Source organism: Salvia splendens, chromosome 4, assembly GCF_004379255.2.
Source record: "Salvia splendens isolate huo1 chromosome 4, SspV2, whole genome shotgun sequence".
Taxonomy (NCBI): domain Eukaryota; kingdom Viridiplantae; phylum Streptophyta; class Magnoliopsida; order Lamiales; family Lamiaceae; genus Salvia; species Salvia splendens.
In genome coordinates this window covers 40334824-40404010 of record NC_056035.1, presented here as the reverse complement: position 1 = coordinate 40404010, position 69187 = coordinate 40334824, and the positions used below count along the sequence as shown (strand labels likewise).

The 69187-nt window shown below is 37.2% G+C and overlaps 10 protein-coding genes and 1 pseudogene across 11 annotated transcripts; 6 read left to right on the top strand and 5 right to left on the bottom strand.

Moving 5' to 3' along the window:
• Nucleotides 1-4851: 4851 nt before the first annotated feature.
• LOC121801319 lies at nt 4852-8164 on the top strand (annotated as a pseudogene).
• Nucleotides 8165-10266: 2102 nt separating this feature from the next.
• Nucleotides 10267-11134, bottom strand: LOC121800162. Its single transcript, XM_042199755.1, has 2 exons — nt 10830-11134; nt 10267-10687 (listed from the first exon to the last, which is right to left on the bottom strand). Exons 1-2 carry the CDS (start codon nt 10940-10942, stop codon nt 10477-10479), a joined length of 324 nt encoding a protein of 107 aa, XP_042055689.1. The 5' UTR covers nt 10943-11134; the 3' UTR covers nt 10267-10476.
• A 3006-nt stretch (nt 11135-14140) lies between these two features.
• Nucleotides 14141-17115, top strand: LOC121800080 (derlin-1-like). Its single transcript, XM_042199641.1, has 7 exons — nt 14141-14306; nt 14960-15086; nt 15495-15568; nt 15740-15833; nt 16083-16211; nt 16294-16454; nt 16777-17115. The coding sequence occupies exons 1-7, from the start codon at nt 14290-14292 to the stop codon at nt 16889-16891; spliced, it is 717 nt and encodes a 238-aa protein (XP_042055575.1). The 5' UTR covers nt 14141-14289; the 3' UTR covers nt 16892-17115.
• A 137-nt stretch (nt 17116-17252) lies between these two features.
• LOC121800081 (profilin-like) lies at nt 17253-19461 on the top strand. Its single transcript, XM_042199642.1, has 3 exons — nt 17253-18358; nt 18731-18868; nt 19023-19461. The coding sequence occupies exons 1-3, from the start codon at nt 18227-18229 to the stop codon at nt 19155-19157; spliced, it is 405 nt and encodes a 134-aa protein (XP_042055576.1). The 5' UTR covers nt 17253-18226; the 3' UTR covers nt 19158-19461.
• Nucleotides 19462-25003: 5542 nt separating this feature from the next.
• On the top strand, nt 25004-28033 carry LOC121797775. Its single transcript, XM_042196488.1, has 2 exons — nt 25004-25679; nt 27036-28033. The coding sequence occupies exons 1-2, from the start codon at nt 25090-25092 to the stop codon at nt 27688-27690; spliced, it is 1245 nt and encodes a 414-aa protein (XP_042052422.1). The 5' UTR covers nt 25004-25089; the 3' UTR covers nt 27691-28033.
• A 75-nt stretch (nt 28034-28108) lies between these two features.
• Nucleotides 28109-33926, bottom strand: LOC121801394 (mitochondrial-processing peptidase subunit alpha-like). Its single transcript, XM_042200875.1, has 13 exons — nt 33770-33926; nt 31116-31313; nt 30696-30992; nt 30450-30617; nt 30168-30335; nt 29967-30047; nt 29690-29774; nt 29335-29432; nt 29139-29205; nt 28924-28994; nt 28769-28818; nt 28542-28654; nt 28109-28477 (listed from the first exon to the last, which is right to left on the bottom strand). Exons 1-13 carry the CDS (start codon nt 33806-33808, stop codon nt 28425-28427), a joined length of 1488 nt encoding a protein of 495 aa, XP_042056809.1. The 5' UTR covers nt 33809-33926; the 3' UTR covers nt 28109-28424.
• Nucleotides 33927-34667: 741 nt separating this feature from the next.
• On the top strand, nt 34668-37451 carry LOC121800079 (AP-4 complex subunit sigma). The gene is made up of 4 exons (XM_042199640.1): nt 34668-34879; nt 35771-35857; nt 36922-36990; nt 37063-37451. The coding sequence occupies exons 1-4, from the start codon at nt 34739-34741 to the stop codon at nt 37195-37197; spliced, it is 432 nt and encodes a 143-aa protein (XP_042055574.1). The 5' UTR covers nt 34668-34738; the 3' UTR covers nt 37198-37451.
• A 242-nt stretch (nt 37452-37693) lies between these two features.
• Nucleotides 37694-40156, top strand: LOC121800078. 2 transcript variants are annotated; one of them, XM_042199638.1, is made up of 7 exons: nt 37694-37843; nt 37934-38053; nt 38175-38230; nt 38613-38736; nt 38831-38937; nt 39666-39735; nt 39824-40156. In XM_042199638.1, the coding sequence occupies exons 2-7, from the start codon at nt 37972-37974 to the stop codon at nt 39901-39903; spliced, it is 519 nt and encodes a 172-aa protein (XP_042055572.1). In that variant the 5' UTR covers nt 37694-37843; nt 37934-37971; the 3' UTR covers nt 39904-40156. The 2 variants fall into 2 exon arrangements, with proteins under 2 accessions (XP_042055572.1, XP_042055573.1); XM_042199639.1 differs by having other exon boundaries at nt 37751-37843; nt 37928-38053.
• Nucleotides 40157-40805: 649 nt separating this feature from the next.
• On the bottom strand, nt 40806-41991 carry LOC121799274 (probable calcium-binding protein CML13). The gene is made up of 2 exons (XM_042198593.1): nt 41429-41991; nt 40806-41019 (listed from the first exon to the last, which is right to left on the bottom strand). Exon 1 carries the CDS (start codon nt 41869-41871, stop codon nt 41434-41436), a length of 438 nt encoding a protein of 145 aa, XP_042054527.1. The 5' UTR covers nt 41872-41991; the 3' UTR covers nt 40806-41019; nt 41429-41433.
• A 965-nt stretch (nt 41992-42956) lies between these two features.
• Nucleotides 42957-46131, bottom strand: LOC121800077 (glutathione hydrolase 3-like). Its single transcript, XM_042199636.1, has 7 exons — nt 45873-46131; nt 45142-45464; nt 44561-45079; nt 44256-44491; nt 43835-44102; nt 43619-43756; nt 42957-43312 (listed from the first exon to the last, which is right to left on the bottom strand). The coding sequence occupies exons 1-7, from the start codon at nt 46003-46005 to the stop codon at nt 43067-43069; spliced, it is 1863 nt and encodes a 620-aa protein (XP_042055570.1). The 5' UTR covers nt 46006-46131; the 3' UTR covers nt 42957-43066.
• Nucleotides 46132-48403: 2272 nt separating this feature from the next.
• Nucleotides 48404-64378, bottom strand: LOC121800075. The gene is made up of 22 exons (XM_042199634.1): nt 63337-64378; nt 62953-63068; nt 61925-62133; nt 59812-59931; nt 58822-58950; nt 58608-58733; nt 58105-58160; nt 57921-58020; nt 57663-57780; nt 57172-57381; nt 56146-56467; nt 54793-54886; nt 53342-53450; nt 52847-53118; nt 52613-52740; nt 52201-52435; nt 50665-50853; nt 50264-50553; nt 49980-50163; nt 49629-49871; nt 48937-49028; nt 48404-48821 (listed from the first exon to the last, which is right to left on the bottom strand). The coding sequence occupies exons 1-22, from the start codon at nt 64164-64166 to the stop codon at nt 48674-48676; spliced, it is 4320 nt and encodes a 1439-aa protein (XP_042055568.1). The 5' UTR covers nt 64167-64378; the 3' UTR covers nt 48404-48673.
• Between the last annotated feature and the right edge of the window lie 4809 nt (nt 64379-69187).

The following is a 69187-nucleotide window of genomic DNA, read 5'->3' as shown; positions in this document are numbered from 1 at the left end:
CTCTTTCGTGGACCCGTGAGCCAGCATCGCACTGCCATGTTGAGCTACCCCATCCACGTAGTAGAGTCCTCGATCCTCAGTGCCACGCCCAATGATCCTCCTCGTCCGAATATCCTGTAAGATGCAGAAAGTTGGATGCATTAGCAGTGTACAATTTAATTCCCTTGTTACGTGGCTTACTGACATTAGCCGCTGAGACAGGCTAGGGACAAACAGACAGTTTGATAATCGAAGAGTAGGGGAAATTCTTATGGTTCCTGCCCCTGCTACAGTAATGAATTCCCCATTGGCAGTTCTAATGTAAGTTTTAGTAACCTCTTTAAAATTACTAAAATCAGATCTTTCTGGTGTCATAGTGTCTGTGGCGCCACAATCAAAAATCCATCCCTTCCTATCAACATTTTTTGTATTTTTTACAGATAAAGCAGCGGAAAAATTCATCAACGGTGTAAACCGATTATGTGTGGAGATATGGCTAATTGGGGGGCGTAAGTCGGACTTTCTAGGGAATTTGGGGTTGGTTTCGCAAATATCCAGATCTGGGGGGTCACATTTGGGATTATCAATAAGTGACGGACTAAATTGCATGACTTTCATATTCTGGGGATTAAAATGCAATAAAGGGATAGATCTAGGGTTTGATCCTTGACCAAACCCGATACCTCCTATTGCTGCGCCTTCATTCCATTTCTGTCTCTCGATCTGAGTTTCCGTTCTCTCGACGAAATTTCCAACCCGAACTCCGCCGCCACTGCTGCCACCGCCATTATCACCGGGGTATTTTGGGGTACCTGGATTCGGTCCTCCCTTTGGTCCTTCTCTGGGTTGATTTTGGGGATTCCCCTGCCTTGTTTCGCCGATTCCGACGGCAGCGAACTTCGTTTGTGCTCGTGCCCTCTGTTTATCGTCCCACCATTCGGGGAATCCCACACGGAGGAAGCAGGTATCTCTCGTGTGTTTGTTTTTCCCGCAATGTGAACACCATAGCTTGGTTTTGTCGATTCTTCCTCCGTCTTGGTGATTGGCTCTGGTGGGTGGCGGTCGCGGTGGTCCTCGATTGATTGGCCGGTCTCTCTGTGCTCCGTACCCGTAGCCGATCTCCCCCGATGATGTATCGGCGCTTCCAACGCCAGGAACTTCGGTAGGTGTCGAGGATGCCGGTGGCATGATCTTCAATCGAGCCGCCTCCCTCTGGACCCTTCCGTAAGCTTCTTCGACTGAGGGGTAAGGTTCCTCTTTGAGGATATCCCTTCGAATTGTATCATACTCAGGGTTAAGTCCAGTGAGAAACTTGAATAGCCTCATGGTGTTTGAGAACTCTCGGAACTGCTTGACCCCCTTGTCGCAACAATCCACCGGTTGTTTTCGACACCTATCTACATTGATCCACAGTCCGTGGATTCGTCTGTAGTAGGTTTCGAGATCCAGACTTCCTTGGCGGAGTGCGATGGCTTTATCCTCTAGATCGTATATAAGATACGGATCTTTCTTGCCTTCGAACGTTACAGCGAGATTGTCCCAGATTGCCTTTGCGGTTTGGTGGTGAGCAAAGTCGGCAATTATGTCATTTTCGACGTTGTCGATGATCCACGAAAACACCACGAGATCAGTCTCCTCCCATTCGGCATACCCGGGGTTCTCTGGTTCTGGCGGTGGATCTTTGATGTGGGAATACCCTCCTCGGCTTCCTATCGCGACTTTCATTAGTCGGGCCCATAAAGGATAGTTCTTCCCATTTAGTTTGAATGCAACAGTGACGTGCTTGCTTGTTTTCATCTTGGATGGTTTGATTGTGGATTTATTTTCTCCTTCGGAATCTGATCCTGACATGTTTTATGTGTAGGGATTTTTGGGCAGCCTCTTGGCCGTGATTGGTATGGTATTTGGCTTGGGATCGGTTTCAGCCTCTTGGCCGAGATTGGTATGGTTTCTTGGCTATGATGAATCTTTTCTGAGCCAGATTTTACTCTGCTTTGATACCATGAAGAAAGATAGGAAGAAAGAAGTTTTATTTACTTGATTATTTGAGAGTACATGGAGGATACATTATATAGGACTCTAGATATAAATGTTCTAGGAACTATACTTATTGGAACCCTCTATAATAAATGTTATACACTTCCAACATGTTGGGACTCCACATCCTCTTTGGAACACTTCAATTTAGCTTTCCAACAATATGCTAAAAAGGAAGTGTCCCTAATAATAATAATAATAATAATAATAATAATAATTAAGTGACATACTTGAAAATGGCAAAAAGAGATAGGAGTACGTAGTTGGTAAATTTATGTACTTTATATTCTATATGGCCACGAAATAGTTCTATTTTTTCATTTTTTTTCCTTCCACTAAATTAGTCTCATTTCTATTTAAGACTTTTTTCCTTTTTATTCTCATAATTTACTTATTTTATATATGTAATAATGTAAATATAATCGTCTCATTAGCTTCTGTAATTTATATTCTCCACTTTGATGCATTTATTGCGCCAATATATTTTTCCTAAATCCGTTGCAGTCTTATCAAAGTCTATTTGCCCAATAATTTTTCTCATTATTGCGGTATCGTTCAATTATTTTATACTAATTAATTATTATGGGTCACTGACTAAATATAGCTGTCTGGTTTGAGGAGGTAAAATTAACAAGTTGGAGTTAAAAAAAAAGAAAAAATCAACTCCTTGCAAAGATCACATAATCTACCAACAATAATTTTGTGTTCTACTATGATTAGACTTCCAAATCCTTGCGAATCCAATATTAATCATTCCTTAGTTTTGAATTAGTGATTTGATGACGTTAATGACTTAATGGTGTATTATTAAAGTAAAAATATCGATTTTAACTCATTGTCAACACATGACATGATTGCATTGTCAAAAATAGTGCATGTTGTTGACTCAAATATTGATTAATTTATGTTTCTTTAATTTATTTTTCAACTAATGGTGAAACTTATCACCACCATCGAATAGTTTAAATAGATCAAAAATTCAAGATGGACCCATTTGAGATTTTTTGTTGTTCAAGAATGATAAATTGTTGGCGCATGCATAATTAGTTGAAAAAATGGAACGACTTATTCTATTTTGATTCGCATAAGTGTCATTAAATAGCTAGTTGAAAGAGATGGTCAAAGATAATATTTTCTAACTTAGGAAAGGAGAATGTAATAGTGGTCAATGAAATATTTATTCCTATGTATAAATATTTGCAACATAACCTAATAAATTCGTCACATATATTTGCATAATATTTCATAAAAATATAATTACACCGAGTAGGGTCAAGAGTGTTTGTCTTTTGTCTATTGTTGGCTCTCTTTTAAATTGATTCTATAATGGTACTAAGTTCGTTGGTGAAATAAAATTAAAATTATATGACTATAGCAAGTATTCAGACAAGTACAATAAAAAAAAATCTCCACGTAAGATCTTCAAGATAAAGCAAAAGAGACGAACCGAACCCAACAAATCTACAAAGCAAAGTGCTAACACGCAACAAATCTACAAAGCAACAATGTCAAAGTAAAACAACTAATTCTTGAATTTATGCATCTCTTTTATATAAAAAAACTAATGATTTTAAGAAATATAATTGGTGTGTATAGTTATATAGTGATGGATATAATAAAGTTCTCAGTTCCTTTTTCATTTCTTGCCACCATATAATGCTACAAAATTGATAAATTGATTCTTGATACTTATCATGTGACAAGTCCGGCCTCTATGGTAAAAGAATTTTTGACCTAAAACAAAAACATAAGTAAATGGTGGAATTCTGAAAGAAGAAAGTTACTTTTTTGAGAATGGCGCATTGCATTTTTTTCAAAGTTGCTCTTATTTTGATCTCCCAATCAATTTATGGTTCCACTTTATCAAGAAATGATTTCTTCAATCCTTTTTTCATGTGAAATTTGATCCTATCACTTATTACGATTATGCATTTTAAACTTGTTTATATTGGAGTTGACAAAAATCAATATAAGTCAATATATACTCATAATTGGCACACTCACGTAATATCACCATAGTGTTGGTGGCTAAAATGATTTATTTTTTTCTAGATAAGTTTCCAACTACATTTTGTTCGTGTTATTATTTCTCGCTATTTTTTTAATAGATGAAAACATTCATCTTCTATCTAATTTGGCAAGAAGAAGAAATAAATGCATGGTGCAAAATATAAAATGACCTTATCAACATACCTATGTTAAAAAAATTAAATAAACAAGTGTAATTGATTATAATTTAGACTACCAAAAAGGATAAAAGTAATAACTAACATCAAACTAAACAGAATAACACGTTGGAGAATGGAGAGCGTTTTATAAGGGATTATTTGTTTGTAAATAGACAAAATTTCGACATTATTTGATTTTTCCTCCGAAATTTCTTTGGAATCTAAATTAATGAACTTTAGTCTTTTTTCAAAATTTTCATTAAATTAAAGCTGACATATCAGAAACGATGATAGTTAAAATGACATTGTTTTCTATAAAATAAGATCTTCAGGTAAATATACGAGCTTTCAAGATTTTTTCTTAATTTGCCTATTAATACACAACCTGTTGAACCAAAGTTGATATGTTGACTGATTATTTAGAGAAGCCCAAATTCTGGCTTCATGTTAAGTCGTGTAACAGTGGCCCGGCTCAAAAAGCCCATTAGAATGGGCCGTTAACATGAAAAATATCAGCCCATAGCCATAATATTAAATTTCGAAATCTTTTTCTTATCCGCAACTGTAAAATGGGTTACGGTGGCCCAGGCCCAAACTTAATTGGCCCAATTGATAGCTTAAAACACTAAATTTTAATCTGTCAGTGTTCAGTTAAAACAAAATCATCGTCCCTAAATTCCAAAACAAACGAGAACTGATTCCCAGAGCTCCAAATTTCCAAAAATGCTCGATCAATCAACACTCTTTTTATATTTTTTCTCCTTAAAATATCATATTAATCACAACCGACAAAAAACCCCATCCCAAAACAAGACGAACTGAACTCAAAAGGATGACCTAAATTCAAGAAATTTACACAGCAAAAATGATGAAAACAGCAGCAGCAGCAGCAGGCTTGATCACCATAGCCACTTCAATATTCCTCACTCAGCCTCAGCCTCAGCCTTAACCACCCTCCTTCTACCACTCCCTCTTTCTCTCCCACTCCGACAACAATTCCATCTCCCACCACCTTCACACCCTCACGCTCCGCCCCCACATCGCCGGCTCCGACGCCAACGCCTACGTCCTCTCCACCCTCACCTCCTACTCCATCCCCTCCCATATAACCCCCTACCTCACCGCCCTCACCTACCCCCTCCGCCGCTGCCGCCGATCGAATTCTCCCTCCGCCAGGAAGTCTACGCCGGCGACCCCTACGCCGCCGTCGCCGCCGAAGTCACGCCGACGCGAAGTCCGGCGCCGCCGCCGGCCCGGCCGTGTACGCCAACTACGGCCGGGCCGAGGACTTCGCCGCCCTCGCCGCCGCCGGAGTGAACGTCTCCGGCGCCGTCGCGGTGGCGAGGTACGGCGAGATATACAGGGGCGACATAGTGATGAACGCGGCGGCCGCCGCGGTGGTCTTCACCGACCGGAAGGACTACGGCGGGGAGAGGTGGTTTCCCGACGACCGGTGGATGCCGCCAAGCGGGGTGCAGGTGGGGTCGGTGTACACCGGCGCCGGCGACCCGACGACGCCGGGGTGGCCGAGCACGGAGGGGTGCGAGAGGGTCTCGGAGGAGGAGGTGGAGGTGCCGCTGATTCCTTCGCTGCCGGTTTCGTGGGCGGATGGGGACGCGATTATGAGGTCGATTGGGGGACCGGTGGCGGACGAGGATTGGCAGGGTGGGAAGGATGCTGGGGTTTATAGACTCGGGCCGGGGCCTGGAGTTTTGAACTTGAATTATCAGGTTAGTGTTTCGGATTATTCTTGCGTTTTTTATCTTCGTCTTTGTCTTCATCTTCGTCTTTGTTTTCGTCTTTTGAGGAATGTAGGGAGAACAAGTGATAACCAAAATTGAGAATGTAATTGGGATCATCCATGGAGCAGAGGAACCAGATAGGTATTTTTTCATTTTGAGTAGGTGAAATCATATGAAGTTGAATTTGAAGTTATTCTTTTCAATCATGATTCATAATAACTTTGGATTTAATATCTGAGATCTCATTATACTACTCAAATAGCTACTACTATTATTTTGAGGATATATTTTGATGACTTGAGTTAGAAGCCATTGGTAGGTATGTGATTCTTGGGAATCATAGAGATGCATGGACATTTGGAGCTGCAGATCCCAATAGTGGCACCGCATGTATGCTTGAGGTAGTTACTTATACACCATACATACTTTCTTAGAAGTTGGCTTTGATTCTCAAGTCAGCTTATTATTAACTATGTTCGACACGAATCAAGGTTGCTCGAAGAATGTGGAAGCTTCAGAAGAAGGGGTGGAAGCCGAGACGGACCATTCTCTTCTGCAACTGGGATGCCGAGGAGTACGGCCTGGTCTCTCTCCACCTCCACTTGTCCATTTCCCCCCTTTCCAACCGCAAAAACTCACAACTTATATAATTGCTCTTCTATTTTCAGATAGGATCAGTGGAATGGGTTGAGGAAAACAGACAGATGCTGGAATCACGAGCCGTGGCTTACTTGAACGTTGATGTTGCAGTTGCCGGAGCTGGATTTGAGACCTCTGCAACGCCTCAGCTTGATGAACTGCTTGTGCAATCTGCTAAGCAGGTGAAATTAAATTTAATGGCAATAACTTGAAAAGTTGGATGGAAAATGTGAAGTTTGTTTTTTTAAGGTTATGGACCCGGACAACTCATCACAGACGATTTATGATTCATGGACTAGCTCGACAGGCGGTGGTGCTAAGGTGAGTCCAACGAAGTTTTCTTATTCGTTGAACTGGAGTCATACATGTCTGTTTCGTTGAACTGGATTTATTCATATCTGGAGGTTGGGAGACGGGGAGGAGCAGGGTCGGATTATTCAGCGTTTGTGCAGCATATCGGTGTTTCTGCAGCAGATATTGCCATTGGCGGAGGTAAAATCAATTCATTCGGATATATAATCTTCTCAGTTCTCACACTTGAACGCAAAGTGGTATCTCGATCATCTTGCAGATTATCCGGTGTACCACTCAATGTATGGCGACTTTGTTTGGATGAGCAAATTCGGGGATCCGATGTTTCGAAGGCATGCTGCAGGTTTGTTATGGATCCATTAGTTTTAGTTGCCTCTCTAATCCAGGAGGAAATGTGTATCTTATAACAACATGATGTCTGAATATTACCAGTGGCGAGTATTTGGGGTTTAGTGGTACTCAGGCTAGCAGACGACGTGATACTACCTTTCAACTACTTCTCTTACGCTCACGAGCTTCAGGTTCGTGCGTTGATACTTCTTTCTATAAGGGCAAATTGTCGGAAAAAACATTCAGTTTTGGGACCAAAATTTGTACTAGTAATGCACTAAATCCATGTACAACAGATTGCAGAAGAATTGAAAGGTCAAGTGTTGCACAAAGGCCTCACCGTTGTTCCCATGATCAAGTCCATCGATGAATTCAAGAAAGCGGCTATTCAGATAAATGATGAGATAAAGGTACGAGTTTCTCTCATGTTTCAAAGACCGCGTCATATTTTGATGGATGCACAATCCGGCAGGCGCTGGAAGGAAGTTGGACATCGATGTGGAAAGACGGTCAGAAGGTGCGAGAGGTGAAAGAGCGGCTCATGATGGCCGAACGCGCGTTCACAGACCGAGAGGGACTTAAAGGAAGATCTTGGTACAAGCATTTGGTAGGCTTTCACTATGAATGGTTTGTCATAAACTGTTCATTGGGCTTCCATACCTATTTAGTTCCAATATGATTCCATTCCAGATCTATGCCCCGGCAAAGCACAATGACTATGGTTCGACGTCGTTTCCTGGAATATATGACGAGATCGAGAAAGCAAAAAGTGCGAATAGTACCGAGTCTTGGCGTGCTGTGCAGCACGAGATTTGGAGGGTGGCTAGAGTCTGTGGCTGCATTGTGCCTCTGAGGTGACCTCACGTGAAAGTTTTGCTGTTTTGTTGTATGATTATTACAGAACAGATGGACTGGTTGGAACAATTGTGTTGTAGTAATGGACTTAGACTTAGTCAAGTTCTTGATGTGTATTAACAAATAAATGATGATCACAATGATTGAACTTTCATTCTTGTTTGTCAAATTGTAGATTGTTATATTTAACATGTAGTATATGAAATAAAATGGTTGATATACTAACAAATTTGAAGTTAAAATTATTTGAGATTGATATGTACTAGGAATTTCTTTTAAAATATTTTATTATGTTGATTTGAGATTATTAATGAATAAACAAAATATATATTTTATTAAATCTAAAAGTGGATATATGTCCAGATGAAGATAACTCTAGTACTACTAGTAGTATAAATTTATGCAAATTGTTTGGCTTCATACAGAATCAACCTAGTGTCCAAATAATTGAAAATATCTACATCTATATATTTATCTGGATTTAGAATTATTTTGACTAAAGCAATTTTATCACACTACGTAATCCTAACTTTCAATTTAAGGCTAGAAATGAATTATTGCTAATGCTTTGATTCAATTATAATATTACTCTTATCTCGTTTGACACTTAATTCGTTTATCATTCTATTTCATGAAGTTTATTTACCAAAACAATTCAAAATTTGCACTTTCAACAATTGATTCGTTTATTACTGAACATAAACTCCAATTTTATTCACCAAGCTTAACCACCAAAATTCCCAAATTAACTAAAAAAAGAGAAATCAAGAACAACGGTAAGCACAAAAAATACGTTTTTTTTAATTAAATTCACAGAGACGATCAGAGAGAAGACCGTATTAACACTAAATTCAGAAAATCAGGAGCTCGCTCGGATCAGTTGGCGACGATCTCATCGGGCTCTTCGTAGTTCGGATCCTTGGCGTCGACGGCGTGGACGTCGCCGCGGCCGAGCTCGACGGTAGAGTAGCCGTCGCCGGCCCACGTGAACTTGCCACCATGGCCTCCTTTCTTCGGGGAACCGACAAAGCCCGAGCCCGATTTGCGATCCTTCCGCGGCTCCGGCCCGTTTCCGTTGGGTTTGCCGCTGGTCTTGGAAGCTTTCTTCATCTTTGGATCTGGAGTGAAGTGTGTGTATTGACTGAAAATTGAAACGGATAGGGATAGATATTTATATGCACTCGGAGTTTGAGCTAAATGGATAAGAACGAAATTTGGCACTTTCTTTTATTTTATTTTATTTTATTTTATTTTATTTTATTTTTAATATTATTTCTAGATTTCGAAATAGTATGTGTCCCCCTCTCATAATTTAACCTATACATAATAATTATCCATTTTCTAGCTTAGAGCATCTACAACACTAAGTGCTCCGTCAACTTTTTTATTGACTTTTTTCATATTATATATTTCCTATTTTTTCAATTTATATTCTTTTTAAAATAATATACTTATGTTTTTTTAAGTATACTAAGTTTTTTATTATTCTAATGAATTTTTTTTTTTAGATTTTCATTTTCTTCAATTTCGATGAATATCAATGTAATTATCGGATAATGTGTTAAACAAATTGTCAGAAATTAGTGCAAACTGCATAATTTTATTTTTTGCTAATGTGCATAAATTGCTATTTTGAATTAATATTGTAACGAATTTGTGAACGATCATGAAAACAGTATATGATATAGTACTGCATAAGTGCAAATTGTATACTTTAAAAAATAAGAAATAAAAAAGTGAATAGTAATAAATGAAGTTATACATTACTCATAGATTGGGATTTGTGGGTATATAAGTAGTTAGTGTAAAAATAAGTACTCCTACTACGAGACTGGATTGTAGTGGAGGTATATTATGTGAACTGAATATTTTTCTCTCTCATATTCTCATCCACGATATTTAAATCACCTTTTTATTAAAATCTATTTCATTCAGTTATGAATATTTTTAAAGCCCGTATCTTCACCTAGCATTCTAGAACAAATGGCATATCTTTGTATGTTATTAAATGTCTCGTTTAAAAATTATAAATAAAAAAAATTAATAGAATATTAGCAATATTTTTTATTTATTTCTTCTATAGTAAAATGAATTAGTAAAATGTTAAAATAACGTCAAGTATTAAACTTTGTCCAAAAAATTTCTGTAAAGTGTAGTATACTAGTAATTGTTTTTTTCTGGATAATAAATCTCAATTCTGGAGCTTAGCTATATATAGTATCATTCGACATCTCTATCATGGTGGTACCATGAGAAGCAATAATATAGCTACGTACATATCTTATCTTCATTATCTTCAAAAAAGCATAATAAAGCTACCTTCAACAAAATTGATAGATAAATTATCAAACAGAAAAAGGAAAAGAAAAGGAAGAAGAAGAAGATGAATTAATTTGCAGCGTTGTAGCTTAAGCTTAGCCATGAATGAACAAGGACGTTTTATTAGCTATGGAAGAAGCACACGATGTTTTCGTGGACCTCTTCGCAATCGTCGCCTTTGGACCAAATTTGTAGCGCGATTTGATCCTTCTCATCTCTCTCTTCCCCAGATCTTTAACGCTCTTCACTTTCGACAGTGATTCAAATGTCTGCGATTTTCCATTGTAGAACTTCGACAGCCCCCTCCTGCAACACAACACATTCGCATTCATCAAAACTCAAACTCATTTTCTCGCTCTTTTTCTCGATCGATTAATAGATCGATCGATTAATCGATCTCTCTCGATCACACACACACACACACAGTAGACGAGAATGGAAGGCTTACTTGATGGGGAGATGCTCCATTAAATCTGCTAAATCGTAGAGAGGTCCGCTCGAAGAAGATGAATCGGATGATGAAGGAGATGGTGGCCACTGCAGCTGTGGATTGGACGCCATTGGTATGATTTCCGCGAATGAAATTGAAATCAAGGGTTTTGAATTGGGAAAAAGGGGATTGGAGAAGACGAGGTGTTTTGTTGATGAGAATAATTCTGAATGATGGAATATGTTTGTTTATATAGTTGTTTATTTTTTTATGAAGGAATTTGTATTTTTTTATACAGAAAAAGGGAAAAAGCGAAAAATATGTGGCTGAATATAAGGAGATTGGTCATTTTCGGAATGTGGTTATACGATTATAGACATCAATCCTATTGTACAAGAAAGTGGATAAGCCCTATTTACTTTGGACACATCCAAATCCTAGTCATCCCACTTTTCATAATTTTAGGAAACTAATTAGGTCAATCCACAGGCTGCCCACAGATTTAAAAACCATAGTATTACAAATATTAGGATTTTATTTCATTTAAAATATACCCATAATCTTAAAAACCATAGTAGATTATAATTATTAGGAGATTGTTTCATTTAATAGTATATACCCATAATATTATATCGTTTTGATAGACATCATCAACGAAATAGTAGACCATGTTATAGTGATATCGAAAGGAGAATTTTCTAAATTTCGTATTCAAAATGCCAAGAGGAGAATTTTATAGTGATGCACATTATTCGTGAGTTGTATAGATGGCATAATATTATAGTGATGCACATTACACACCTTGAATTTGATTAGAGCATTTCACTTGTTAGATCAAAATTTCCAGGAATTATGAAAAGAAAATAACTTGAATTTTCAGAGAAAAAAGAAGCCAACATAAATAGTCAATTTTAAATAAACGTAACGATAATAACCTAAGCAAGGTTATTTATATTTGATGAGTTTTTGAATTTGATATAAGTTTGTAATATTTTTGTGCATGTATTATTTGTCATATAGTACTATTAATTAATGTCATCAAAACAAGAGAATGGAAAGGATAAACTTCATGCATAGAGATTAGATAATTATAACAATAACTAATGTGTGATCTAAATGCAACAGAAACGTAAAACAAATATACTGTAAGAAGTAAGTTTATAATATAAATAAAAAAAATAACGGTTTCATTTACGCCAAAAATGAATTCCCACACTCAAATGAAGCCCTCATAGCAAATTACTGTATATTTTTGAAATATTTCTATCTTTTATAAGGTTTGAAGCAACAGCAATAAGATATCTAGCTGTAAGTATTTATCCATTTATATGTCCTTATGCTTTCCCCGATCTTGGCTTATCCTTGAGACTAATAATAAAAAAGCTAACATAATATTTTTAGTAGTAGTATTTGTTTATTTCGAGTTGGATAAATTCAATCTTAAGCTGTTGAAATTCACGAGGTAGAGATTTACATAATAATTTAGTCATTTATACTGTGATCTCGAGGTAGAGATTTCGGCAAAAAAAAGTTAATGGTCAAATTTAATTTATATAAATACAATATAAAAATCAATAATGTTGATACTAAATAATCAAAATAAACAAAACGTATAATAATATTAAATGCTTTTGGAAATTTCAAGAAACGAATAGAATTGTGTATTTCATTACATTGCATGCAATTATTTCTACAACCAATAAAAATAAATAAGGGCAAATCTAATTGTGACATATGTCACAACACTTAGTATAGTTTTTGCACTATTTGGTGCAGATATATGGTCCATTAAAATTATTTGATCATACAAATAATTAAATCCAACATTATACTTTCATATAGTTCAAAATTTGAAAATACCCATTGCATGATAGTACTATTTTTTATTAGTTTATTAGATCTCAAACCAATCTAGATGTATTAAGACCCCTATATAAATTAATAAGACCATCAACTAAATGACAAAAAAGGGGGCAATCCAAATTGGAAAAGAAATGCAAAACAACTAGGGATAAGGAATATGACTCATGTGGCTAAAATCAATAAAATAATGAGATGTAACTAAATGCAAGGAATAATTGATTTTGAATATTGATATGTTGGGTCGTTGTATGAAGTTTTTTTTATCTTACTTAATAATTAAGACATCGAGGTTTTAGGTTAACAAAACAAATAAATGAAGGGTCTTCTGAGTTTGATTCGTTCATTGATAACATTCAAATACTCCTATAAAGATATCGTACACACAAAATAAGTCAACAACAAAATTATTTAGACTTAAAATCAATCCAATTTAAAGACTATCTAAAAAATTTATATTAATCATGGCTTCATAACCCTAATCCTAAGCTTGGATCTATTCATAACCACACACCAAAAGTATTTTCTCCGTCCTTCAATAATAGTCCACTTTGGTTCTAGCACAGATTTCAAGAAATGTAAAGAAAAGTGGGTTAAAAAAGTTAGTGGAATATGAGTCTCACTTTTATATATTTATATTAGTTTTATAATAAAATGTGAGTGAAATGAGTTAGTAGAATGCGAGATTTATTATCATTTATGTTAAAAAGTAAAAGTGGACAATAAATAAGGGACGAATGAAAATGACAAAAATGAACAATTAATGATAGACGGAAGAAGTATCATATATGAGTTTAGATCCACTAGTGAAAAATGTCTTTTGGACTTTGACTAGAAAGATTTAGTTTGCAAAACATTTTTCCTTAATCCCAATAGATCAATATTCGAATTAGTATGATAAAGAAAAAACGAGAAACTAATGTGTATACAAGGTCCAACAACAACTCCAAGCAAAATTGATGATCATGTAAGCCCATTTCCATACTTGAGTAGCACAAAGAAATAGATGACAACCCTAGCCCACCAAATAGTATGGAGGCCCATGATGCTTCTTATAGCCCATTTATTCAAAATAAAATGTACTGTGAATTGAATAAATACCAAATCAATTTATAAATAATGAAAATAATGCTCTCTCTTTTTTTTTTTGAAAAATCTAGAACCAATAATATTGTTTGCAAATTGTAGTACTGAAGCATAATTTAGTTGGTAAGGTGTTTCATTTTCAACTAGTTGTGAATTCAAGCTTATGTAGGTTGCATAATTATGTAATTTCAGTTTGATTAAAGAATTACTTTAATTCAAAAATAATAATTTAAATATTACTTTAATTAATTACAGGGAACTTACTATTATTATTATTATTATTATTATTATTACTATTATTATTAATTTCTGTTGTTTTGGTATAGCGAAGGTTCTAGGTGAACCTAATTTACTAACATAGAATTCGTCGCATTTATTTAATTCTTCATTCTTTCTCTTCTTCGTTAAGCAAATCCTCAACCTTCATTGCTCTTCCACCACACGCGCTCGCTGACAATTATCAGTTGCCGATTTTTGGCCGGATCGTTTGTGTTCATAACCTCTTCAATCAAACTGATTTTCTAGATTCGCAATGTCTTCACCTGCTGAGTAATTTCAATTCTCCCTCTCTCTCTGTGATATTGCTGTGCTTAGCTATATGAATATTATGCTTTAAGACTTGAGTAGAATTCTTAATTAAAGGTTAATTTATGGTTTATGCGTTAGTTGCTGCTTGTGTTGTGGAAATGGAGGCACCTCGCAATTGACTGGTTTCATTTTCGATTTCCGGTTTCTGTTTGGATGTGCAACTGTTAATTTGTCGATTTTGAGGTGAATAAGTTACTGGAAAGAGCTTAATCTGAGTTTAGTTTTGTGTGTGCGAGGAAGAAAGAGAGAGGATGACCTAAATAAGGTTATAAATTGGCTAAATCTTCATTTTTGAGGATGATTTGGATGCTGAAAGTAAAATGTTAAAGTTTAGATTTCTGGATATGTCTGGAATCAATGCATGAGGAAGACTGAAATAGTTCAGGGTTGTGTGGTATAATTACTGCGTGAACAAGTTGTGGCGAAGTTAATCTTCTACCGATGCCTTTGTGGAAATTTTTTCTTTGATATTTTGGTTGAAGTTTAGTTATGTTGCGGGTGATTAATTTGGTGTATTCTAGGTGACTTGATCTATTGGTTTCTGCCACTTTGTGAGCTTTAGTTGGAAGTGTTTATCTTAGAATATGATGTTTTTATATCTTCATTTTGTACAGATTTTATCAATCGCTTCCACCTATAACTAAATTTTATGGGACTGCATGCTTAGCGGTGACTGTTGTATGTCAAATTGGGCTACTCAGTCCTGCAGATATTGCATACTTCTCAATCTTGGATTGGCAGGTAAACATTTTACTTCTTAGTATAAATGGTACTAATACTTAACATCTGTGATGTGTACAAAGATAATGCTTTACATCAGGAGGCTATTTATGGTTTTTTTTTTGCACATGAGTGTAAATCTCAATTAATTTTTACACTGTCATTGGAGTTTCCTTGCTGAGAACATTGATGAGTGAAGTAGTTGTTCTTTTGATTTTTGTTTAATCTTGAGTATGTGAGAGTGTGTATTATGCATTGAGAATAGGAGTATGAAATATAACATGTTCTCGATCCCTATGTCCTGCTGTCGTTTCGTATCTTGTTTATGAGTGACAGAGCAGACAATTAGTAGTTACAAGATTTAATATAATATATTTACCTGTTTTAGTGATAGTTTCTGAAATATGGATTTTTTTTTCTTGTCAACAGGTCTGGCGATTAATCACCAACTTCTTTTTTCTTGGAAAGTTCTCTATCAATTTTGGTATTCGGCTCTTAATGATGTAGGTCACATTTAACCATGATTAGATATCGACAAAGTCAAATAGTTATATTTTGTTCCTGATCTTTGCTACTAATTGTAAAAAATATATTGTGCAATTTTGCTGTTCTATGTGCTGCTAGGTTGCAGCCTTTCAAAATAATCCGTTGATAGTTTTTACTTGTTTCTCTAGAGCAAGATATGGAGTTCAACTTGAAAATGGGCCTTTTCAGAGACGCACAGCTGATTTCTTGTGGATGATGTTGTTTGGAGCTTTCTCTCTACTGGTATGGAACTCTGTGTGACTGCTCATGCCATTGCTTTGCTGTTGCATGCCCCAAACATATTTCATTTTCGTCGTTGAGAAGATCTGGCAGTTAATATATCTTGCAGTTCATATTATGGCAGTTACAAGATTTAATATATAAATTAGGCTTATAATCAAGTTACCCTCTACCTACTTTAGGAGAATTTGCATGACTATATTGGTTCTGGTTCACCATGTTCAGAGCTTATTCCTCTTTCTATCTGTGTAGGTTTTGTCTATTATCCCCATATTCTCGTCCCCTTTCTTAGGAATTTCACTTGTTTTCATGCTTCTATATCTCTGGAGTAGAGAATTCCCGAATGCCAAAATCAACTTATACGGACTTGTGACTCTTAAGGTATTTTACTTATCTAGTGGATTCTGAACTCCAATGCTTTCTTATTGGCTGTGTACTTATAATAATTTGGTCCTCATGACAGGCATTTTACTTGCCATGGGCGATGCTCTGCTTAGACGTCATATTTGGTTCTCCACTTGTGCCTGATCTTTTGGGTATTGTAGCTGGGCATCTCTATTACTTCTTAACAGTACTGCATCCGCTTGCTAGCGGGAAGAACATCCTAAAAACGCCTGCTTTTATGTATCCTTTTGTGTTGCTTTTCAATGTGATATCTCAAAGTTAAACTAGAGCTTTTAACTTTGTTTGCTGGCACATTAACACTTGGTCCACCTTGCAATTTGGAAATACGCAATCATCTCATTATTGTTTCTTGGAAATTTGCCTTGTGCAGGGAGATACAGTTAAAGCATGAGAGTGTAATACGCCGTATCTAATTTGAATTTCTCTTTATCTACATTCTTATAATCAAGAAAATCCCATGGCCTCTTGGTTTCTCACTGAAACAATCAATCAGTGCATATTCTTACTGGTTGATGATGCTTTCCTTGACTAGTATACTCAGACATAGACAAGTCATGAAGTGGAGAATTGGTGCTCCTCCATTGAGCAATGTTGCTCAGCAAGAGAGGGCTACTGGTGTCGCTTTCAGGGGAAGATCATATCGCCTTGGTGGATAACACGTTTCTACTGCAAATCTCTGCGTAATTGGAAGTAGGTTGCGCACAAATTATTGAAACAGCTGTGGATAACAAAAGTGAGTTCAGTTTTTCGTTTTTTCTACAATGGCAGGACTAGATATATTCCTTACTTGGGTATCTGATTACAATACTCTCGCATTTATTTGCTGTAGTTTCTTACCAAGGAATGCATTTCTAATTTTTACAAATTCCATTTGACATAACGTGTTGCCTTTCTTTTGATATTCTATGTCGTTAGCATTTAGTGAATTTTGAATTTTAGACTGCACTTTGTCACAAATTTTATAATTTGACTGACTCGATTGTGTGAGAGTTGGGAGTTGGTATGGAGTATTGTTTTGTCATCTATTAATAAAAAATATTGGTAATTTTAGTTCAAGAGTTGAAATTCTTATATAATTAGAAATGCGCCATTTGATGGACTTTTATTGATCCATCAGGTGATTCCTCTTTTATATTTTGAATTTACTATCTACAAAGCTTTAGTTTGTTTGTTTGTTTGTTTGTTTGTTTTGGTTTAAGGTGTTTTGTATCACTTTCCTTGTTTGACTAGTTTTCTTGTTCTGGACTTTGACATCTCGTTTCTTTTTTGGCATAAATTGAAACAATAGGAGTATATAATAACTTTGCAAAAAAAAACGAAAAGCCAAAAATATGTGGGCTAAAAAAGGCTGATACTATTAACATTAACAATAATACTGTATGATTTATACGATATCATCAAAGCAAAATTTTAAATGTGATCAACTAGTAAATTATGAGACCAACAAGCATGAGAAATTTATAAACAAACAAATATTTAAAAGTTATATTTTTAATTTCAAATAAAATATAATACACTGATTTTGTAATTACAATTATTGCATATTAAAATAATTTAATAGTAGTACTAGTTTATAAGTCGAGTTGTCAATTATTGCATATTAAAATAATTACAATTATAGTGCCAAGCACCGACTATTGAGCACCTAATAAACCATTTATTAATTTTTCAAATATATATTGACAAATGGTAAAACACATAAAATGAGAGAAATTAAATATTTGACTTCGTGTATATAACATGGATTAATTTAGTAAATGAAACCGTGAAATATGATTCGGGCTAAAGTATCGGGCGTAGTCGAATGGACAATATGTATGGTGAGGAGAGGATCAAGCAATGCCTCACCCTCACACATTCATGCCTTTCCTCTTTATTTCTTCAAATACATGCTATTTTCCCCCAATATTCACACTCAATTACATAAATACAATCTTACATTCTTCATTTATCTTTGTCTGAAAAAGTAAGAACTCAACCAGAAAAAAAAAATGTCGTGGCAATCATATGTAGATGATCACTTGATGTGTGATATTGAGGGACAAGAGGGCCTCAAACTCGCCTCTGCCGCCATCATGGGACACGATGGCGCCGTCTGGGCTCAGAGCGCCAACTTCCCTCAGGTTTGATCAGAGACGGAGAGACTTTTTGCGTAAAATTTCTAAATTATGCCATGCACGTTGCATTGTGTTGCGATGATCTTCTGTTAGAAATTTTACGAAGGAGCTTTAATTAGTGATTAATAAATTATAATTAGAGATCGTTGAATTCAAAGACAATAATTTTTTCTATGTTTCATTCAGATGCTACGCAGTTTTGCACAACGATACACGCAAAATACTGTAAATACGTCGATGGCAACTTTTTTGGTTTAGGAGTTTTAGCTGTCTTTTCTTCTATGTATGCAAAATTTTGCATATTCAAGAACAATAAGTGTTAGTAAATTTTTTTTTTGTGGATGATGAATTTAACGTGTTGTGGATCGGTGGGTGCAGCTAAAGCCTGACGAGATCAATGGCATAACGAAGGATTTTGACGAGCCAGGATCCCTTGCCCCAACCGGCCTGTTCGTAGCTGGCCAGAAGTACATGGTCATCCAAGGAGAGCCCGGAGCCGTTATTCGTGGAAAGAAGGTATATAGTTAAAACTTTCTATTTAATCAATCATAAGAACGGAATTTGAACCCAAGACCTCTTGCAAATGAAGATCTTTAGGTGCCTCGATTTTCCCATGTTAGGGTTTTTTTCCTGCACTAATATAAATTTTAATGTTCGACTCGACTGACAGGGGTCGGGTGGGATTACGATCAAGAAGACGGGACAAGCAATGGTTGTTGGGGTGTACGAGGAGCCAGTGACACCAGGGCAATGCAACATGATTGTTGAAAAGCTGGCTGATTATCTCATTGATCAAGGCCTCTAAGCTCCCATTCATTAATTACTCATTATTTCTCAATCTCCAATTTGTTATTAATATCAATTTTATTAGATTAAGTGAGTTATTATTAATCATGATTCCCGACCCATGCAAGAATAAATGAGCACTATTGGTTTATAGTTGTTCAGAGATAATGAGCTCATATATGTATTTGCTAGCACTTTTTAGATTAGATGAGTGTGTTTTTTTCTTTTATTTATTTTTATTTAAATTTAAGTTATATATACCGGATGTTGCCACTATCTTGATCAAGCTATATCAAATAATTGATTCTGTTTCTTCTGTTGAATTTTATGTCATGTTAATGTATTTTATGTATCAAACTATATAGTTCTCTAGTATTTATAATAGTAGTATCTTTTTAGATGTTAGTTTATTTTTCTTAAAGTCTCCCAGTCTAAACTGAAGCAAAAAAAAATAATTAAGCTTCTACTCTCGTGGTGTTAGACTTTGGGTTTCAAAAAAATAATGTGTTGACTTCCCTAAAAATATTGCTTCTTCTAAGTCATTAAATTAGAAAAAATAGGGTAGAAAGATGCACGACTTAATAGAAAATTCGTGATTCGGTGTATTTATATGGAGTATGTTTAAGTTCAACTAGATTATTTTTTTTATTTTATGATCGGATATTATCTCAATTTATCAATGTTGATATCTGTATTGGTTAATTTGATTATGTGGAAGTCTAGAAAAAACAATGAGATATTAATATTTATTGGAATATATAATCTCCAAAAAAGATAAAAATTCAGTGGGAATCATCATAAAATATAAATGCTATCACTAATCTTGAATGTGCATCTTCAACCAAGATCTCATATTACATTTTAGACTATTATTAAGTCGATAAAAAGAAAAAAAAAGGTTAAATTCCCATGTGAAAATTGCTAATATTGTTATGATTGTAGACTACTTAAAATTCCATTATACCAAAATATCATATCAATATGTAATTAGTCACGGGGTCTCATTTTAAAATAAAAATAAAAGTTATTTTCACAGTTATGGAATAGCTATCGCTAATTATGGCTTCTACCTAACAATGAATTAATTTGTATCGAATGATTACAAAACATCAATTTGACGATTAACTAAATTTATCTATGTGATCATATAAATGAGTGAAAAAAGTAACATAACCTATCTATATAAAAAAAGGCTTCATCATTATGAATCAAGTTACTCAAAGTCAACGCAAGCTACACAAAAAAAATGTGTAAGTGACGATCCTCTTGTGTCACTTTTGCTTTTTATTTAGATAATATAGTTTCTACTTACAAAATTTAATGCTCACATTAGAGTCCAAATTGGGGTGATTTTGAAAAGTTAAAAATGGCCAAGGATTTATCTTCATATTTATAATTACATACATCATCGAAAAATAGTCTTAGCAGTTGACGATATACTTAATTCCCACCCTGCCTACATTGTCGTCTCTTATACCTTCAACCCCGCTCACCTTTCTCTCTGGTCAGGTCAAACCATGACCCATGTTTGATTTGACCATCACTTAATGCCGGTAAATAGCATTTTATTATTATTATTATTATTATTATTATTATTATTATTATTATTATTATTTGGCCAATCTGTAAGAAATGGAGAGTAGTGGCTTGGTGTAGACAAGCATGGTGCCCATTTTAGTCCTCAAATCTTTGTGGGATCCTTCAGATAGATTCAATGTCACAAAAAACACCCATCAATTTTCTATTTTGCTCATTCAAAACCTGTCACTAGTTTTTTTGGCTTGTTGGTTGTAGACAATATTATAATTATTAACGTTAAAATATACATACATACTATGTCTATATGTCTACACACACATATATTACTATATCAGAGCAATAATGTGTTGGATTTTATGGCAACGGTGCGTATATATAGTTGTCACACACTAGATTGAAATTTACACCAAGTTAACGTTAGTAAAGTTGTTTGTAACGACAGATTCATGGGACTAAGAAACCCAAGTCATTGAGTCGGTTTTCGACTCGAGTAACTTGAGACGGAGGGAGTGCCTTATAAATTGTGGTTGTTTGGTTGTTGCTTTGTTGAAGCCAAATTCAAGAAGATAATTGTGAGAGTAGACAATCGAGCATGAGGAGCGCAAGTTAGGTCCCATTGCCAAACACACGCGCTGACGCGCATGACTAATAGACCCCTCGAATATGTTGTAAACTGAGAAGTTGCTTTCCACTTTTTTTTCAGTTATATTACTAGATTTTGATTTTTCATATATAAATATAATTACAGTATCTACTTCATACATGGAACTTGATTAAAGATCATGAATATGGTTTAACTTGATTTAATTAGGATATATATGTTAAATGATTAAATTATAACCATTTAATCAAAAACATTTTTTAAAATAATAGTGCAATTGATATCCTCAATACCATTCATCATTCATTGACAGATATCATCCAGACTAAGCAATGGCATCATTCTCACAAATCTCTCAGTATCTCTCTATACTAATCTTATTACTATTATTTTGTACACTCCATAAAATAAAAATATATACAAATTATAAATATTTGGGTGGAGGAATAATAGTATAACATACTCATTCTTACGTACCAATACAACAACCATAATGTAGTGATGACATACACACATACAATGCTCATGATCATGATTTGCTGGTCCAAGAGAAAACTCAGAGGGCCACAATATTTTTATTTTTGTTATATTAAAAACTATATAAAAACGAACCATAAAAATTCCTTCTTGTATTTTTAAAATAAATTAATTTTTTTGATAACATGATACAAAATTTAATAACTCAAAGACACCATACATATGTACATGTATTTGATTTGCATAATTAATTGGCATAATAATTTACAAAGGATGGCAAGAAAAACTCAAAAAGTATGAGTAATATTTTGTATGATTGTGAGTTTAACTAACTGACAATTACTTGAAACATTGTTTTCCTTGGAAACAATAGATTGATTAAAGAATCATTTTTTAACATTATGGTACTAAAATGGAGAGGTAGAATTAAAAAGGGCAAAGGAGAATAGTGTGTGGATCACTTGTTGGCAAATAGTATCACTAAACAACTAGCAATCAATCATTGTGAGACCATATTAATTATTGAAAAAAATCTGTGTGTATTCTATTATCATTGTATTAATTAAAATCATATAACAGCTCCATAATTGTTTACAAATTCGAGGAACTCTATATTAATTGAATGCAAAAAAAAAAACTAACAGAAACGAGCCTGGATTACAAACCAATTTAATGTATTATCAGAACCTGAAAAGTGAAATTAAATCACAGAAAAAAATTACTTAATTTGAACCTAAATCTGACAATCTTTCATCTTATTTATTCATACAATATAGAATATTCGTCCGTATACGACAGAAGGAAAATATTTTAGACTGATAATATTTGATTCTATATTTGACTTGAATAGAATATTACCTAATAATCTAGCAAATATTTAATATCGTCGCCGATATGTATATATTAATATAATGTTGCATTAATTATATATTATATAATTATACTTTTGGAATAAAAGATGAAATAAAATCTGAATTCGTAGACACATATCAACTGCCAGCAGTACATTGGATGATATGATAGTTCATATGTATATACGTATATATAAGTGGGATGGCACAACATTTTTTGTTGAACAAATATCTGTCGGAAAATAAGAAGAAGACAAATTAAATCAATTTAATTAATAGTGAGAAATAAAAATACTAAAATAAAAAGAAAATTTGGTGATTGGCAACGTGATGCCAGCCATAGTATAGCTGTTTAGGGGTCAGGTGAAACTCATATCTCTCCAATTTATCGTCGAACTTATTGATTTATATTCTCGTCAATACATATCACTTAACATTGTAATTATTATATTCATAACTCACACTTATTACATCAATCTTAACTAAGTTAATATAGGGTTAATTTGGTTATGAGTCGGCTTAGCAGTGGTGTGCATACTCGAGACTAAAGATTTTATGTTTAGATTGTCATTGACCTTTCTTTAATTTTGAGTATGTCACATTTGATTTTTAAATGTACAAAGCAAATTATTTACAATTTTTTTAAAAAATATTTAGAAAATATAAGTTGAAACCTATCGGTTTAGTTAGCTGATATCCCACCTTAATTAGGTGAAGAATATCTCACTATTATTGGCACTTTTTTTTCTATTTATATGTACATTTTCTTGTCACGAATTATAAGGTACCATTGTCAATCATTAATGGAATATTTATGAAAATAAACATACTTTCTAACAATCATCATACAATTGTTTATTTTAAATCGAAAATTCCCAATCATTCAATTGATTTATTATCTAGAAATTCTTCAAGCCTTTGACAAATAAGAAAAGGGTGAAAACTAAAACTGATAATACAATTTACAGAAAAAATGTCTATATAGTAAGCTGGCCAAATTAATTTTTGCAACATTTACATGACCGTTTGTCCTCTTGTATGTTTTCGACAACTACATCAGTTTTAATTTGATCGAATTGCGTCAAAATTTAAAAGTTGTAAGGCGATTCATGAAAATTACATTTCAAATTATAAAATGAGTTCAAGTTGTACTATTATACATAATCATCCCATCATAAATTGGGAAAATTAAATACCTCAAAACTAGCTAGCAAGTTCATTTAATCCGGACGGATTAATCATGAAACATTTGTTTCGTAATGAAGTAAAACTGCACTTGTTTCTTCATGAAGTAAATATATATAACAAAATAATTTTCTATTCAACGTGACAGATAACTTCACATCTTTGGATTTAGTTTATCAATGGTTATTTAATTGTTTAGAGTCATCAGGTCTTATGATTAGTAGAGTCTTAGCGATGGGATTATCTTTCAGAGTTTTATTTAAGTTGAAGTTTTTATAGAATTATAAGTAAATTTATTTAACATGAAGTGAAAGGCGCAACACAATATGCATTTGATAAGATATCAACATAAGAATTGAATAGTAAGATGTACCAACTCCAGGGTCACTTTACATACAACAATAATTGGTACTACTGCTAATTTTTACACGAGATAAATAGGAGAATGCGAAAAATAAAACATAAAGGAAGATCGAACAAATCGAACTAACTTGATAAAATAAGCTAGTAAACAATATATAAACAATATTTATTAGGAAAAACACATGCTCAAGCATGCAATCGTGGCGAGCTATATCGACAACTAAGCCAAAACCACAAATACATAGACATCGAGCCCAAAACCAACAAGAGAATAACGAGAAAAACTAGCAGAGATAGCACAACACTACCCAAGAGAGATAGTACCCAAGGCTTAGAGCACCGAAGAATTGCTCCTATGAACAAGACACAAGCAGACATAAAAAGCAAGGTCAAACAAATGAATGAGATCTGCTCTGCTTACCTCAGAATCATTTTCTTGAATTCTAATTTGGTTTTCAAGCTTTCGTCAGAAGCTCTTACCTCGTCGTTTATTCTTAGTTTCTCCTCGAAGACATTCCTACGCACAACAATCACTACTTTAACACTAATTTTGTGGACACTTGAAAAGTAGCTAGGTAACAAAATCCTAGGAGTATAAATGTACTATAAAACTTTGTAAAAAGCCTAGAATATAACTTTAAAAAGTAACTCAGTCTCTAAGATTCCACTAATAGTAAAAACTCATAATTAAATACTCTCAATTAATAAACTAACACGATATCACAACTTGACTCTATACATATCGTGGCGAGATATCGAAAATGATCATTTCTAGTTGCATTCCTTCTCAAGCCTATAACTATTCCACTTTCACACATCACATTTCATACACACATAAAAAGAAAAAAAAACACACACACATTCATAAATTTCTCCCAAACCTCAAAATCCTCACCAACACACACACACACACACACACACACAATTTTTCAGCCATGGATCCATGCCCTTTCGTCCGCTTAACCGTGGAATCATTAGCCCTCCAGCTCGCCGCCGCCACCCGCCCCTCCGGCTCCGGCATCCACCCCTCCTCCACCCCATGCTACGCCACCCTCAAAATAAAAAACTTCCCCTCCCAGCAAGCCCCCCTCCCTCTCATCACCGCCGCCGCGCCGGAGCTATCCTCCTCCGCCGCGGCGTCGTCGTTCGACATCGGGCCCGACGCCCTCCGCGGCCTCCTCGCGTGCAGCAGGCCCGTGCTGGCCCTGAAGATCAAGGTCTTCGCGGGGCGCACGGGGCGCACGTGCGGCGTGACGAGCGGGAAGCTGCTGGGGACGCTGCAGCTCCCCGTGGACGTGGCGCACGCGCAGGGGCGCGCGTGCGTGTACCACAGCGGGTGGATGAAGCTCGGCGGGGGCGGGGAGGCCAGGCTGCACGTCACGGTCCGCTCCGAGCCGGACCCGAGATACGTGTTCCAGTTCGGGGGCGAACCGGAGTGCAGCCCCGTCGTCTTCCAGATTCAGGGGAATATTCGCCAGCCGGTTTTCAGCTGCAAGTTCACGGCCGACCGGAGTAATAGATCACGGTACGTAGTACGCACCTCCGGCGCACTTTTTTTTTTTTTTTAGAGTTCAAATCTGCTAACATGGGCAGTGGTATGTTTGTGGGACCCTCTGTCGTTGCATGCCTCTCTGGCAATTATTAGTACAATCCTATCTGGAATTTCATAGGTGAATTTGGGTTTTTTTTTTATTTCCTTATTTTATAAGAAATGTTTATGGTCCCACTTTAATTACTTTTTGTAGTATTAAATAGCATTATTAAAAAATTAGAGTAAATATTCATATTTTTTTGGTAAGAATAAATGTTCATAATTTAGCAAGGGATTGTGTTAACAGAGAGAATATTTCTGGACTATTTGATTATTTCTTAAACTTTGAAATTTATCAATTTTATCTTGATTTTTCGATGATAAAAATTGATTAGAACTGAAGAGTTTGCGATAGGATTGAAGAATAAAAATTGATAGTACATCCTAAAAATATTTTGATAGAATTGGAAACTTGACAAAATTGAAGCAGTGCTGATACAATTATTAAATGTTAGAGATAAATTTGACAGTATAAAATCGATACAATTATTAAATGTTAGAGATAGATTTGATAAAATTTTCAAATGTTATGATAAAATGACTGAAAATCGGATGGATAGATAGATTTAATTGTCCACTTTTTATTTAGATATACTATATCACATTAGCTACTTTACCATGGTTTCAATTAGTTGACAAATAATTATTTGTTAATTTAGGTATCTAAAAAGTTTCAAATATACATGAATTTGGTTTATGGAAGACAGACAAATTAAATCGATTAATAAAAAAGAGTGGTGCTACTAATTTTAATGAAGATTCTGAAGCTTGCTTTATGGGTAAATCTGCTAATTAATTTGCTGTTGGGATCTGATAAATGCGTGGTCAAACAGACAAAAATTAAAGCCTTGTGGTTAGTTAATCAACTGTCTTAATTTGCAACCACCGTCGATTCTCTTTTTCCATGTGCAAAGATCTTGTCCTAAACTCAATCTTCTTTAACTATTTTACCTTCATATGCATTTATTATTATCTAACTAGTGTACATTTTATATGAGTTAGTGTTTTAGAAAATAATACTATTATTATCTGACTCATCAGGGTCAGGCACATGATTTGCAATTGTTAATTTGTGATCCTTATCTTGATGTTAATGATCACAAATTAGCAGTTACTTCATTTTGGTTGCTTTCATGTGCCCATTTTTTCGTCTCGGGTTTTTCCACGTTAGAATCTTGGTGCCGTTTTGCTCCATTTATTGTTTATCGTTGTGTTCAACGTGTGCGCCTTTTTGTTCCGACAGCCGGTACTGACAGTTGCAATCCTTGTTTGGTAATTAAATTTCAACAGATCTCTTCCAACTGATTTCAACATTAACAACAACAGAGGGTGGATGAGAAGAACTCTCTCTGGCCACAGAGATAGAGTAGGCAGGGAGCGCAAAGGGTGGATGATCATAGTCTACGACCTCTCGGGCTCGGCCGTGGCGGCCGCTTCCATGATCACCCCGTTCGTCCCGTCCGCAGGGTCTGACCGCGTCTCCCGCTCGAATCCCGGGGCGTGGCTTATCCTGCGGCCGAACGGGGTCTCGATCAGCAGCTGGAAGCCGTGGGGCCGACTCGAGGCGTGGCGTGAGAGGGGGGCCACCGACGGCCTCGGCTACAAGTTCGAGCTCGTGGCCGAGACCGGCGGGATCCCCATAGCCCAGGGGACGATGAGCGCGAAGAAGGGCGGCGGGTTCTGCATCGACGACTCGAGCAAGGACTGCGCCCTGAGCGCGATGTCGCCCGTGAGAGGGTTCGTGATGGGGTCGACCGTCGAAGGGGAAGGGAGGGTCAGCAAGCCGGCGGTACAAGTGGCCGCGCACCACGTCACGTGCATGGCCGACGCCGCTCTATTCGTCGCGCTCTCGGCGGCCGTGGACCTCAGCGTGGACGCGTGCCGCCTCTTCTCGCACAAGCTAAGGAAGGAGTTTAGTGGCGAGAGCGATGACTTATTCCTTTGAGTACAATGTCGGAAGCAGAAAATAATATTTATAGTAAAAAAAGAAGATTGTGTGGAGGACAAAATGGTCATTTTCTATTCAAACGGTTCTCACGGTGAGGACTTTTGAATGAGTAGGTTTTTGGAGGTTTATTTTGTATTCATTGATTCTTTGGTGAGAAAGGATTCTTTTTTATTCTGTAATCGATATAGGTTTTTTTTTTCTTGAAATGATGTCACACATACTCAAATTGTATAGATCCGTTTTATTCTTTCATGATTGTTCATTCATTTATTTATTCGATCACTGGTTGTAAATGTTGAATACGATGTTTTATTGGATGCTAAATTGATTGTTATGCTCATATCATGCTTTTAGCTATCTCTTTAAATAAGTTTTTCGTTGACAGAATATAATCAAATATACTGCAATGCCCATGTCCAGAAAAATACAATTACTTATATAAATATTTATTCCATATGACAAGTTAAGACAATGAGAGATCAATCCCTCAAAAGCCATAAATTTTCTACGTTAAACTACAAATCATATGTATAATGAATGAATCAGACATCACAGATTTTTGCAAATATGTACGCCAATTATTGGTTCAGCAAAGCATCCTTATTTTCTCTTATATAGTAGAGAGAGGTCGTTCTTCTTCTTCTTCTTCTTCAAAAAACGCCACCAGAAACCAGGGAAAAAGGGGGAGCTTCACCGATCAGTTCTCTGATCTCAGCATTAACAAGGGTAACTTAAATGCGGCGGAACCTGCTGCTAACAGCATCGTAGCATGGAAGGTGATACACTGCATACATGAGGAGGGCGTGAGATATATCGGAAACTTAAATACAAGAGAAAATTTTAGTTACCATCGCCATAACATGCCAATGTAAGAGGAGAACTGAAAAGCTTTTTTGCAACTGTAACAATATCATTGGCCGTGATTTGATCAACCGCATTCAGGTATTGCTCCACGGGTTTCCTGCGCATAGATCAGATTTAGAGACATCGGCTTTTACAAAACCAAAAAACATTACTTCGTGGAATTAAAGCATGCTACAAGTCTGAAAGTACAACTAATTACTAATGGACACACCTCTCTCCATATGTCAAAATTTGTTTACCGATGTCTTCAGATGCAACCATCTGCAACGATAACACGGACAAATAAGTAGAATATTTGGCACACATCCATATGAAAGGAATAAGTTTTTGAGTCTAAAAACAATGATGCAAGGAGAAATCGCATACTCTGGATTCCAAGTTCATCAAAATGGCAGATTTTGTTGCTTGTTTTGCACGCTCTAGCTTTACTTTATCAGCTACAATGCTCAAAGGCGGAAAAGTTCAGTTTGCATACATGATGCACAAGAAAGCATATGAACTGAAAAACTTTCACATCATAAAACAAGGGCTTTGATAAACTGTGGGATTCATTCCACTGAATGAAAGATATTCACCATCACCTGGAGATGTTACAGCAAGTAGTTCTCTGCAGACGATATCCATGGCCTCTGGCGCAGATTTAGTTTCCTGTACTCAAAGACGTAGTTTCATCAGTTTAGCTTCAAAATTGATCAGAAACAAGATATCTACCACCCAAAAAACAAATTATATTCCTTTAAAGCTTAAAAAGACTCGGAAATCTAAGATATTCCTTACAGCTGTAGCTTGAATTCCAAATAGTCCTGTGTGATTGTAGATACTGCTGAAAGCAGAAAATGATCGGATCTGAGGATGCTCTTTCAAGGGACCGAGACCTGCTTATCATTAAAGATGACAACAGGTGTAACTCTATTTGAAATCAAAGTAATCACATAAAACAAAAGACGCCTTATTGGTGTTAATTGACATTTCTGATGAGCTAGAGACATAACATTATAAGATGTTGCCAGAAGAGTCTTTTTAAGCACACAAAGTAAATTAAACAACACATACATCTAAACACAACTCAACTCAAGATTTGGGTTAAACAAGAGTTTCCCAGTTATTTTCAAGTATTATGACCAGATCGTACCTGATGTCAGGGACACCACCTTTCCAGGACCACTGGCTGAGAAAGGACTACCAGCTGAGAAAGATCTACCTCCACCCATGAGCATCTACAAAATTACCACAAACAGGGTCCTCTTACAAGATGAAAATCGGAAGTCTCTTAAAAACGAAAACCAGATGGTGGAGGAAAAGTATCACCGAAATCTAAAGCTAGCTAAATAATTCTTCTATCGCCCATTTCTTCTGAAGGAAAGAGCAGCTTAGGTTAAATTAAGGATAGTCCAAATGAGCAAGCGAACCTTAAGGACGGTCAATGTTATAGCATCCTTCTCCTTAGTCCAGCCACCGGGAAGTTCAAAGGCCAGAGCAAAGTGTGTCATCTGCTCATGCATTCAAAATGATATATCAATGCCTAATTTCCAAAATCGACATTCAAAGAATGAGGCGGGAAATAAAATATGAAAAATATATAGGTTATCCAGGATATTGCTGGTACACACCCCTGAATCACCTTGACTGCGAAAATCTCCTCCGGTGTACATTGGCTTTGCAGGCACAGACTTCGAATCTTTAGGCATATCAGATAGAAGTGGTTCAGCATATTCTAACAGTTTTTCATGCTCAACACCTGATGCAGCGAGAACAATCCTAGGGGCAGAGTAATGTTCCTAAACCACATAAAATCAGATATACAAACCAATTAGAGAAAAATTAAAATCAAATGCAAACAAATTACAAGCAAAGGTAGTGAAAGAAGAAAAAATATGATATTCAGGACTTACAGAAACAAAATTCTCCAAAACATTGCTATTCAACCTGCTAACTGCTGCTTCTGAAGCCAAAAGACAATTTGCATAAGCACCAGAGTAACCAGTTGAATGAATAGCCTCGAGAAGCAGGCGGTGAGGGTTTTTGGAGTATTCACTAATCTCAGCACGCACCTTGAGGAGCTGTGGAAGGCATATCAGTATCAAACTGCAATATCCAAACAGAGGGGGCAGTGAGCCAAAGAAGACAGACAAATATACCTGTTCATTCACTTCCCAATCCAAAAAAGCTTGGTTTCTAACACAGTCAACAAGAAGCTCAACCATTTGAGGTACATATGTTTTTAGTGCAGCAGAGGTGTAACTCATACGCTCCCGAGAGGAAGATGCAGTTATATTGCCACCGATTGCCTCAACTTCTCGCACGACGCGCAAGTGGCTCCGATTAATGGTAGTTTTATAGGCCATACGCTCCAGGAGATGTGTGGCTCCATAAGAAGCCGGACTTTCGTAGATTGAGCCAGCATCGACATATAATCCAATTGAGGCTGCAGGGTTCTGATCAAGAAGCTTAATTGATCACCATTCACCAGAATTTTAAAATGAATAAAATGGGATGGGGAGTGGAAGGTGGATGAATAAAACTCGATGGAGATGAATAAATATAGTATCAACGCCTACCGCTGATGTTTCTGAAGCAATTCTGAGGCCATTTGGAAGAGTGGTTATCTTGGTCTTCCCAAGCTCAATGGAGTCTGGCAACGGAGGGGGAAGTACAATATTCTCCAGTGGAAAGTCTAGTGGTGGAAGTGAAGATGATTTAGTTGCAGCAGCACTTGTACTTGCATATCTAGCCAATCCTCTACACCCTGTTCTGGCCTATCATGTAAAAAATGAAAACTAAATCCATTGATTTTCTTTGTAGATGATTCGGAAGTACAAACAACCTCCTCTAAGGCCATCCGCAATGGGCGGACGATGGCACGCCCGATGGCGCGCATCGTCCGCGCCATCGATCGTCCGCGCCCATTGCGGATACGGACGATAGGTCGCGGACGATCGTCGCGGCCGATACTAAGGGCGCGGAGGATGGCGCGCCCGATGCCTATCGTCCGCGCCATCGTCCGCCCCATTGTGGCGTACACGGACGATGGCTGCGGACGATAGGCATCGGGCGCGCCATCGTCCTCCCCATTGTGGCGTACACGGACGATAGGTCGCGGACGATGGCACGCGGTTTGGTTGTTTTATAAATAGAGTTCATTCGTTTTACATTTCATTTCACAATTTCACTTTCGAAACTTACATTTACATAATTACTACGAAATGGCTTCAAGTCCAAATAGTCCTATGTTTAGTGGAGATGCGCGTTGGCCGGGTACAGAACCCGGCCAATATCGTTCGTTCGACACCAACGCCCAATACGATCCCGATTTCAGTACGGACTCGTATGGGTTGTCGGACATGGAGCCGTCTCCAACCCGACCAGTCGCCCCCTCCCGACGTGACGCCGCAGCGGCCGATCCCGACCCCGCCGCGACCGCTTCCGCCCCAGCCAAAAAGAAGCGGAACCGGCAGCGGGCGCAGAAGTTGCCGCCTCCCGGTGATTGCGATGAGTACGCCCCCGGTCGTACAAACTACACCGACGAGGAAACTCTCATTTTGGCCCGGTGTTGGGTAGATATATCGGAAGATCCGATATTCGCGAACAACCAGAGGCAGTTCGCGTACTGGGAGCGCATCGCCGACCTCTACAATGCGGCCAAGCCGCCGAACGCGTACAAGCGCAAGCGTGAGCAACTCCGCAAGCACTGGGATCAAGTGAAGAAGCAAGTGAACTTGTACGCGGCGGAGTTCGAGAAGTGCGCGCGGGCACAGGGGAGCGGCGAGAGCTGGGAAGACGTGCGTGCTAAAGCGATATTGTCGTACCGGTCGATGTTCGGCGAGTTCAAGCACGAGGCCATCTGGACGCTTTTGAGGGACAAGCAGAAATTCCAAGGTGGAATTCTGCACACTAGTGCGCCAAAGAGGATGAAGACCACCGAAGTTGGTGGTTACACGAGCAGCGGCAGCGGCAATCAACCGGTTGACCTCAACCGGTTGTACGTGGACGACAGCGGTTCCGGCACACCGATGTCCTCCCGACGTCCTCCCGGCGTCAAGGCTGCGAAGGCCAAAGGGAAGGCGGCCGCGACCTCATCCTCGACCGCTGCAACCCCACCTCCGCTCCCGGAAATGCTCCCGCCCCAGGCAGCCGAAGTGTATTCGTCGTTGGCGACAGCGTCGATGGCGAGGACGTTGTTGGAGACGCACAAGGCCCTCAAGAAGTGTACCGACCCCGACGAAGCCGAATACCTCCGGGCATTGATAGATGAACTGCGTCGGAAGTTGGGAATTGCACCGACTTAGTTTTTTTTTTTGTAAGTTGAACGGTGTAACTTCTTTTTTTATTAATGTGTCCCCGTTTGTTATTTCGACCTTTTTATTTACTCGTTATTAATTGTTAGTTGAAAACATTTAAATCAATTAAACAAATAAATAAAATGATGATGTGGCGCGCCATAGGGCGCGCCTTAGGGCGCGCCTTAGGGCGCCCCACTGCAGGTGGGGAGGTAGGAGGATAAAACTGCTGACGTGGCGCGCCATAGGGCGCGCCTTAGGGCGCCCCATTGCTAATGCCCTAAATAACACTGAAGACAGAGAAAATGAAGCAGCAGAACTTTAGTAGTATTATTTATAATACATCCTAGCATCTCTGTGCATGAATATATATCATTGTTGGATAAGAATTTTTGTTCATAAAGGATTTTCATATTTCTAACAACTATAATAGACAGCCAACCAGAAATACCAATAGACAGCAGAAAACTGAAGATTAGATTTTTATTCTAAGCAATTGAAATATTTGAGATAAATTATCCATTACCCGGCAACAAAATCATCTTTAATAACAGAATCAGCTAAGTTATTGTAAAGACTATTTCTCTCCCAATATCATTCTGTTTTAGGAATCTGGTGCATATAAACAATAATACTATCAGTCAACACAAACATGATCAAGCTATTAGTAGCTTAAGGGAGCTAAAACTAAGCATAAATCATAAATTTCCAATTAATTTTACAGGCAGCTGGAATTTTTCATCTCCAAATTCAGAGTAAAACGTGATCAGCCACAAATTAACATCTGTGATTCATCACTGAGCAGTCGTCAGATCTAAAAAATAGAACGGAGGGACTAAATAACAGATACGAAAAAACAATCAGCGAATGCGGGGCATTGTTTGATGAATTGGTGATCGGGTTAAAAGAGGGGGGGGGGGGGAGGAAATGCAGACCTTGAGAGCCCTGAGTCGAGACGACGCCGTTCTGTACATACTTGGAAAGGGGATGACTTCGATCGGTGGAACGCGAAAATGGTGAAGATGCGAGAGAAGGAGAAATGGTGAGAGTTTGAGAAGAAGAGATCAAGCGAGACACCGCGGGGAATGAGGATCCCCGCACGTGACATCTTTCTCTCATGGATTTACACGTGCGACCTGAGATAATTAGACAATTCATTCAAAACAAAAAAAATTCAACATTGTTTAATTTTGTACTTGTACAAAATATGAAAATATTTCATTCGATCTTAATGTAATGCATTCAATCACTAGGCGTTTGAAAACTTAAATGGATTTCTATTTTTATCCGGTTCTCATGTGATGCATTACATTTTATTTTTGAGCAATTTATTGATAACTCAACAAAGACATGTATCTATGATGACCTTGTAAAAATAATTCACAGTTGCATGATTACAAATCAAAATATTTATATAAATAATACACCTGGAATACGATTGACGATTCTAAATAGAGAACCAGTCTTTCATGTACTTAAAATAGAGAGATTTTTATTCTTACTCGCATGTCTAATCGACAAGAACGGGATACTATCATCATATTTATACATTTCACTTGAATATCATAATCTTGGAGTTTAGATAATAAACCTCTAATTTTATTAGTTTCAGTTTCACTCATAAAAATATTATTCAAAAGGATATCTACACAATGGTTTTTTTACTTACCATAAAAAACTATAAATAGGTAGTACCATAAGACAATTATACAGGACCAAATGGGCTAATTCCTGGTTTATTTGGTATATACATGAATATATGAATAGTTGAGGGGCTGAAACCGAAATTACAATTTTTACAGGACTATGGAGCAAGAAATAGGAAGCTCAAATCTGGCTGGGAAATTTCTTCCACCTGTGGCAGTAGAAAGATTTGCAGAAATTGGAAGAAGAGAAGGCCAAAAATGGGGATCAGATTCGTATTAATGGTGAACAAGCAAGGGCAGACTCGTCTAGCACAGTACTACGAATACCTAAACATCGAAGAGCGACGAGCACTCGAAGGCGAAATCGTTCGTAAATGCCTCACCCGCAACGAACAGCAGGTATCCCTCTCTCATATTTGCTCCTGAATTGTAATCTTCCTTATGTATTCTGGTAAATTCCTTCGCTCCTCCCGAGTTTATGATTTCCTTTTCCCGACCAGTTGGTGAAACCGTAGCTGAATTTAGTGAATTTGCCATTTGATTGACTTTAATTGATATGTCACCGGAAATTGCTTGATCGAAGGGTAATCGTTTTAGGCGATTTGTTAGAAACTACCTCGATCGGTGGAAGTTTGATCGGTTGAATTAATATTTGCGTTGCTGTGGTTGGAGATTTTATTGCAAAGAGGATTCTTTTAATTAGTTTGACATGTAAGTCTCGAGGCTTGATCCATATGAAGCTGCATTTGATTCGCTCTAAATTTTTAAGCAATCTAATGTAGCAGAATGAGGTCTGTTTATTTGTACATACATTGAAACACTCAACCATGAGGAAGCTTGGTAGGAGGTCTAGATGGGTTAAAGTATAGAGTTGATTGGTGTCTATGGCATCATTACTGGGTCTTGCTAAAGGCTAGAGTTGTTTCTGGGGATTAAATGTCATCTTTGCTGAAGGGATCAATCTTCCTATGCCACTTTCGTAGTTCAAAATGGCCCACCAGAGTAGTTAATTATCAATTAATTTGTGTCATTGTCTGCTAACGACATTGCCCTCGTACTTACATTAATATGTACTGCAATTCTCCTGCTGATTGCAGAACATTTTGTATTAAAAAGTATATATTTTCCCTCATGGGTTGTTGATATTGCATAATTGGAGGAAAACACAATTCTTTCGATTTCTTATTCCCATTCTACCTTTTTTTGCTCTCTCTAATCTTTTTTATTTTTTTCCTGTGTGTGAATTGGGGTTCTGTTGCTGCAAGCTTATTTTGTTTCTGTATCAAACAGTGTTCATTTGTCGAGCATCGGAACTACAAAGTGGTGTATAGGCGATATGCATCACTATTTTTCCTGGTTGGAGTAGACAATGAAGAAGTAAGTCATTCTGTCTCTTAACTATAAAAAGAAGTTTTATTGTCTCTTTACATAAAAGTCTTACTGCCTAGCCTTTATTTGCTTGAGCTTGTAATGCCTGTCTTCCAGAATCGAATTATACGATGCTTTCTGAATGTGAAGAAATAGTCTAAAATTTTATGGTTGCTCAATTCAATATATATGAAGTGTGGACTGCAGTGAGTTGTTTGACTTGAATATTAATGGAGATGTAGTTTGTGTATTGAGTGGTCTATTTTCTCAAAGATAGTAAATAAACAGAGAGTAAGTGGAATCTCATGAAGGTTGTTTCCTCACTCATTCTTCTAAGATATCTGGGTGAACATTTTCATATATCTTTATTGATGATTTAGAACATGAATTGCATTTATTATGGTTCTTCACCATGCTATTTATCAACTAACAATTACTGGCTAATAAAGCACCGAAAGAAAAAGACTTTTGGTTGTTATGGACAGCTTTCTGATGTAGATGATGTGAAAGCCCTAAATGTGGTTACTACTATTGATGGTATTATGAAGCATCATCTTGAGCTTCATATGTAGGATCTTTATCCATGTACCAAGGTCATGTAATTTGAGAAGTATTTGATACATGAGAGAAAAACCATGTGTTTGTCAAGTTGTGTGGCTAACTTATACCCTCAGCCCAATAGTATCTTGTTTATTTTTATTGCATTTACTCTTTCAGAGAACAAACAATATAGACAATGAAAGACATGTGGAATCAGATTTGTAGAAGTACTTTATGGCATGCAACTTGAGATGTTCATGAGTTTGCTCTTGTTACTTACTCCAGGTCTTTTTGTGTTTACAATTTTCTAGTATCAAAACAAGCTCAAAGGTATTTAACTACATTGAGAAACTCCATCAAGCTTCGGAAACTGTTTTCTCTGGCTTGAGTATATTAACCTTAAGTTTAGAGACGGCTCACAGAATTTGGTGCTAAGCTCATGTAAAACATTACATCTAATATGTGAGTGAGCAACTTTGCTTGTAACTATATCAAAATGAACTCATCCCCTTGTTTGGTTATGTTTTTTGCAGAATGAACTCGCTATTTTGGAATTTATACACCTCTTAGTCGAAACTATGGATCGTCATTTTGGCAATGTGGTAAGTTCATAATCCCCCCAAAGCAGATTATGTTGTCTCGACTCCTCGTCACTGCATTTGGACTTTTTGCAGTGTGAGCTGGACATCATGTTCCATTTGGAGAAAGCACATTTCATGCTGGAGGAAATGGTTATGAATGGCTGCATTGTGGAGACGAGCAAGGCGAACATCCTCTCTCCGATACAACTTCTGGACAAAGCATCATAGTATGCAAGCTGGAACACCTTGGCTTGGAGAGTCTGGACAATACTCTGCTTGTAGCATTGGTATCTTTGCAAATTATGTTTCACCATAAACAAGATAGCACTACGTTTCTTGAGCTTGTAATCATTTGTGATTTATAAGTACAGTAACAAATAGCCAACACTATATGCCTCTCACACCGACTGCCTCTATTTGAGCTCTATAAACTAGCTTTGTGATCAAGGAATTTTATTAATTTAGAGAAACATTACTCAAAATATATTTGTTATAACTTGTAACCACCAACACAAAGAGATCAAACTGAATATAAATAAATAAAAATGACACTTAATACATGTACTAATTCATATAGTTCCACATCATTAATTGGGTTTACGAAAGAAATGGAATAATAATGTAACATTAATGAAAGATGCCATTCTATTATAAACCAGATAATTGAAAATTTTAAGTTGACAACCACAATTTGATCAAATTTCTGAATAATTTAATTAACAAATCACATTAAAATAAATAACTTAAATTCAAGGAATTGTATAAAAATAAATTGTAAAATGTAACACTTGTATAATCAAAATCGGAAGGAATCCATAGAATCAGATCGATCTTCTTCCTCGCGCGATTTCTGCTTCAATCTATCTTCATCACGGTATCATGCTTTTGAATATATACACATATATATACAGATATTGAATAGAGTTTACTTGATATATTTTCATACATGTAATTGCAATTGAAGATCAATTAAAGTAGTTAAACCACACAAAAGGGGAAGGAATGAGTCAGAGAAAATCTGTTAATGGGAGGCCATCGGGGACCGATGGCTCTGATTTTTCATATCGAATGGTCGTCGATTCCAGTAAGCTCACATTTTTAAAACTTTCACCTTTTTTCCTGGTTGATTTTCCCGAAAATTTTGGGAATTTCGTTTTTGCTGCTGTGGAATTTTAGTAATCTCCGATGCTATGTTGATTTTGAAGGATACCAAAGAGTAGCTGAGGGAAAATCTCGCCTTAGCAAACTGTTATTTATCCAGGTATTTTATGGGTTTATCATTTTGGCTGATTTTATTGTTTAATTTTGAGTTATAGAGTAAAAATTGGGGTAAAGGAAGCCAAAACTCAAAACAAAATTTCTTCTTTTAATAGTTTTATTGGTGTATCGGTGTTTCTTCGTTTTCCTTTTGTGTTTTATTTTTCCTTAAAAACTTAATGGGCTAAATACATGATTTTTACAAGGCAGCTATATTGTTCAATCCATTTGCTTAAGCCTACAATCTCATTCATTCAGCATTAGATTTATGTCAGCAACATTGCATATTTTGCTCTTAAATGTTGTTTCTGCTGCTGTTCTTGTTCTCCTATAATTGTACTAGGATTTATTTTTATTTGTGATTTCGATTTCTGAATTTCTTTCAGGGCATTATTCAACTGCTTGCTGCAGTAGTTGTATTTTTGCCTACGGTGGAAGGGGGAGCTCTTGATAGGCTTTCAGTCTCTTCTAGTGTCATTTTCTTTATTTCTCTATTGATAGGAGAATTAGGTAGGCTGAAACATCCTTCTGTCAGTTAGTAAATCCCAATGCAGATGCTGGGGTCTAATTTTGATTTTTTTTTGCCTCAATTGATATTGTGAAGGTCAAAAGCGCAGCCGTGCTAGCCTTTTGAAGCTGTACTTGTTTGGATCTTCGGTTGCTGTTATTATCTCGGGTGTCTCTGTACTTCAAAGGAAAATTTCACTTGAGGTATGATATCTTCTTCGGCATCCTTTGTTGATATGATGTGCTTATGAATCTTTTAGGAAGAGAAACTAGCTACATGTCCAGATAAAGATGATACTAATTATGCTTGAGTTACAACCCCATTTCTCCATAGAAAGTAACTTTCTTTTTCGCTGTGCTTGAGTTATTTCCTGGTGCGTCTATAGACAAAAAAAGTGCAGTAAGTGTGTACAGTAATCCTGTGATATTTGAGCTTTTTGAAATCCAGATCTCTACTAGTCAATTTGTTAAGGAAATTGCATGACACTTATCTGGTGATGAGGAAAATCAGTTGAAGCTTAACTAGTATAAGAACCATGAAAAATGGCCTCCTGAAGTTGAAATAGTGAATTTGTTACTTAAAATAAGGCAATGGAAGTCCAGATTCTAGAATAGACACTTTTCATGATTCTTCATATCCTTATGAAACTTGAGCAATTATCACAAAATTCACTTTGATTATATTTGTGGCCATGCATGAATAACTGGATCACTTCCGTACAAAGGGACAATATCTCAATAATCTTAAGTTTTATCATGACAAGTAGTATTTGGCTTATAAAATGTTTCAATAATCTATCTTGGTGCCCCTTTTCCTCTGTGCATAAGGAAACATGTTGAGTCCTCTGTCAGTTGAAATTCAAAAGGTTTCTTAAATACATATACAAATATTATTCTTGTAAATTGAAAAACGTTATGGCACATGTGAACAGGTTATCAAAGATTTGAGTAGGTGGGCGGCATCAAAGCTGGAAGTTTCACAGATTGGTGTTGTTTCACTTGGTAAATTTCTTTAATGTGATGTAGAATGCTGAAAACAAACGTGGAAGTATAATAAGTTGTTTACCCGTATTGCAAACTATGGATGCAGGACTAGGTGTGCAAATATTTGCTTTTGCAGTGACGACCTCCCTCATCCACAACATGGCTCCTCCCAAGAGGTCGTTGTGATCTATTTCTTTGGTTTCAGTTCTAGAGGAGAGCAATCACATCTGGTTTCAAGTCCAACATCATCCAAGGCGGAAATGGACTCCTTTCTTTGAACACAAAGGTGTGTGTATCGGATGTTCACGGTTCTTGTACTGTGTTTTCTTATTAGTCATCGTCCAAGCTAGATACTGTGTGGATCAGAGTATGGGATCATTTGACGGGTTGGGATCCCACATTTTATTTTACTATATATTGGAAAAGATTTTGACCTCCATCTCTTTGGGACATCTTCTTACTTGTGAACTTTCCTCGATACAATATCAAGTCTAACATATAAGGGCATGAGCAACGGTGCACAAAAAACACACACACATAGTGTAACAGAGGTTCGCTTGTAACTTGATGTGTACCCACATCACTAACCGGAAGCCTCACGCACATGCCTCAGCCCCACGACTGGGCTTCGTTTTATCCTTTAATTTACTGTAATTTTTTTAGTATGCCGATTTTTATTTTATTTTTTTATAAAATTGGCTAAATAGCCATTTGAAAATTTAAATTTTTTGGGCAAATAGTCGTTGCCAAGGGCCATTTCATTTTTTTTTTGTTCCTTTTCATATCTGTAAATACCCTCACAATACATCCCAATTTCACACTACAATCCCACCTATTCTTCAATTTCTCTCCAAATCGGTGTGTTAGATTAATTCTTGTACCAAATAGTATGTAATTAAGATAAATGATGTTATTTACCATCTTCGCAATCACACCGACAAGATGCATAACCACGCAAAATCAGAATTTTATCAATTATCATGGTTATTATTATGTCTAGCCAAAATACGACTTCTCTCTATCAAACGACGTTGTGTATGGTGCTGACAATTTTGGTGAGAACAGTTTAACATATTCATCAATCGATCTGATTATCTTAATTTAAACAATGCTCACTGCTCTTAGGACTAGGTGATGAGTCAACAAATAAATGAAACAATGTGACAAACTGATGTAGCAAAGAGCATCTAGATCATGTAAAATCAATAACTAAATAAAAAATAATAATTCATATCTTCACTGCTTGTGGAAAGCAAACGAGCATGCAAATATAGATATAAAACGAACCACCATTTCGCTCACCTGCAAAAACAGTGTAGATGTGTATCAGCTTAATCAGACCATCAAACAATTTATGAGCAGCTTTACTTTTAATAAGAAAGAGTTTTGGACTTTCAAACAATCTGATTCACAATTATCAAATTTCAACAATGTGTGAAATTATGAAAAATAAACCCCAAATTAACTTCGGATTAAATTTATCTATCTATTCTATCACTCAAAGCAAACGATCCCGATATATTAAATGTGTCAATTCGACATATCAACAGTAACGAAATCTCATTCCCAGCATGTGCATGGAAAGTTAAAGATGCAAAGCAGTCTTATTTTTTTTATCCAATTCCATTGATTATATCCTAAATCGGACTCTAAATTGCGAAAATAGGAAAAAATGCAAAGAAATCAAAATTCCTGAAAATTGAGTACTCACCTTCCTCATTTAGCGACCATTCGCGCGATGAAATCGTCATATTTGATCTTGCCATCGGATCCAACGTCGACCTCTCGGATCCACTCTTCGAACTCCGCGGGCTCCAGTTTCTCGCCGATGTTGGTGAGGATGTGCCGCAGCTCCTTCACCACCACGAATCCCGTCCCCTCCTTGTCCAGCACCTGGAACGCGTCGCGGAGCTTCTTGTCGAACGGCTCCGCCTTCAGGTGCTTCGCCATCAGGTCGAGGAACCTCTGGAAATCGAACGGCGCCGTCAGCTTCTCCTCCGCGATCACCGATTTCAGCTGCGCCTGCGTCGGATTCCCGCCGAGGGAGCGCATCAGGATCCCGAGCTCCGACGCCGCGATTTTGCCGTCGCTGTCGGCGTCGAAGAGATTGAACGCTTCCTTCATCGATGATATCTGCTCGTCGCTTAACCCCATTTTTGCGATTGCCTTTGATCTGGTTTTGAATTTCTGATTGTGGTTTTTTGGATTTTGATTTTTGAGAAACGATCTGATTGAGTTGTTGATGAATGCGAAAAGTGTGTTGCTCACCACTAAAAAAATGGGCTATCACTACACTCAATGACTAATTTCACTGATTATTTTTTTTCTCATTATATTTAATTGAACCTAAATAAAATCATGACTTCATTATTATAGATTATTAACTATATTATATTTAGAATAAGTATACTATTTATATCAGTATATTCTAAAACAATATTACTATATCTCTCTTGTTGACTAGGGCTGTCAATTTTTGACACGACACGATAACACGACACGAACCGGCACGAAAATAATGGGTTTGGGTCAGAGCTTATTGGGTTCGTGTCCTTATCGAGTCGACCCGTTAAGGACACGAAAATTTCGTGTCGTGTTCGTATCGGGTTCGTGTTATCCGTTAACAATACGTGTCTGTGTCGTGTTCGTGTTATCCGTTAACAAATAATATTTTAATATTATTAATTCTTATTATTTTCATTTTTAATAGGTTTAACCGTTATCAGGTCGCGTTGTTATCGAGTCGTTATCGTGTCATCTCGTGTACGTGTTGTTATCGTGTCGTGTTGACCCGAATTGGTTCGTGTCGTTAATGGGTTCGTGTCGTGTTCGTGTCTGAGGGTTTCGTGTCGTGTTCGTGTTCGTGTTTGAGGTTTTCTTAACGGGTCGTGTTCGTGTTTGTTGTTATCGTGTCGACACGATAACGACCCGACACGCACGATTTGCCACCCCTAAACTTGTGTTCAACAATGAAGTTCGTTTCGGCCTGAGGTTGAGATAGTGCAAGATAGAGATTCATTGTTGTAACCATTAAAATCAACTCGGGGTTGGAAATAGTTGATATTTTTAAAGGACAAAGATAGTATAATAACAAAGGGTCGTGTTGATACGTGATATGGACACCCTATGTGCCAAACATTGTGTTTACCCTTTGTTTGCCTTCTCATTTCGTGTCGAAACCTTTTTCAACCCATTAATAAATCCAATTTATTTCAAAAAAAATGGAGGGAACCCAAACATAGTAAATTGAAAATTTTATGAATATGGAGTATTTTTTAGTAGCAATGCACCACCTTGTTTGTGGAGTATGTACATTTTGTATCCAAATGTGGTAAAATATGAGTATGATTCAGACAGCCGCCGGCCAGCCGCCCTTCCTGGGATCACTTACGCCGGTTAAAACTCCGATGTCGTTCTTCATTTTTCTCCCCAATTTGGTAATGTTTTGTACAACAAGCTGACAGATTGCTCCCCCTGCTTTAGCTTCCATTTGGTGCCCTCTATCTCTCAAGAACTGCTGTCTCTCTCCAGACAGTTCAATGTGCTCGCCATCGATCACCGTCCAGTTCTCGTAGTATACGATATTCGGAATCAGCTGCACCACATCATACATGTTCACTATTAGTGAAGTAAACGATATCATCTATTCATAAAGTTAGATAACATCGTCGTTTGATTGAAAAATGTCAAGAATATTATTAAATTCAGGTGACTGGATTTTTTTGCCCTGAGATAATTGCAAACAAATCATAATTTCACAGTTTTTTTTACTTTTTTGGACTGATTTTGAAAGTTACGGAACGAATCAGAATTTGACAGAACTTCATGGATTTTCGGACAATTTGGCGATAAATGAAATATTTGTATATGTTGGGTTGAATTTATATACTCCACCACTAACCTTGTGGTACACCCTTGGGCTTTGAATAGCTGGTAGAGGTTCCATTTTCAGTATAAAATGGTTGAGGAAGACTTGTGTCACTGCTGGAATGATATCCATACCACCACTCCCACCAAGAACTCCAACTAGTTCATTATCCTAATAAACAGTATATGTGTACTAAATCAAATATCAAGAATCAAACAAAACAAGATCCAATTTCAAATTTGTTGTTACCTTGAGGACAATGATGGGGGTCATGGAAGACAAGGGTCTTTTGTTTGGCCTAATGAAATTGGATGGAGAAGGTGGGAGCTCATCAGGTGATGATACCTCACTTGGTATTGAGAAATCATCCATTTCGTTGTTGAGAATTATGCCGGTGGAGGGCGACAGCACCCCTCCTCCGAACGGGTAGTTCACTGTCGATGTCATCGACACCGCATTCCTCTCTGAGTCCACCACGCAGAAGTGGCTCGTCCCTTCGTCTCTCAGCTGACTCCATCTGAAGAACAAGAAGACGGAATCATCGTTAAGGCCATGCTTGGTATGAAAGAATGGAATGAGACGAGACTAGAAAATGAATGACAAACGAATCTATTGAGGATACTGATTCTATCATACCAAACATGTCCTAAAAGAAAAATGAATCACGAACCTAGGCAAGTAGTATTCGGTTGGGAATGTGGTGTTGTCGAATATCCTCTCTCGAACCCTCTTGGCGAAGGAAGGCGAAAGCATGTCCGTCACAGTTCTGCTTACGTCTACGAACTCGGGGTCTCCCAGGTTCATCCTGATGGCGAACATATGTTTCAGGGCTTCCACGAGACGGTGCAGGCCTAACGCACCTTCAGCGGCATGGCGGTTTCCATAGCTGTTGAAGATGTTTAGAACCTGCACCGACAAAGATTGTCAATATATGATGAATGCTCTGTTGATTAATTCAGTCGGGATTTGGCTCACCAGGGCAAGCCCGACTGTTCCACTAGAAGGAGGGGGCATTCCAAAGATCTTGTACCCCAATGCATCAGCCTCCACAGCAGGAGTCACTCTTGCTCTGTAGTTCCTTAGATCCTCCATAGTCAATATCCCGCCCGCTCGCCTCACGTCCTCGATCAGCCTTTCGCCTATCAGGCCGTTGTACAGGGCCTCCGGGCCCTGCTCAGCAACCGCCTGCAGGGTGTTCCCGAGCTCCACGTTGTAGCAAATGTCGCCATATTTGAGCAGCGTGGAGTTCGGGGCAAAGACCCTGGTCAGACCAGGGTCGGCCTTGATCTTCTCTTCATATGCCTTGATCTTCAGCCCGAGGTACGGGCTCACCATGAACCCGCCCCTAGCAAGCTCGATGGTGGGCTCGAACAACGCCTTCCAAGGCAAGCGCCCGTACCTCAGCCAGGCCGCGTAAAGCCCGGCTACCTCACCCGGCGTGGCCATAGCCAATGCACCCAAGAGCTTAGCATCCTCATTGCCCTCATACATGTCCTAAATTAATGAAAGACGCGTTAGATAAACACTATTTCAATGATTTACAAAACCGAGCCTACCTCCGAAGCAGCGGCCGGGGCGGTTTCTCTCATGTCGAAAGCGACCGCGCCCGGCTCGGACGAGGACCGGACCACCATGAAAGCTCCGCCTCCGATGCCGCTGGACATGGGGCCGACGACTCCGAGGCAGAGCGCGGTGGCGACGGCGGCGTCGACGGCGTGGCCGCCTTTTTCGAGCATTGAGACGCCGATTTCGGAGCAACGGCCATCGTCAGCTGCAACTACCGCTTGATTCGACTCTACAACGTCGTCGTTTCGGACAAAAGGTCTTGATTCTAACTCCCAATCCCATTGATTATCATCATCACTTCTTAAAGCAAAAACTGGTGCCAATTTTTATTAAAAATATTTAATAAGCTAATTAAGATTCAAGATGTCACACAGATATGATCAAATTGAATCTACCTTTTTCTCCCACACATACTCCTATTTTTTTAAAAGAGGATTATTAATGGTTCCATTTACCCCATAATTATTCGAACCCCGACCAATTGAATAGAAGAGAAGCGTATTAGCAATTCATCGTGGCCTACTGGAGAAAGTTGTTCGATGAAGTTATTGCCAGAAAAAAAAAATCAGACATGTGATACAAATATTGTTTCATTCTAAAATTTACTACTTTAATGTTAAATGTGATTCTGTGTCAGAAATAAAGTGGAGTTGCAATAACAAGAAATAGGAGAAAACAAAAAAAGGGAAGAAAGAGAAGAAAACAAATGAATAAGGCTCACAGGCTACAGTTGTGGCTGAGAAAGCAAGGAAGATAAAGCAGAGAGCTATGCTTCTTCTCCTTCTCATACTTCTCTTGCAGTTTCCATCATCACTAAACAGTAGAGAAGCATCCAATTGATCATCTCTCCCCATCTCCCTCTCTCTCTCTCTCTCTCTAATGAAACACAGAGTTATGAGTGATGTTGAAAAGAGGATGATTCTGAACCAGTAACTAGAATCGTATCGTCTCAAAACAGACGGAATCTTTTTGTCTGTTTGTTTTTTTTAAAAACATGTATGTTCAGCTATATATGTTACTCCTACTATGTATGTATATAGAAATATTATGCTTCACGTGACCATTACTAGGCAGAAAAACTCTTATTAGTCTATTGTTTAACGTTATTTATTTTACTATTTTATTCGTTTAATTTAGAATTTTACACTCCATAAGATGAAAGTTGGATTTATTATTTTATTTATTTATTTAAATTGTCATAACAAATTGAATTACTAATATTTAAAGTTAATGGAGTCAATGCTCAAAAATAGTGACATAGACTTTGTGTATCAGTGTATGTGTGTGTGTATATAAAAAGAAGTCGTCACACTAGAGGATTAGGTTGCGTGCACTTAACAATTTATTCATATGTTATTGTATCCTATTTTAATTGTAGTACGACTATTACTTTTCTACACCAAGTAAACAAAACAATTTCAGATTCATTGATGAAAGCGTAATTTAGCTGCGCGCCAGTACGTTTGATTATTTAATTTTTAATTATTAAATTAGGAGTTCGAGTCGATAAAGAAAAATAAAGAAATACTATTATTGATTTTTTATTACATTTGGAAAAACAATTATGACTACTCAAATTAATGTCATACTTTATTCCACATAATAATTGCATGATACTCACTAATCTACCCTGGTTATAGACATAGCGACGGTAGGTGATGTCGTGATGATAGCTGCCTACTCCACTTTTTATAAAACTAGAAGTTTTGGATAGCCACGTTTAAAATATTCGAATTTTAGAATTACAGATATTACCTAATTTTGGACTAACATTTTTAATTTTCTACAAAAGGGTGGCGGATGTGATATGAATATAGTATACTCTCTTCGTCCCTAAAGAATATGCACTTTAGGGTTGGTACGAATTTTAATTTTAAATTGGTGAAGTTAGAGAGAGGTTGAAAGAAAAAAGTAAATAAAGTATTGTTAGTGGAGAATGAGTCTCACCTCATTAAAGAGAGAAAAGACTTTTTAACATTAAAAATTGCATATTCTTATAAAATGGATTAAAAAAAAGAGTGTATATTGTTAGGGAATTGAGGGAGTAGTACCTCTTTCAATTTTCAACTTAATCAAAAAAATTGTTTGAGAGCCACCCTTTTGTTGCGTGACACCAAATAAATTTTAGTGGTGCCCACGATTAGTTAAAAGGGAAAAAGCCCCACCAACATTAAGCCCTTATTTTAAAAATAAATACAAGTGGTATTGTTTACTTCTTCTTCTTTTTACTTCCTCGTCCCATAATAAATATCACTTTTTTTTTAATATTTCATAAAATATATATATTTTCTTTTATACCAAAAACTCTATCTCATATTAATATACAGAAAATACTATTTTCTCTTTGTACCTAATACACAAAACAACATATTCTAAAATCTCGTGTCATTCTCCAAGTATGTCATCTAATAAGAACGGATGGAGTATTATTTATCATAGTCAGCTAAAAAACACCGTTTTTTTAGTATTATCATGTTATAATTGATTTGATGGTATAATACATATAAAATTCCATATAATTACAAATTAATATACACACTTTTGTCTTCCAGACATATAAATTTGAAGTGTTTAATTGATACAGTAATTAATTTGGTAGGTCCATTGAATGCACTAATTTGTTTTTTTTCTCAACATGATTTTCTCACTTATATAGTAATTTTCATGAAAATACATGTTTTCTTAAATTTGCAATTCAATTAATGGTTATTAAGATGATAAGGATTAAGGATGGAAATATTCTCTTTCTAATAAATTAACTGAGACGATATTAAAAAACTACTATATTGATTTTAAATAAAAGTAGGTAGGACATGTGGAATCAACCTTAACAGAAAGCCCATGAAACTGAAAATCTTTAAATGTGGATGGTAGTTGCATTTAATAGAAGCTACCTATTTGAGGTCATTTGTAGAATGGGGTTTTGAGTTTTAATTTTTCACGAAAGCTGTAAAAATAGCCTGAATTTGAAAAATATAACTGGATGACTTGAACTTTCATGAAAGTTGATAAAAGACATGAGCTTTGAAAAATACAAAACAAATCTTGAAATTTCAAAATTTGTGACATCCCTTCAAACATATACAGATGATGATTTGAACTTTTTATGAATGATGATAAAAGACTTGAGCTTTGAAAATTACAAAACGAATCTTGAACTTTGAAAAATTGTGACATCCCTTATCCCTTCAAACATGTGTTATGTCGAACTCCACTTGTTCATGCATAAATCGTATATTCCCACAGTTGAAATTCGCAAAACTAATGAACATTTTGCACTTTGAAATGGCCCCTTTACACAAAATGTATGTATATATATGAAGCTTGAAAATATACCCTAGTCCTGTTCAATTAACAAAATTGCTGCACATATTCACAGGGCAGAAGCAGCATTAAAAATGTATGAAAAAATATATTGATTATATACATCTCCTGCCCACCATTTGATAAAATCAGGGAGCAATGAGACTTCACACAAAAACAAGAAAAGAGTAAAAGTGCTCAGTTTGATGCTTCAACCATTCATCCCTGCCAGAAAACATTAGGGTCACTGCTGTACAATGACCTGTCCTGAACCTCGAGGTTTGCGACGTGATAATCTATCAGCCGCGCTTGGAGACCTTTACAGATGAGGAGCCCACACGGCAGCATCCACCAACCACTTTCGTCCCTGCAAAGTAATCACAGGCCATATGATAGGCATGCATGATCGGAGCTTGACATTATAAAACTAAGGCCTTTATAGTGGACAAAAGCGAAAAATAGAGGTGGAGAAGGCTTCTTACATGCTAATATTCCAAACCTGAAGGTTTGGATGTTTTTTATTTGCTGAGGATTGAGTTTTGAAATGAACTAGTCCACATATGAAGGCCACAACCTGTATCAATATATTAGAGTAAGCAAGTAACGGTGAAATATTACTCTGTTCAAAGAGCGAGCTCGAGCCCTTAGCATTATCCTTTTTGCTCAGGAAGAATGGATGGAAAGAACAATAATGGGGTCCCTTCAATATTTTACACGTACAGAACTGATAATATTTATCTATGAGTGGATGGTAGAGCTGCCACACATTAATTAGGTAATGTCTGAGTGATTTCCCTTTAAAGAAAAGCTATACTAGAATACTGGTTCCTACTATATGCAATTCCACCTCATTATTTATTTACTCTGGACAAATGGAAAAAGTTAGGTATAGTCACATATAACACATAAAGGAACCTTAGCTAGCTCCAACAATATTTTCAACCCGTTATCACTGATAGTTATAAGCACACTAGACAATTGCTTATGGGGTATAGCACTAAAGTTCATGGATAACATGCTTTTAAAGTGAGATCCCCGGAAGAAAAATCACACAATTCATGGTCTTTCATGGCTCAGAGCTCATTCTCAATATGGTACAGAAACTCATGTATTCATGTATAACAGGACTCAAGTAAGGTTCATGGATAAAATTTGTGGAGTGATGACAACTTACAACGTTCATCACTGAGGTCAGATTCCACAAAGCATATACCCGTGCAAGTCCAGCTGATCGCCTAGGTCCGTGACTGAATAATGCATTGATCCCAGTTGGAAATGGAAGAATTAAGCCAAGTGGTGGAATAGACAAGGCCAAGAAGACAACCATCATGGACATGGAATAGAGCTGAAGCAGAAGAAGCAAAACTAAACTAAAATCTCCTAAAAGCAGGACTGAGATGATTAAACCAACAAGATCCTGCAAAACCAAAGGAACACAAGGCATAGGAACAAAAGAATCTCAGTGGTCTCGAATATGAGACTACATATGAATAATGATTACCACAAAAATGAAGCAAGTGAATACCTGATGACAAACTGGCATTATGTTACGAATTATATAGTAGAAAGGATAAGATAACATTAAACTTTCTTCAAGTTTTTGTACATTATTCAAATGTAGAATTTCTCCGCATATCCTCTTTTGCAAAACAGCATGTTCGTTGTGTTTAACTAGATTCAATGCTTTCTTCCAACGATTAGCAGGCAAACTGCACACCAAAATCATACGATGACAAGATAAAGATAGTAAGACAAGTGAAAAAAAAGTCGTCAAGTCACCAGCAATATCTCCAGTTCAAAGGAACGCACCGTGACTGGTTCTCAAACGATATAGACCTATCTGGCTCTTGACTAGATAAGCGAGTAATATCCTCATCTATAGAACATAAAATAAGTCCATATTGGCAATATCCACTAGCTGAAGGTTGAAAGCGAGTCAAACCAACTTGTACACCATGGGCACGCAATTTTCCATTGACATGTGTCCCAAGCCAGGAGACAACTGGATAAAATGTTGCTCTTAGATGTCCGCGACGAACCAATCGAAGTTGAGCGTTAAGACCAGCCACTAGTCGGTACCAAATTGTTGGGGGAAGGGACTGCAATATAGAGCAAAGAACACAAAAGGGACCTGAGTAACTCCATGAAGGAGTTGCGAGTGATTTAGACTACCACTTGCACTTAAATTCACGAAAATTTATGCAGCAAACCTGGCTCATTAGGTTAGTTAGAATATTGTCACTGTGAAGAGAGAAAGGGGACATGTAAGATCCGTCTCCTCCGAACACCAACGAAAGGGGAAACCTCTGACAAAGTCGAGGAGGGAGATCAGTCCTCTTTTCATCACCTCCGAGGAAAAAATCCATGTAGCCTAACATTAAATCCGAACTTGTAGCAACCTGCAATATGAATGCTATTCTTATTCAGATAAAATGTGGCATGGTAGGAGTGGGTTCACTCATATGCAACAGATTGACCCAACAACATCACTTTTCTAATCAAGCTGATCCATAAAGCCATTTAATTCCAGGAATATGCTAATGCCAATGCCAGAAATGCTTGCTCTTAAGAAGTCAATCAGGAAAGCCATAATAATGCTGTTGTGATAGTTATCCAGGCAGTTGACCGGTGAAACAAACCTTTATCTTTTCTAAAGGTCCCCAAGCATCAGCTATGTGAAGAGGAATAGCAATGGAACTGTGTTGGGGTATGTGCCTACCTTCAATATTGTAATATAAATGCTTTATGTAGTTAATCTTTATATATTTCACTATACTTGATAAAACCTAAGAACATTGGGGACTCAAATAATAGTTTTTTTAGAACAAACCATTTTACGATAAATATATTCTTGTGTACGCATGTGTAAAGAATCGTGGCAAGGTTGAAGGACTCAGTCCCTTACCTGCCTCATCGGTATAGTAGAAGTGAGGTTTTCCTTAGGGTGTCAGGCGGGAATGGCTTCTACATATGGCTGATAGGATTTTGGCTTACATTTTTAGGTTCCTTTAATTATTAAAAGCAGTCAGAGTTGTCGAAGAATGTTTTGCTTACACTAGGTTACATTTTACATTTTTAGACATATTTTTAAGTTATTTTCTGAAATTAATGTTCGAGTATAGGACTTTCTCAGTTTGTTAAGTGCCATTTTTATTTTACAAGTTAAAAGGGTTATTTCTTGACCATCTATGAAACCTAGTGTAATAGGTATAATTCATAATCATCCATACCCTATCTAAGTTGTATTGGATAATGTATTTCTTTGTAATAATGCAGTTGAACAACCATAAAGTGCCTTAGTGGTGGAGATGTACTTTTACATTCACAGAATTAGTGTGCATGTATATTTCAGCAAGGTGAAAGATTGGGTACCTAACTTAAGATATGAAGGTACCCTACAGTGAGAGATACTACTAATTATGCCCCTTGTGACGTCAAAGACTCAACAACAATGATCTGGCTCATTGTTTCATAGATGGAATATTGAGTTAGACTAGAATCTACAAGATATGGGTACTGATTTCATGTAGTTTAAAAGGTTGACTGCTAACTGTTAATTATTGGAAGATAAACTTTTCTTTCCTTATTTTAAACAAAAGCATAGCTGATCACTTGTAGTTTTGAAGAGACTCCGCAGACTCTTGGCACTTTAAAAGTTGTAGAGGTGTTCTACTTCTATAACTCCAAAGATGCAAGTCTCTACTATAACAAACAAGCTTTTCTATTTGGGACTAATACCAACATACCTTTAGTCCTTCATAGAGCGCACGTGAACGGCAGGAACGCAAGCAAGCATGATCATATTCTGAACGAACGTATTCGCGTAATTGTTGTACTTTTTCCTTTCGGCGCCATTGCAACCATGATGTTGCAAGTGGATATGCAATTATACGAAGGACACCGTAAACCGACCCTTCCCACCACTGATAAGAAGCTAATGCATTTATCTCGTCGACAAATATGTTGAATGCATCCTCATATCTATCAACAAAACATGACAAAACATGTCAGAGTAACCATGTTTAGCTTAGGATCTGGTCATTAATTGATAGAACCACAATGACATAAGCCACACATTTCAACAGGAATTCCATAAACTTTATAACACATACATACAACTAGCAACATAAACATGCACTCAAGAAATAGAAATCATACACTATCTCTTTAATTTCTTTAGGAGGGGAATGAAGGAGGTGCCAAGGTTCACCAAAAGTATTAGCCCCCAGAAAATACATTCGATGGACATGAGTTTGTGATTCCTCAACTCTACTAGTTTCCAGAACCTAAGCCAAAAAAAGAAGAAGAATGAAGAATGATCTAAATAAAAGAATGCCAGCCAAAGATTCTTCCCTTCTTGACATTGACAAATATTCTGTGTAAAGGGAAAACCTCATTTAGTGACTCCAAAAAAGGGAATGAGCGATCGATTGTAGCACGTCGGCGATTTGGCACCAAACCAGGCAATTCATCTCCACCAGAAAACTTCATCCTAGCAACACTTAGAATAAGTGCTAAGAGGATGAGGAGACTGAAGAGTATGAAACCAAATAACCAAGGCCCTCCAAAAGTATATATTAGCTCTTCAAGTGCTGTATTACAATGAGGCATCTTGAATCTCTCAGACACACATTTGTATGGACATGGTGTCTCCATGACACCTCCTGTAAAGTTAATGGTTATTAAAGGTAAGAAAGTACTTGAAATTTATGAGTATGAAAGATCTTAAAAGTTCTTAACACACACACATGTATACGTATATATACCATTATCTGACTCAAGGACATCAAGGGATCAGTCGAATGCTCCATAATTATACATATATAAGATAACTAGATAGAGGGTCAAAGCTAAAAGCTTGTAAACTGAAGCAAAATAAAGATATACCTCGAACAGGAACATATACAGCACGATGTGGAAGCTCATCTGATGGGCAATCAATACAAAGGTCTCTGTCAGACCCAGTCTCATTCTTATACGTCCCAAGAGGGCATTCCTGCATATAAAACATGCATTAAGAGTTTATAGAACTTCATATCAAACAGTAGGTGTTCCATTGAATGAATAGCGTGACAAGGTCATGAAAATGGAGACAGGTCTGAAGAACAGTTAATAGTGAGGGGTTGTTCCCTGAATAAAACAGGTGGTTTCTGTTAAGAATATTAGTATTCTGTCCCACATCGGTGATGTGACATAGTCTAGCTTAGTGTTTTGTACTATATATATGTGGCCTGTGTTGAGTAATAAAATATACCAAATACACTACTACTTTCTCTACTATGTCTATTTACTTTTCCACTTATATCTATATTTTACTGTTCTACATGGTATCAGAGCGGATTCGAATCCGTCTCTAGAAAATTAGGGTTTCCACAAAAAAAATGAAATTAGGGTTTCTGCCACTGCCTGCTCTTCCGTTCCTACTCTGATCTACTCTACCCGAAATTATGAGTGTTTTGTTCTACTACTCTACCCGAAATTATGGTTCTGCTATACCACTCTTCCCGAAATTACGGCTCTGTTATGCTCTACTCTACTCTGTATGTTATCCTCTACTCCGCTACTCTGCCCAAACTACAGTTTCTGACGTTGCTTCACTCTGCGCTATTATTTGCTTGCTGCTTATTTGCCTGATGTTCTACTCCTACTCCGTTGCTCTGCGCTATTATCTGCATGCGCTCTTGCTTGCTTTTTATCTACTTGTGCTCTGACTCTTGTCAGCAGTTATTATTCTACTCCTCTACACCTCTACAGCTACTCTGCTACAACTGTCACTGCCCTGCATCTGCTACTTCTGCTACAGTTGCAACAACTGCCATACAACTGCTACTCCTGCTACTCTGCTACAGCTGATACTAAGCATCTGCTACTCTGCTACAGCTGCTACTACTGCTCTGCATCTGCTACTTCTGCTCTATAGCTGCTACTCTGCTACAACTACTACTACTCTGCCTTGCAGCTCTACTTATGCAACAGCTGCAACTACTACTGCCCTATAGTTTCGGCTACTACTATTGCTGCCGATGTTTGAGGAAAAACATTTTTGAGAACTTTGTACCAAGCTGGACAATATAGATGTTCCAGCTTGAGGGAGAGTGTTAAGAATATTAGTATTATGTCCAACATCGGTGATGTGACATAGCCTAGCTTAGTGTTTTGTACTATATATATGTTGTCTGTGTTGAGTAATAAAATACACCAAATACACTACTACTTTCCCTACTATGCCTATTTACTTTTCCGCTTATATCTATATTTTACTGTTCTACAGTTTCAATATATATGTTACAGATTGATGAAATATCAATGGTATCAATATAAAGGCATATACAGCTTACCAGACAAAATGTCCCATAAAGGCCTTTCGGACAGGCTTTTCCACTCAGAGTCCCATTTTCGCCTTCTTGGCCCAGACCTCTACCAATCCCTCCACTGCAATTCATTTATCATAAGATCAGCAATGTCAGAAGCATGAAGAAAGATTATTGCAAATGCATGGGTATGTAAGTGATTGTATGTCTGATTCTAGATAGTTGTTTGTTGCATATTCAAATTTGTTTGCTCTGTGTTCTTTAAGGTGCTGAGACAGAAAAAAGAAGCTCAATAAGAAGAATCACAATATTCTATTCTAATCTAATTATATGTCTGTTATATTCCAATGAGATGGTCTAATTTAAGTAATAATAAAATTTGCTGATGTTTAAACGAACAGAAAAGAAACTAAGGAGATAAAAGAGTGTTTCACAAACATATCTATAACACTTCTTCATAGGAAATATTATCATTCATTGATGAACACTAAGTAAATCTTGTACCCATCCATCAGGGTCTAGGAAATTTGTTTGACAACATCATCTCTTCGTATTCTTGTTCTCTCTTCAATTCTTATTTCTTAATTAAAAACTCTACAAAGAAGCTCACCCACATTGTAGAGCATTATTTTATTCAGTTCATTGTATATTTTACGCATAATATCATATGCAACACACATTTCTCACAAGTCTAATTCGATCAAGTTCAAGATTTATGATAATAATAGTTTTAAATGAGGTCATTTCTAGTTTAGCTACCACTTATACAAGAACATGGCTAGGATTTTTTTATCACCGCTATCCTAGTAGAACACTCAATAAGGACCACAAGATATTATCCTGCCACCGACTTGGAAAATTGCAAAGAAGGTGATAATCAAACTGAATTTTAATAATGAACAGCACCCTATTAGTTAACAATAGAAAATGAGTTTATCTTTTTGATACGTCAGATTTCTTTGATACCTCTCACATCTGTATTACTTACACGTATACATAAATGCTACCACAGGGACTAAGATAAGATAGAAGTGATAACCTTACAGCACTTTTGACACTTTGCATTTACATCTTTATGTTCTTGTTTCTTTAATACTTATACTTCCAAATGTGAATTGCGCGAAGATCTCCAACAAAGCCACTTATATGTAAGCAGAATATAGCCCTTCTGCTTTAGACGAAGTTGTATTTTATAGTTGGCATTGACAAAACTACAAGAACAGATGTCAAATGTAATATGTAGTTTTGCTGGTTACATTGATAAACAAAATGATCTATAGATGCTCTCTTTAGTTTGAATATGATTGAGGACTTCAAATCTGTAAAACCAATATATTTTTTACTAACTAATAGATGCAAGTGCTCCAAATTCAAACAAACCTGACATCAATAGTTCCTCTGACAAGTGCCCTTGGCAAGAATTCATCTCCAACAGAAATGTCAGACCAATGAAAGTGAACCCGTCCACCTCCTCCACCACCAGCATTAGGGGGACCATGCCCTCCACATATTGAAATGGTAGAAGTCTTATGAAGGATGAGATTACTGAGAAACAGAAGTATAGTTCCTCCAGATCCACCCCCTGGGCCTATATCTGAAAAATACCCACCATCTTTAATATATTTCCCATAACTTTCTCCATTAGCTTCAATATCTCCATGAACAACCAATTTGGTCAACGAATGCTGTAAAGAACCCATCACTGTTTGAGGAAACAATTGAAATTGATAAGAAAGACAGTAGAAGCATGCCATCACAATATCTGAAGAAGCACAATGAAAATCATTAAATGAATGGTAGCATTTAATCTGAAAATCAGTGTTTATTTTAGCCTCAAAGAAAAAAAAGGAGAGAAAAAAAAAGTACAGTAACAACACAGGGAATGTTTGGTTCTACTATTGGTGTTTCAGCAAGAACTGTTTAATGCTGAAAATCCTATTTAGAGGAAAATAAAAATGGAAAATGCATTTGAAAGTACCAGTATTTGCCAAATGTATACTATAGAAGTGTAGTGGAAAATGTAATACTTTATGTGGAATTGATTGTGTATATGATACCAAGTAACAATAACTTAGATGTCAGTTGAGAGATTTTGCAATTTAATTGATGCATGAGGACATGAGATCAGATGAATAAGAACCAAAATAGACCTGAAATCCAACAGCAACTAGTTATGTACAAGGATAAGAATAGAAATTGAGAAGCGAAGCTCTTACAAAGAATTAAGTGTTTTGCTCTTACAAATAATTAAGAGTTTTGCCAACATGGAGTGCGAGTAAAGACAATAGTCATACACAAAAATATTCAAATAGTTAAGACTACCAATAAATAGTTGAACCAAACTATGGATAACTTCAGATGCACAAAACCTGAAAACCATTCTGAAAGTATGGATTTGAAATTTACCAATAATGCCACCTCCAGAAGATACACCACTTAGACTCGCATTCCCACTTCCACTACCAAGTTCACAGGGCAACTCAGCATTGCCATATGAACTACCACCTCTGATATAAGTTCCATCAAAATAGGCATCCCCTCCTCTACCACCATGTCCAGCACCACTACCAAGACCATTAGGCAGAAGTTCACCATGGCCCAATCCGCCAGAGCAACCTGTAGACATCCACATTAAAATTTCTAACGTAGCAACATTTAGACCTCTAATTTAAACTTTCAAATCTGGGACATAATTTTTTGGCAACTTTGAAAGCAAGCTGGTAACAGAACTAGTTAATAAATTTGGCATAAAACACAAGAAATAAAAAATTCAGAAGGAAGTTTGAAGTAATTGAATATCAGAGAAAGTCATAACATTAATTTACCATTGTGACACAAAGCCTCATTTATTGCTCAGTGAAAAAAATAACAAAGGCTAATAGGGAAAAGTCACGTACCAAGTGCAGATGCACTTATTGAACCAGAAGATTCCACCACCACAGTTCTAACCATGTGAAAATGAACAACAGAACCTTCTATATAACCTTTTACTACAATGTCCTCAACTCTACATATCTGCAAAGAGAAAGTATCTTAACCTTCTGAAATAGGAGCTTATGAGACAAAAGAGTAAAAGACACAAACTATTATGACTGTTATTAGCAACTTCTAACCAAAAAAACTCCTCAAGAGTGTTGGATCTGAGTATTGGACACCTGGAGTGTAAAGGATAACGAAGCATTCACATTGCAATCCTCAGGTGGGTGAAGGAGTTCAACAGGGCAGTAATTATGTTCACAGTAAAGCCTCGGTGCCCTACAATGGTAAAAAATGTAAACATATAAAGAAGTGTAGTGTGATGATAAGTTGGTTTAATCTATTTTATATTCTGAAACTTACATGGCACTATCACTTGCATTTTTCAAGGGACCTCGCAGAACAGATCCAGGGCCAACCTTCACATAAGAGCAGTAACATTGTGAGCAGATTCTGCTTATAATGAGAAGTTACTTAAAGTAAATAATAACCAGAACTTATTTGATAAACAATGAAACATACATAATTATAATAAATAACTGATTTTTTCATTATTTGACTAATCAATTTCGTGATAACTCATAAGGTGCTGCATTAAAATGCTTTAACTTCAACTTGAATGCTACCACTTCTAGGAACTTCGCTTTTAGAGACGAGATAATTTTTAGTTGCAAAACGGTCAAACTGTTAGTCTATAAATGACCAAAACTTGGAGTATTTGAAAGTTCTATCCAGATAATCATCTCTGCTCTTCAGCATGAGTTTGTTGTAAAGTACCACTGGAATGCTCTTTCCTCATTGAAATACTATTAAAGTGACCACTAAACACATTGTCAGATATATCTGAAAGTTCTGATGAGAATTACACTGATGGCATAAAATAAGGATAAAACCAAATGCTGAGCTTCAATAACATCTCCTGGCCCCGATAAGTTGAGTGACCCTTGTCCATGAAGCCCTAAATTAGCAGTTGAATGTATCATTGATGACCCCTAAGAACAGAAGGTAGTAAAATACTGTAGTCACAACAAAAAATAATCAGCTCTGTTGAAAAACGATAGCAGATTTGGAACAACTTACCTTAAGAACAACTAAATTGCTGGCTTCAAGCAAGGAAGTTGCAACAATCGCATCACTCTCACCAGCTATAAGCATTTTGGAATTTAACATTAAGTGGATTTTGACAGACATTCGCAAGGCCCCATAGACCTAAAAGAAATTCCCATTGACGTTTCATGTCACTGAACTGAAAAAATAAATGCCACAAAGAAAGCATAATGTCATTGCATCACACAAGAAACCTATTACTTAATGTACCAAATTTGGTGCCTAAAGTCATTAGAAGCATACAGATTCCGTGAAATATAAAAGCACATCTCCAGCTTTCAGATATTAGCAAGCACTTGAAAAGAAATGAGATGAGAGAAAAACGTAAAAGTTCTAGTTTTATTCTAAACTTGATGTTCATGGCTCAAGATCATGCAGCTATAAGATTCGTTAAATTGATATTTATAATATTGGTTAGTATGTAAATGGATGTACTATCATCAGCTCGAATAATAGAAAAAATGCCAGGAGGAGATGAATAATTATATTTATCTTGCTCTGCTTATCAGGTGTTTTTAGCATTAAATAAGTGCACACTAGTCACAACAGAAAGGTATTAGAAGGTAACTGCGTGTAGTAACAGGCTGGCACTGCCATTAGCTAGCAACTAGATTGCCGTGCTTTTTTAAATTATGAGAAGCAATATGACTAATGGTAGTTTGGATAAAGTCATCTCCTAGTTCTTCAGAATTCATTACCTTTCAGAAAGGATCTAACACAAGGGTGAGTGATGATAACCTGACTTCTTGACCAATAGTAGTACATTTGACTAAGAATATCAAATCCCTCCCTCCCATCAGGGAATAAACAACAAACATTAAGTAGAATTATCAAGGGCAAGAGCATGGAAAGAGAAGGGAAATGGGACTAAGAGGAGTATAACCCTCCTGGTAATAAAACATAAAATTTTAAAAATGCAAATGAGAACTAGATCCAGCATAATAAATGACTGACAGAACGTGCCTTTATTATTGAGTCACTCATTAGAAGCTCTTCAGCCATCAGTTCAAACTCCGAGAAAGCATAATGGACTAGTCCAAAGCTCAGGGTTGATCCGTGCGACAAACTAAGTTGTCCTCTTACCTATTATTTAAGTAGATCAGGCAGTCAAACATAAAGAAATGTAAGGACAGCGTAGCGAGTTGTGACATAGCATTATCAAACACTTAGAACTTAAGAGAACATAAAATTAGTATATTGCAAATAATATACAAGCCAGCATGTGGAAGCATTCAACCAAGGCCCAACAATAGAAATATCATGCTAATCGTCAAGATGACTGTTAAGAATATTAGTATTCTGTCCCACATCGATGATGTGACATAGCCTAGCTTAGTCTCTTGTACTATATATATATGTGTCATGTATTGAGTAATAAAATACACCAAATACACTACTACTTTCTCTACTATGTCTATTTACTTTTCCGCTTATATCTATATTTTACTGCTCTACATGGTATCAGAGCGGATTCAAATCCATCTCTAGAAAATTAGGGTTTCCACAAAAAAAACGAAAATAGGGTTGCCGCCACTGCCTGCTCTTCCGTTCCTACTCTGATCTATTCTACCCGAAATTATGAGTGTTCTGTTCTACTACTCTACCCGAAATTATGGTTCTGCTATACCACTCTTCCCGAAATTACGGCTTTGTTATGCTCTACTCTACTCTGTCTGTTATCCTCTACTCCGCTACTTTTCCCAAACTAGGGTTTCTGACATTGCTGCACTCTGCGCTATTATTTGCTTGTTGCTTATTTGCCTGATGTTCTACTCCTACTCCGTTGCTCTGCGCTACTCCTGCTACTCTGCTACAGCTGATACTAACTACCATGCATCTGCTACTGCTACAGTTGCTACTACTGCTCTGCATCAGATGCAACTTCTGCTACTACTGCCCTATAGCTGCTACTCTGTTGCAGCTACTATTACTCTGCCTTGCAACTCTACGTATGCAACAGCTGCAACTAACTATTGCCCTATAGTTTCGGCTACTACTATTGCTGCCGATGTTTGAGGAAAAACATTTTTGAGAACTTTGTACCAAGCTGGCCAATATAGATGTTCCAGCTTGAGGGGGAGTGTTAAGAATATTAGTATTCTGTCTCACATCGGTGATGTGACATAGCCTAGCTTAGTCTCTTGTACTATATATATGTGTCATGTGTTGAGTAATAAAATACACCAAATACACTACTACTTTCTCTACTATGTCTATTTACTTTTCCGCTTATATCTATATTTTACTGTTCTACAATGACCACCATAAGTTGTAATATTAGCGAACAAATCAGTCGAAGTTCTGGAAAGCGGCTAGAACAGTATATAAATTGGCAGAATCACAAGATCCACAAGAAGAAACAGGACCAGAAGAACCTGTTTCACGCACAAAATACAAACATAATCCCATGATATATGTCAGTTGAGAAAAACCTCAGATGTTTTCTGGTTCCAGCACTCAAACCACTCCATTTATCTTGTACTATTTTACTTAATATATGAGAAAAGTTCTGAGGAACCATAATATTATTGGCTAAGACTAAAGTCCAATTTTGGTCCCTTACATTTGCCCTAAAATTCTTTTTGGTCCTCTACATTAAGTTTGTGACCTTTTGGTCCCTAACATATTGTTTTGGTACCTTTTGGTCCCAAACATATTATTTTGGTCCAAAATAACCATTTTCTGTTAAAATTAACAGTCAAAATGTTTGATCAAGTTAATAACTTAATTATAATCTATTACTAAAGTCCAATTTTGGTCCCGTACATTTTCCATAAAAAAATTTTCGGATCCCATACATTAAGTTTGTGACCTTGTTTGATAACAAAAGGTACCAAAACAATATGTTAGGGACCAAAAGGTCACAAACTTAATTTATGGGAGCACAAAGAATTTTAGGACGAATGTAAGGGACCAAAATTGGACTTTAGTCGTTAGCTATCACATAGTCTTCAAATATGACAGAATTAATTTTTAATAGTTACCACCATAATGTATCATAAAAGAACGGCATATAAACTAGAAATACTCAGTGAAGATAAGATTTGTTGGGGATTGAGTTTCTTTACTTGACAACCTGAACACGACTCCATAATAAAGGAACAGTTGCTTGAGCACGATTTTGAACATAAACATTTGTCCAGAGTGGCTGGTTCGGGAATTGCAAAAGAAGTGTGTAAGTGTCTGTTGATATATTGTGGTTGTTGATTATAAGCCGTCGAGGAACAGCATCAAAGAATGTCCCAGCAGCACCTGCATTCATGGGGCAGCCAAAGCTTCTTCCCCCTGTCAAAAATAGTACAAAGTCGGACATAAGAGGGGGAATCCTTAAGTGTGTCTTTTTCAAACTTCATTTGGAACGTTACAAGTTTGGAGTGTAAGTTGTAACAACAGATTTTTAATAAGGAAGTCTAGGATACATAGGCTGGCAACTAGGTCACAAGTTTAGCATAACTTTCCAAATGAGTTCACATGAGACAAACAAAACACAGGATCGAATAAAATTCCACAACTAACAATAAATAAATTGTCTACCCAAAAAGACACGTTAGCACCTAAAGCACAAGCTTAGCTTAACTTTCCAAATGAGTTCACATGAGACAAACAAAACACTTTCCAAATGAGTTCACATGAGACAAACAAAACACAGGATCGAAGAAAATTTCATTACTGATAATAATTAAATTGTCTATCCAAAATTATCGTTAGCACCTCAAGCGCAAGTTCCCGAAGAAAGTCTCCTCAAACAAGAGTAATATGGAATTCTTAAGATTCCCCCTAGAATTATAAATAATGGGATGTATCCATTATACAACAGAAGGTCTGAAATTTATGCAAAAAACCAAAAACAAGCAGCAGAAGGAAAGACAAATTCGGCAAGCAAGGGTATCACTAAACTTGCTGCACACACATTATTCCGAGAGAAGTTTCAAGTCAGCTCTGAGGTAAGCAGCCGGGATTCAGATATAATGCTCGACTGGTGCATTTTTAAGACTTTAGAGTTCCTACTTAGTTCACTGGATAGTAGCCTTCTCATCTATACTGGTATGTGAATTTATGAGTAAAGAAAACTATTATAAAACTTTGTTCACTGACAGACCATACCATGTACCAAGAATACGGGTTCATCGTGCCTGCTGAAGACATCAACAGATACTCTTCCACCACCACCTCCAGCAAATCCGTCACCTCCAGACGCACTTATTGTGCCACTTCCTGTCCTGCTCTTCACACAATAGTCAGTAAGAATATGATTAAGGCTCTTGATTTCGACCATTACACGCAGTTCCTCTGGTGAAATACACATTAAGCATACAACTTCAGTAAAAACACACTCATGCAGAAAATCACACGCCGGTGCAGTGAAAAAGCTATAAGTGCAATGGCATGCTATCAACTCAACAGCACATAATAAAACTAATTCCATCACAGAAGAAACTCAGCTAAATTAGGACTCAATTTAAACAAATTTGAACTGAAGCACATTACATTTTCTTTGAGGTGATATAAATGCTACCACCGGAGCCTCCACCTCCTTTAACCCCACCATCCCCCCCATCCGCCAAAAGTGTTCCACGCATCTCGATAAGCTCAGCCGCCTCCAACCAAATCCTCCCACCCCCACCCCCTCCATATTCTTCCTCTCTCTTCGTCGTACCCCCTTTACTTCCATAGCTCCACGGCCTATCCAAAGACTCCCACGCGTAGGAATCCCCGCCCCAAATCTCCTCCGGCAGCTTCTTATTATCCATCACGCAGCTCGCCCCCCTCCCCCCATGCCCCCCGCCGCCTCCCTGCGGGTCGTCCGGCGTCCCCGTAGCCGGCTCCGGCGGCGATCCAGCTCTCGCCGTCACATTAATCAACGAACCCCCCGACACACTCGCGTTGCCGGCGACTATATAAACCGAGCCGGCGACGATTTCCACGAAGGATTTCAGTATAACCTCCCCCGTGACATTAATCACAATCGAGCAACCGACTATAGGGCAAATCAGCTCCACCCCTTGCAAAACGTAGAAATTGCCCCTTCCTTCGATGTAGACATTATCCGTGAAATTCAAGTTGGAATTGAGCTCGCAGGTGGTGTTGAGCGAGCCGATGCCCTTCAAATCGTCGCAGGTGAGGGGCGGCGGGTGCGGCGGCGGCGACGGAGGAGGAGGCGGCGGAGGGGTGTAGCCTTTGCCGCGTAAGAGTTTGGGGGAGCGAGGGTAGTCGAGGATGTTGAAATCGGCGGCGCGGGAGGCGAGTGCGGGTGGAGTGGAAGCAGCAGCAGCGAAGAAGAAGAGGAGGAAGAGAAGCGAGGGGAATCGGGCGGCCATGAGAGTTCATGAGGGAGGAGAAGAGAGTGGATCGTGTGGGTGATGAATTGCATGTATAGGTGGGGAGAGAGAGAGGGGAAACAGGTGGAGAGTGGGGAGAGAGGGAGAGAGCGACGAGTTCGGGAATTTGCTCCGGCTTTCATTTTCATCCAAGAATGTCTCTTGTTTTTTCTTTTTCGTGCCTTTTTCTTTGGTGTCAACACATGAAACACTGCAGATGGCATGCATAGCGTAGCTTAATCACTACTTAATCATGTACTATGATAAACAGATAAAATGCTGCCACATCCTCCAATTTTATTTATGCAAATTATTCGTCTATGCTCTATATCATAGTATTAATTTTATATTTACCTCTAATTTCTCAATTTCGCGTCGAAATAAAAGTTTATAATGATCATTATCTTGCTTGCACATAAATGGGGATTAGTCCAATATTAATTTCTTCATCCTTTATTTGTGTAAAAGTGAGGTCTTTATAATTCTACTCCAATGTCCATTTCTATATCATTTTCGTGAAATCAAAAATGAAACTTGGCTCAGCACACTTTCTTGCTTGCAGGATGAGTCTCTATCATTTTATTTCTTGATCAGATTAAACAACAAATCTTAAGTTGCTTTTATTCGTTTGCACGTTAAATCATACCTGTCCAATATTAGTTTCATTAACTTTTGTGAAAAAAGATTAAAAAAATCTTATTTAAAGTATATACTTGGGTGAACTCTAATGTAAAAGAAATTTATCACTAATTGATTGTGCAAAAAAAGGGGGATATATAACACGTCAAATAATACCCGTCCCACAACTCAGTTCATCATTCATGCAAATTTTTATGATAACTAAGAAAATAACTTTCAATTCTATATTAAATAAATAAATTATATATTAATTTTTTATTAATATAATAATAAATAAATAAATTTAAAACTTCAAATTCACTAAAAATATTTAAATTTCTAAAACATGATGTTTATGTTTTATTTTGCACAGACCTCAAATATTAGTATTTGATCATGTTTAGTGTCCTCCGTTACATTTATGATCGTTTAACCATAAAAAAGTATTTGATCATGTTTATGTATAGTTTAAACATAAATATAACTAATTTTAATCATTATTTATTGGTTGATCGCATGTTAATTTTATTGGTAGCAATCCGATTAATCTGTTGGGCTAGCCCGAAACCTGAGCTTTTAGGGTTAAACTTTTATAACCCTTAAAATACAATCCGATTAGCCCGCATCCGTTTAACCCGCAATCCGAGTAGGGCTGGTCCAAAACCCGCTAAGCCGAGCCGAGCCGAGCCGATTGACATCCCTATATAAAACATCATTTTATTTGTCATATCATACTAGATTTAAAGATACTTTGATTTAATGGGAAAAAATAACCTCAAAATTTTATTCAAAACTCCTAAAGAAGGCCAAAGTTAATGTATTTACAAATAAATACTACTCCCTCTGTCCTAGATAATCCGGGTCAGTTTGACCTGACACGGGTTTTAAGAAATGTTTGTTTGACTTTGATTTAAATGAAGGTAGGTAGTGAAAATGGAGCCCACCTCGTTACTTTTTCATTGCCAATTTTATGGAAAAGTTGAATTAGGTATGATTTGAGTATAATTAAAATTTTTGGTTCAATTTTTAGTTTTTAATTACTGTTGATTACACGGCAGAATGAAAAAATGCTTATCAAATTTAAACAAGCTGCTCTCAAAAATGGAAAACTGCAGATTACAAATTAAACATGCTGCTCAATTCCTTCTTTCATACAACTCCACAAAATACAACATCTCAATGAGAGTTTAATCAAATTGCACACAAAAGATTTTTGGGAGGGAAATCCCAAAACCCACAATACTTAAACCAAATTTTTAGAAGGGAATTTAGGAGGGAAATGCCAACTACCACTAGCTATAAAAGGACTACCTACACAACAAAATGAGAGTTTTAGAAGTATTGCCCTCAGAAAATTTTCATCATAGGGCTATGGATTCTGCCGCCGGAGAAACTGCCGGAGACACCGCCGAAGACATTGCCGGACATAAGGGCAAGCGAATCATAGTAGTGGACACTAAGAATCTGATAGCTCAAAGCATGCTACAAGCGAGCCATTTAGGTAAAATACCATATGGAGGTTTTGTCAAAACAACAAAGGACTTTGGAGTGAGCAGGAAGACAGTTCATCGAATCTGGGCAGAGGCCAGCGAGCAAATCCAAAGTGGAGTACCTGTGAGCATAAAAGATCGTGTTAAAGGCTTCAAGCGCAATGATGAAATTCAGCTAGATTAAAACAGGGTAAGAGCTCTTTCAGTCCTTGAAAGATCTACCATCCGCAAGATGGTTTTCAAGCTAGATTTAAGTAAGAGCACAGTAGGCAGGATGGTGAAATGTGGAATTCTGAGGCCACACACAAATGTTGTGAAGCCCCTACTTACTGCCTCAAACAAGCTAGCAAGAATGTCAGTGTAGGGGTGGCTTCTAAAATCCTAATCCCTCAGAACATTGTCATTATAGGGAAACCTCCAAACCATACATGTGTATGGAGTGGCTTCTAAGGCTGCATAACTAACAAAACAGCCTCCTAACCATGTAAAGGGGTGGCTTTTGTAATGTCAGTGTATGGTTTTTATTTCTCTCAGATATTGGTGTTTATATCAACTTACAAATAAGCCTCCTAACCAAACAAGAGGGGTGGCTTAATAATCAACACATATCTGTAATAGCAACACACTGCAAATCATCATAGGGGTATGATCAACACAATTAGCATCAGTTCAACATGTGCATAGAATAGATAACATGGAGCAACATTCAATCAGCAATTAAAACCACAGCAGCCAACACAACATCAAACCACAACCTCCAGCCTACAAAAACAACCACAGCCTCCAACCCTTACCAACAAACCATAGCCTCCAACCCAACTAAAACCACAACCTCTAATCCAAACCAACAAAGCACAACCTCCTACCTAAAACAAAATTGAGGGACAACATATTTAGATTAAATCTAAAATCCCAGGCAGCAAAATAGCAAGCATCTGTCTCTCAAAGTCCGAATACACGACGGGGGTGGGGGGCTTGAGCTAGATCGGCGGATGAGGCTGGTGGACCATGGGAGGGGGTGGCTTTTGGTGGTAGACGGTTGTAGAGTGGGGCTATTGGTGGCGGAACGTAGTAGGGGCAACCACAGTCCAAGTAATCGATGGCGGAGTGAGAATGCCAAACATCAACGGGAATAAAGGATTCCAGTTGGGTTTCGGGGACAACAGTGTCAGTTAGGGTTCCGGCAATGAAAGAGTCGTCGATGGCGGAGGCAGAACCCCACAGATACTCCGGCGTCTCTGGGACGACGAGATCGTCCAGATCGGCCGATAAAATGCCTGGATGAGAGTCGGGATAATCACCCATCGCCGTGGGAGCTCTCAAGGCGGTAGAAATAGTGGAAGGGGAGTCGCTTTTTGTGGAGGCGGTGGGATTTGACGAGCAATCGGTGTAGATCTAGGGTTTTCAGAGGGCGTAGGTGCAGTATTTGGATTGGATGGGGTGTGAATTTGTGTGGAGGCGGTGGAAATGATGGAGGAATGGTGTAGATCTAGGGTTTTCAGATGGAGATTATGGAGGAAGAAGGGGAATCGGTTGGAGGCTGTGTGGAGTAATGAAGGAGGAGATGAAATGAAGGGGAGTAAATGGTGGAATTGGGGTAGGCGAAAGTGTAATTAAGAGAGGGGTAATTTGTTGCCATAAATGGAATAATTGAAGTGGAACAAATTATGTGGGACGGACCGAAATGGAATACTTTGACGAATTAGGACGGAGGAAGTAGTAATAAATAACTAAAAACAAATTACTGTACTACTACTTCTATCTTTTGTTAGGTGATTCATATTTTTTGGGACATTTCAAAGTAAATGAGACATTTTCTTTCTCAACAAAAATCAACTTTTTTTTCTTGTTTGCTTCTCTCCTTTTTTTGTTCAACCTCTTACTTAATTAGTACTTCCCACTTAACTAACAAGCGGTTTTGGAGCGGAGGGATTGAGGCATGGATTGTCATGAGTTATGAAGAAATGGACAGACATGAGCATGAAAGGAATTCCAGAGGTTTACTTCAGATTGATTTTTTAAATTGCGTTTGTTAGAAATAGTAGATGATTTTACACACGTACAATACACAATCAAATCATACGTAGGCAAGAATAAATCTCAAATCTTGTAAAATAAAAAGGATGAGCCATTGTGAAGGAAAGAGATTAGCAGCCCAAAATTTCACATAATTGTGTAATTCTGTTCAAGACATCAAAAAGAAGAAAATGGTCCAAAACTAAAACATAATTCAAAACAACTGAAATTGCTACGCTCTACTTCTCGGATGAGTTGGGTCCTCTCTTCTTTCCAAAGCCAACAACTGCAAAAAATACAACAATTATATGCATTCATTAACATCTGCTATCCATCACAAAGATCAAAGCAACCAAATTCAAATCAACAAAATTTCCTCTACACACAGTTAATTCATGATGATACCACTATGCATCATTAGCTATTAAATCACCAAGTTCTAAGTAGCTCAATTCACATTTACAGAATTCCTCTCCACAAACAGTTGACTCATGGTGATTCTACTACGCCACATTAGCATCTGCTCTCAATCACCAAGATCCAAGCACTTAAAGTCACATATACAGATATGAATATCAGAAAAATGAAAGCAGTAACATCCATCCAGGAAATTAGATTACACGAAATTGATTTCACACATCCAATCTCTCTTTTGAGAAACTAAATCGAAGAACTACAAAACCAGTTTATAAATCTACATCCCAAAGCCCTGATGTTATTTGAAGACTACATTAAAACCTTTCAAATAGTTGCTACGCGAATTCAACAAATCATAATGTCACCAATAGAGATCTCAACCAAAAACAGCAATATTTTTTATTTATAGTTAAACGAAAAAAATAGTTACCGGCGGTGACGAAACGGCGGTTGTACTGCATCCGCTTGTGAGCGCGGCCG

What these genes read in the sequence shown, in the direction of transcription:
- LOC121800078 (XM_042199638.1), top strand. Translation starts at nt 37,972, where the DNA reads ATGAGTCAGAGAAAATCTGTTAATGGGAGGCCATCGGGGACCGATGGC. An exon ending in TCTATTGATAGGAGAATTAG is followed by an intron (nt 38,737 to 38,830) that starts GTAGGCTGAAAC and finishes GATATTGTGAAG; the next exon opens with GTCAAAAGCGCAGCCGTGCT. An exon ending in AAAGGAAAATTTCACTTGAG is followed by an intron (nt 38,938 to 39,665) that starts GTATGATATCTT and finishes ACATGTGAACAG; the next exon opens with GTTATCAAAGATTTGAGTAG.
- LOC121800081 (XM_042199642.1), top strand. Translation starts at nt 18,227, where the DNA reads ATGTCGTGGCAATCATATGTAGATGATCACTTGATGTGTGATATTGAG. An exon ending in AGAGCGCCAACTTCCCTCAG is followed by an intron (nt 18,359 to 18,730) that starts GTTTGATCAGAG and finishes CGGTGGGTGCAG; the next exon opens with CTAAAGCCTGACGAGATCAA. An exon ending in CCGTTATTCGTGGAAAGAAG is followed by an intron (nt 18,869 to 19,022) that starts GTATATAGTTAA and finishes CTCGACTGACAG; the next exon opens with GGGTCGGGTGGGATTACGAT.
- LOC121800162 (XM_042199755.1), bottom strand. Translation starts at nt 10,942, where the DNA reads ATGGCGTCCAATCCACAGCTGCAGTGGCCACCATCTCCTTCATCATCC. An exon ending in ATGGAGCATCTCCCCATCAA is followed by an intron (nt 10,688 to 10,829) that starts GTAAGCCTTCCA and finishes GTTGTGTTGCAG; the next exon opens with GAGGGGGCTGTCGAAGTTCT.
- LOC121800077 (XM_042199636.1), bottom strand. Translation starts at nt 46,005, where the DNA reads ATGGGGAGAGATGATCAATTGGATGCTTCTCTACTGTTTAGTGATGAT. An exon ending in CTCAGCCACAACTGTAGCCT is followed by an intron (nt 45,465 to 45,872) that starts GTGAGCCTTATT and finishes AATTGGCACCAG; the next exon opens with TTTTTGCTTTAAGAAGTGAT. An exon ending in GCCCAAGGGTGTACCACAAG is followed by an intron (nt 43,313 to 43,618) that starts GTTAGTGGTGGA and finishes GATGTGGTGCAG; the next exon opens with CTGATTCCGAATATCGTATA.
- LOC121800079 (XM_042199640.1), top strand. Translation starts at nt 34,739, where the DNA reads ATGGGGATCAGATTCGTATTAATGGTGAACAAGCAAGGGCAGACTCGT. An exon ending in TTGGAGTAGACAATGAAGAA is followed by an intron (nt 35,858 to 36,921) that starts GTAAGTCATTCT and finishes TGTTTTTTGCAG; the next exon opens with AATGAACTCGCTATTTTGGA. An exon ending in ATCGTCATTTTGGCAATGTG is followed by an intron (nt 36,991 to 37,062) that starts GTAAGTTCATAA and finishes GACTTTTTGCAG; the next exon opens with TGTGAGCTGGACATCATGTT.
- LOC121799274 (XM_042198593.1), bottom strand. Translation starts at nt 41,871, where the DNA reads ATGGGGTTAAGCGACGAGCAGATATCATCGATGAAGGAAGCGTTCAAT.
- LOC121800075 (XM_042199634.1), bottom strand. Translation starts at nt 64,166, where the DNA reads ATGGCCGCCCGATTCCCCTCGCTTCTCTTCCTCCTCTTCTTCTTCGCT. An exon ending in ACCCGTATTCTTGGTACATG is followed by an intron (nt 62,134 to 62,952) that starts GTATGGTCTGTC and finishes TATTTTTGACAG; the next exon opens with GGGGAAGAAGCTTTGGCTGC. An exon ending in GCAATTTAGTTGTTCTTAAG is followed by an intron (nt 58,734 to 58,821) that starts GTAAGTTGTTCC and finishes TTCTGTTCTTAG; the next exon opens with GGGTCATCAATGATACATTC.
- LOC121797775 (XM_042196488.1), top strand. Translation starts at nt 25,090, where the DNA reads ATGGATCCATGCCCTTTCGTCCGCTTAACCGTGGAATCATTAGCCCTC. An exon ending in GACCGGAGTAATAGATCACG is followed by an intron (nt 25,680 to 27,035) that starts GTACGTAGTACG and finishes AAATTTCAACAG; the next exon opens with ATCTCTTCCAACTGATTTCA.
- LOC121800080 (XM_042199641.1), top strand. An exon ending in TCTCAATCTTGGATTGGCAG is followed by an intron (nt 15,087 to 15,494) that starts GTAAACATTTTA and finishes TCTTGTCAACAG; the next exon opens with GTCTGGCGATTAATCACCAA. An exon ending in ACGGACTTGTGACTCTTAAG is followed by an intron (nt 16,212 to 16,293) that starts GTATTTTACTTA and finishes TCCTCATGACAG; the next exon opens with GCATTTTACTTGCCATGGGC.
- LOC121801394 (XM_042200875.1), bottom strand. Translation starts at nt 33,808, where the DNA reads ATGTACAGAACGGCGTCGTCTCGACTCAGGGCTCTCAAG. An exon ending in GCAGTCAAGGTGATTCAGGG is followed by an intron (nt 30,048 to 30,167) that starts GTGTGTACCAGC and finishes ATGCATGAGCAG; the next exon opens with ATGACACACTTTGCTCTGGC. An exon ending in ACTTGCTGTAACATCTCCAG is followed by an intron (nt 28,995 to 29,138) that starts GTGATGGTGAAT and finishes TGAGCATTGTAG; the next exon opens with CTGATAAAGTAAAGCTAGAG.